The sequence below is a fragment of the Marmota monax genome, unplaced genomic scaffold, assembly GCF_021218885.2.
Source record: "Marmota monax isolate L192 unplaced genomic scaffold, Marmota_monax_Labrador192_F-V1.1 WCK01_AAM20220418_F8-fsc00012, whole genome shotgun sequence".
NCBI classification, from domain to species: domain Eukaryota; kingdom Metazoa; phylum Chordata; class Mammalia; order Rodentia; family Sciuridae; genus Marmota; species Marmota monax.
In genome coordinates, this window is record NW_026695227.1 from 35,509,970 (window position 1) to 35,582,058 (window position 72,089).

At 35.8% G+C, this 72,089-nt stretch overlaps 4 protein-coding genes, 1 non-coding gene and 1 pseudogene across 5 annotated transcripts; 5 read left to right on the forward strand and 1 right to left on the reverse strand.

The window, feature by feature from the left end:
- Positions 1-3,222: 3,222 nt before the first annotated feature.
- Positions 3,223-4,720, forward strand: LOC124087466 (olfactory receptor 9K2-like). The gene has a single exon (XM_046436371.2). The coding sequence runs from the start codon at positions 3,238-3,240 to the stop codon at positions 4,177-4,179; it is 942 nt and encodes a 313-aa protein (XP_046292327.1). The 5' UTR covers positions 3,223-3,237; the 3' UTR covers positions 4,180-4,720.
- A 9,404-nt stretch (positions 4,721-14,124) lies between these two features.
- LOC124086939 (COP9 signalosome complex subunit 8-like) lies at positions 14,125-14,697 on the forward strand (annotated as a pseudogene).
- Positions 14,698-16,830: 2,133 nt separating this feature from the next.
- LOC124086933 (SOSS complex subunit C-like) lies at positions 16,831-17,186 on the reverse strand. Its single transcript, XM_046435431.2, has one exon. The coding sequence runs from the start codon at positions 17,143-17,145 to the stop codon at positions 16,831-16,833; it is 315 nt and encodes a 104-aa protein (XP_046291387.1). The 5' UTR covers positions 17,146-17,186.
- A 9,002-nt stretch (positions 17,187-26,188) lies between these two features.
- LOC124087395 (olfactory receptor 9S13-like) lies at positions 26,189-29,254 on the forward strand. Its single transcript, XM_046436285.1, has 2 exons — positions 26,189-26,193; positions 28,288-29,254. The coding sequence occupies exons 1-2, from the start codon at positions 26,189-26,191 to the stop codon at positions 29,252-29,254; spliced, it is 972 nt and encodes a 323-aa protein (XP_046292241.1).
- A 21,597-nt stretch (positions 29,255-50,851) lies between these two features.
- Positions 50,852-50,987, forward strand: LOC124087479 (U4 spliceosomal RNA). Its single transcript, XR_006850070.1, has one exon. It is a non-coding gene; the product is annotated as a U4 spliceosomal RNA (small nuclear RNA).
- Positions 50,988-52,155: 1,168 nt separating this feature from the next.
- LOC124087437 (olfactory receptor 9S13-like) lies at positions 52,156-53,103 on the forward strand. The gene has a single exon (XM_046436328.1). It carries the CDS (start codon positions 52,156-52,158, stop codon positions 53,101-53,103), a length of 948 nt encoding a protein of 315 aa, XP_046292284.1.
- Positions 53,104-72,089: the final 18,986 nt, after the last annotated feature.

Below are 72,089 nucleotides of genomic sequence, written 5' to 3' on the forward strand. Positions count from 1 at the left end.
AAATCTCAATGCTGCAATTATTGGGAAAAGTTACACTGTTATAATAAACCCCAAACCCTTAAGAACACTGAGGCTGATATTTTTGCAGATTATTAGATTCCAGATGGTTTAGGAATCTGAACCTCTACTTACATATCCACGACAATCTATTCTCCTTCCTTAAAAATATATGAGCACCTAAGAATGCAGGAGAGAAGCTATTCTGATGTTTGATTCTTGAGGTTCACTTTATGTAACTATAGAATATAGATCCTGTTATCATTTCAATTTTGGCAGAGCATTATTAGAAAATTCACCTTGATTTTCTCCTGAGATAGACTACATAAATTCTCAAGAAATCAACTACTGAAGGAAAGCATAGTTGAAAAAATACAGATGAGAAAAATAGGTGACATTTCTGTATGACAGAAATTGAAAATTAAGATAATTAACATTCATTTGGGGGAAGAGTTTTATTTTATATAACAATCATCATTTTCCAGTACTTATAGTTGTGACACAGCAATTAATTAACTTTATGTTTACCTTTCTAGAATTAAAAAAAAGGAAAACTTTGGACTCCACTGCTTCATCTTTAACAGATCTGATCAACTACCAAATAACACAAGGTAAAAAGTAACTTTTAAAACACTTGAGCTTTTAGCAAATAATTAGCCACAAACTCATTGTTTGTTTGTTGGCTACTTTGGGAAGAACCTCTTTTTTTTCAGGTAAAATGTCTTAAGCCATACATTTACTAATGTTTATGATGGTATAACATTCATAGGTGATATTTATGATATGGATTTATTAAACATTTCTTTGATTATGCATGCTAATTAGATATACTTTATCCATAAGTATTTATTGATTATTTGTCATTTTCTAGACTCAGAATATTATGCTGATAGTAAATATACAATGAACAAGTTGATTTTGATATTAAGGAAATTGTTATCAGGTGAGGAATAATGAATATTTAATAGTAATATTAAAGCATGATATTTGAAAAAGTTTCATAAGAATAAACCTTGAAAATTAAAGGAATTTAGCAAAATTAAAGGAAGACAAATAAAATATACTGCTTTTCAAAAAATGATACTTCATAACTACTCAGGCTCTCTTTCACTACTAAAGTAAGCCACATCTCTCCAGACCATAAAGTATGACATAATTTAAAATCTTGTTTCTTCATGATAAAGTAATCTGCATATTTAACTTTTCTTAGGATTGGTGCATATTTTATTTTTAGTTTTTAAAACTGTAGTGAATCATGATAACACATTATGCCATTTTTCTCTTTGTCCTATTTTTTTTTCCTCAGGGAAAATATTACATTGCTCATAATTTTCTTCATTTTCTATAAACCTTAAAAAATTATCTGATTCCTTCCCTCAACATAGAATGGTTTAGCCTCAAAAGCCCATTTGCATTTTATTATTATAGAACTGCATCACTCTTGTTTATGAAATTACAATAAAAGAAATCATGGCTACATTTATTGAATACTTTTCTGTATATGGTGTCAAATGATTTGTCTACATACATGATTTTGTATCCACAAGAAAGGTTTGAGAATTTTATTGCTCTTATCTGCCTTTTCTGTTTGGATACTCTACCCAACAAGGTACAAACAGTACTCTACCCAACAAGGTACAACACGGCACAAATGCTCTCTACACAATCAAGAACTCTCTCAAGGTCTAATTCAGAAAGTGAGAGAAGCAGAAGTGGAACCTAAATCTGTCCTAACCTAAAACCCATGCTGACCACCACAGTATTTAATTTTCTTTGCTTTCTGCATGCTCAATTATTATTCAGCTTTTAACTACACAGTAAACATTTATTGATATGTCATTGGCCAGGCACAGAATATATCATGATGACAATGTATGGAGAACAAGTTATGTCCTATGTTAAGAAAGATATTGTTATGTGAAGAATAGTTAATATTTAATATGAAAATATGGTGATAACATCTATTATCCTTGGGAGGTATTTTGACCCAGATGGGAGAATTAGGAAATTTATTTTAAAGATAGGAAAATTTAACATGAAAGCACCAGTAGAAGTCAGGTAAAGGAACAGAAACACTTCCTTTTAAAAGGCAATAGTTTTAATAAACCATTAAGAATGATTAGGAGAATGGATTCTGGAGACAAGTTTCTTAGCCTTGAACTACATGCTGAACCAGCAGGTGAATTTCAACAGACTTTATTTCTCTGTACCTTACCTGTAGACATGGCAATATAAAAGTATTCACCTTACATTATTATTGCATGGATTAAACAAGCTATTATGAAAACCTTAAGAAAAGTGTCTGACATATTTAAAATGCCTTATATATGTTTGCTGCTATTACTATTGCCCATACAGAATGATGGATAGTCCTGAGGGGAAAGAAAAAAGTATACCATGTTCTTAATACAAGGAGTTCAAATCGATTTAAGCTGTCTAATCAATTAATGGTAGTTATGAGGATGAATCAGGATACATAAGAATGCAATTAACAATTCCCTCATATTCATATTTTGTTCAGTGTAAATTTCTAAAGTGAGTCTTCTGAGGACCTCTCTTTAAAGAACTATGAACTGTGAGCTAAGGGAATGCAAGTTTTTCTTTTAATGAAACACTATTGATGTTGCATCTGGGAAAGAGATTGTCATATTTGTAATTGGTTGTGCACACCTTTTATTTTAGTGAGTATACAAATTTAGTGGATATAGAATTCAGTTTCCATGACCTACAAAATGCAATTGAATATCTTAAATAATTAAAAAATACAGTCACTTTATTTATATCTGTTAGTACTATACATCAAACCCACAGGTTTTCCTAAATGTGATTACTAAAGACCCCAATATCTCCAAGTCCAGAGTACCTAAAGTGCTTCCTGAATGAAATTCATCAAATTATTGTGCTCTCTTCCTGTTACTGCTCTATGATACTGAAATTATTATCTAAACCAAAGGGGGAAATATGTAGATAGTGGTATTTGCCTATGTGAAAAGTGGTTTGGTAGAATTCCATTACAAGCACAGAAAAAATATTCTACCACTCTAATAAGGGAAAAAAATTAGATTCAAAAATCATTAGGTTGAATTCTATTCAAGTCACAGTTTGTCTATGAGGATAAAATTAATAATGATTTCAGAATAATCTTGTAAATCTAAATACTGTAAGATGATTTATAATGCTAAGATAAAAGCTAAGAGTGTATTTGTTTACTTTGCTTATGCCTCTCATCAGGTGTCTTCCATGGGTGACAGGGAAACAAGCAATCACTCAGAAATGACTGACTTCATTCTCATAGGCTTCAGGGTGCGCTATGAGCTCCATCTTCTCCTCTTCCTGATATTTCTGCTTGTCTATGTCATGATCCTTCTAGGGAATGTTGGGATGATGGCCATTATCATGACTGACCCCAGGCTGAACACACCAATGTATTTCTTCCTAGGCAACCTCTCTTTTGTTGATCTCTTCTATTCATCTGTTATTGCACCCAAGGCCATGAGCAACTTCTGGTCTGAAAGCAAGTCCATCTCCTTTGCAGGCTGTGTGGCCCAGGTCTTTCTGTTTGCACTCTTCCTTGCGACAGAGGGATTTCTCCTGGCAGCCATGGCTTATGATCGCTTCATTGCCATCTGCAACCCACTCCTCTATTCTGTTCAGATGTCAGCACGTCTCTGCACTCAGTTGGTGGCTGGATCGTATTTCTGCGGATGCATAACTTCAGTTCTTCAAACCAGTATGACATTTACTTTATCTTTTTGTGCTTCTCGGGCCATTGACCACTTTTATTGTGATATTCGCCCACTTCAGAGATTATCTTGTTCTGACCTTTTTGTCCACAGAATGCTCTCTTTTATCTTGTCTATCATCATTATGTTGCCAACCATCATAGTCATTATTGTTTCTTACATGTATATTGTGTCCACAGTTCTAAATATTCGCTCCACTGAGGGCCGCAAGAAAGCCTTCTCCACTTGCAGCTCCCACCTGGGAGTCGTGAGTGTGCTGTACGGGGCTGTCTTCTTCATGTACCTCATCCCTGACAGGTTTCCTGAACTGAGTAAAGTGGCTTCCTTATGTTACTCCCTAGTCACACCTATGTTGAACCCTTTGATTTATTCCCTGAGAAACAAAGATGTCAAAGAGGCTCTTAAAAAACTTCTAGAAAAGAAAAATGCTATTCTATGATTCTTATTTCTGTTCCAACAGTTGTATTGTGGCTATAACACCTCTTGTAACCAGTAATGTTATTCTCCCGATCGTGACAAAAATACTCTTAGTATCTTTTTCCAGGTGATATACCCTTGCCAAATATTACTTTTTACCCCTCGGAGACATCATTAATCCTGAAAGTCCTGGATATGGGAGATGTTGTGGATGTTAGGGAAGAATTTTTAACAAGGAACTCTTTTACTCATCTCCAATATAATTTTATTTCACCAAATCAATGTGTATGCCATAGTGTTGAACAATGTTTCCGTACTTTATTATACCATCCAAACAAATCCTGGTTCTCAGAGCTCCATGACTCAGGACTCAAACAGTGAGGAAACTACTTCTCCAGGAGATGAGATAAAAGGAAAAACAGTCTACTGATAATCGGTATCCAACTGAATGCCTTGAACACTGGGAAGGTTGAAGCACATCAGATAAGGCCAAGAAACTGAATTGGAGCTTCAGGAGAGTGGGTGTTGGGTCTGGGGGTAAAATATAAGGGTTGAAAAGACTTGGAATTTCTTGGTGGGGGGAACCCCAGGATCGAAGGGGCAGCCTGTCTGGGGCAGAACCCAGAGGTATTGGAGCAGTAAACTGGTACATAAAAGTCATGGTCTGCCAGCCATGCACAAGGAGCTCAAAACATAAATATGTCTGTGAGAAAGGTTGTGTAAACTTCGACCAGGAGCTTTATATTTGTGAATTCCAGGCAGAAACAAACACAGGAATCCAGCAGATGCCAACTGTGAGCTCTAAATTGAGTCTAGCAAATCTGGAAATTTTTTGGTATGGAGACCATTTTACCCGGGAAAAATACAGATCAGAGAGACCATAGAAAGCCCATGTCTCCCTTTCCCACTCCATTGACTTGGCAGTGAGCAGGATATGCATAGGGAGAAACCAAATAGGGCAGAGAGAAAGAGATTAGTGCTCCAAAAGCAGCTTTGCCTAAGGGTAATACAGATCAGAGTTGATACAGAAAGCCCTCAGCCTCTATCTACCCCTCCAATTGAACCAGGATCCAGCAGCACACAGAATCAGCAGAAAGCAGAAACTCAATGGGATAGAGTGACTGAGCTCAGTGCTTGAAAACACCCTTTGGGAAACAAAAAGCAACAAAAAAACCTCCCTCAGTATCCCTGAAAAACAGAACCCTCGAAGGACAGACTTCCTCAGCCCATGGATGGTGCCCTGTGGAGAGTAGTGGGATACAGCGCTAGATGCATGTTGATTCATTAATGCCCCAAAACCTCCTCATAAAAACACCTGGGGAAATACAGACCAAATCCCTGCCCCTGAGAGCTTCATTTGCAGTGATACATTGTGCAAATTCCAAACAAAACTCAGGAAATCAGGCTGCCAGCATCTTCCAGAGCTCTTCACACCATCCCACTGAGAAGGGAAGCTGAGAAACAGAAAGGCAGTTGGCACAGAAAGCAGACAAAAAAACCCTTTCATTGACTGTTTTGCTATTTTATGTTGTTAAGATTTGATTTGTTTTTGAATGTGTATTGATTAACAAATGATGGACAGTTATGCATTTGTACACATACATATTTGTTTTTGTTGCTCTTTTTAGCTTTTAACATTTCCTTAAGGAAGCTTTTCTTTTCTTTTCTTTTTTTGTGCTCTGTATTTTTTCTGGAAGATTAGGTCTTTGATTAGTATATTTTTGGGTTGACTTCCTATTGACTCTCTCATAAGTCAGTTTTCCTTTGTTTCTACTTGTCTCTTTTTCTTGCCAACAGCCAAACTCTATTGTTCACTCTCTCATTCTTCCTTTAACTCTTTTACTTCTATTGTTAAAATTCTTGTTTTTAAAATATTTTTTAAGGTTTTCTCCTCTTAAAACACATACTATGTCACCCCTGCATATGCCCTACTCACCTCTAGAATCTACAAACCTTTTTCTGCAACCCCATCTCTTCTTCTTTTCCTGTTGAAAAACTATGTTTAACTGGATTCTTATATGTATTCATATATCCTCATTTTTTCTCATTTCCACCATTTTATTTGAAGGCATTTATTTTTAATGGATAAATATTTCAAATACTAAGATGTTTGATTAGTGTATATAGATTTTACTTTTTTAAACTTTTATTTCTATTCTTATATTTTTATTTTATCTTTTAATTTTTTAAAAAATTTCTGTTGTTATTTTTATTATTTCCTTTTTATCACTTATTGTTTTCCTTCAACTCTCTTTCTCTTTTTCTCTGCAAAGAGCAAACCTCTATTGTTCTCTCTTCCATTTTTTTCAAAAAAATTTTACCTCTATTTTTGTTTCTCCTCATAATTTTCACATCCTATGTTACTTCTGTTCTATCTCTGGTCATCCCGTAAAATTGGAAACCCTATATAAATTAACTGTTTTTTTACCATGGGCAATAACTGATCATATTGTTTCTGAGTATTGTAACAATCAAGATTGTAGATTTCAGTGTAAGAGCTATTTTGTATAATGCTATAAATTGTTTGCATCTGTTGTTGTTACTATCTGACTCCCCCTAAACTGTGAGGTACAAGAAATCTTCAGGGACTCTATAATTCCATTATGTAGAAACCCTACTGTCTCAAAATCAACTCGTAGATGGGTAGACATACAAACATCATGAAAAGGCAAGGGAAATTGCCTCAAAAACCCAAAATAAGTCAAAAACACAATCTATTAACAGTATAGCGAAAGAAAATTTGGAGAAGGAATTTAGAATGTTCATGGTTAAACTGATTTGTGAGGTAAAGCACAATATAATGGAGAAAATACAGGTAACAATGATCACTTTAATAAGGAGAGATCATGAAAACAAACAAATAAAAGAAATCCTAGAAATGAAGAAATCAATAAATCAAATAAAACATTCATTGGAAAGTATCACCAGCAGACTAGACCACCTGGAAGAAAGCTCAGTAAAGAAGACAAAATAAATAATCTTGAAAATAAAGTTGAGCATGGGTAAAATATGTTAAGAGACCTTGAACTAAAACTCCAAGAAGTATGGGATAATACAAAAAGACCAAACATAAGGTTTATCAGGATAATGAAGGCTCAGAGATACAAACCAAAGGAATACATAATCTTTTCCATGAAATAATGTCTGAAAATTTCCCAAACGTTAAGAATGAAATGGAATGTCAAATACAAGAAACTTATAGAACCCCAAATATACAAAATTACAACAAACCAACAACAAGGCACATTATTATGAAGATGACTAATATATAGAATAAGGATAGACTTCTAAAGGCTTCCCATGAAAAAAAAAAAGTCAAGTAACACTTAGAGAGAAGTCAATTTGGATCTCACCTTAATTTTCAACCTAGACCCTTAAAATTAGGAGGTCTTAGAATAATATATTTCTGAAAGAAAATGGAACCCAAACAAGAATACAAAACTAAGCTTCAGATTTGACAATGAAATAAAAAATCTTCCATGATAAACATGTTAAAAGAATTCACAAATAGAAAGCCTGCACTACAAAACATACTCATTAAAATATTTCATGAAGAGAAAATGAAAAATAAAAGTGAAAACCAGCAGTGGGAGGAACTACATTAAAACAATAGTCAATCAAAAAAGAAGCAATTTCAAAATAAAAAACGGAAAGAATTCCAAATGACAGGAAACAACAACCATTTATCAATAATAATATTGATTGTAAACGATCTAAACTTGTCAATCAAAAGACATAGACTTGCAGACTGGATTAAAAAACTAGAACCATTTCTATATCATCTCCATGAGATTCACCTCATAGGCAAAGACATCTGCAGGCTGAAGGCAAAAGGGTAGGAAAAAACTTACCATTCACATAGATTTCACAATCAAGCAGAGCTTTCTATCCTCATATCTGATAAAGTGGACTTCAAGTCAAAATTAATCAGAAGGGACAAATAAGGACATTTCATACTTCTTAAAGGAACTTATACATCAACAAGACATAACAATGTTAAATATTTATGCCCCAAACAACAAATCATCTACATACATTAAAAAAACCCTTCATGATCTCAAGAATCAAATAGATCACAACACAACAATACTGGGTGACTTCAATATACCTCTGTCACCAGTTGAGAGATAAAAAATAAAATATTTTTTATTTTTCTTTTTTTTTCCTCTTTTTTTAAAATTTTTTATTGTTGGTTGTTCAAAAACATTACATAGTTCTTGATATATCATATTTCACACTTTGATTCAAGTGGGTTATGAGCTCCCATTTTTACCCCATATACAGATTGCAGAATCACATCAGTTACACATCCATTGATTTACATATTGCCATACTAATGTCTGTTGTGTTCTGCTGCCTTTCCTATCCTCTACTATCCCCCCTCCCCTCCCCTCCCCTCACCTCTTCTCTCTCTGCCCCCTCTACTGACATTCATTTGTCCCCCTTGTATTATTTTTCCCTTTCCCCTCACTTCCTCTTGTATGTACTTTTGTATAACTCTGAGGGTCTCCTTCCATTTCCATGCAATTTCCCTTCTCTCTCCCTTTCCCTCCCACCTCTCATCCCTGTTTAATGTTAATCTTCTTCTCATGCTCTTCGACCCTACTCTGTTCTTAGTTACTCTCCTTATATCAAAGAAGACATTTGGCATTTGTTTTTTAGGGATTGGCTAGCTTCACTTAGCATAATCTGCTCTAATGCCATCCATTTCCCTGTAAATTCTATGATTTTGTCATTTTTTAATGCAGAGTAATACTCCATTGTGTATAAATGCCACATTTTTTTTATCCATTCATCTATTGAAGGGCATCTAGGTTGGTTCCACAGTCTTGCTATTGTGAATTGTGCTGCTATGAACATCGATGTAGCAGTGTCCCTGTAGCATGCTCTTTTTAGGTCTTTAGGGAATAGACCGAGAAGGGGAATAGCTGGGTCAAATGGTGGCTCCATTCCCAGCTTTCCAAGAAATCTCCAAACTGCTTTCCAAATTGGCTGCACCAATTTGCAGTCCCACCAGCAATGTACAAGTGTACCCTTTTCCCCACATCCTCGCCAGCGCTTGTTGTTGTTTGACTTCCTAATGGCTGCCAATCTAACTGGAGTGAGATGGTATCTTAGGGTGGTTTTGATTTGCATTTCTCTGACTGCTAGAGATGGTGAGCATTTTTTCATGTACTTGTTGATTGATTGTATGTCCTCCTCTGAGAAGTGTCTGTTCAGGTCCTTGGCCCATTTGTTGATTGGGTTGTTTGTTCTCTTATTGTCTAATTTTTTGAGTTCTTTGTATACTCTGGATATTAGGGCTCTATCTGAAGTGTGAGGAGTAAATAAAAAAAACTAAATAAAGGGCTGGGGATGTGGCTCAAGCGGTAGCACATTTGCCTGGTATGCATGCAGCCCGGGTTTGATCCTCAGCACCACATACAAACAAAGATGTTGTGTCTGCCGAGAACTAAAAAATAAATATTAAAAAAAAATTCTCTCTCTCTCTCTCTCTCTCTCTCTCCCCCACTCTGTCTTTAAAAAAAAAAAACTAAATAAAGAAGCCATATAAGAGAGAGAGAGAAAGAGAGAGAGAGAGAGAGAGAGAGAGAGAGAGAGAGAGAGAGAGAAGAGAGAAGAGAGAGAGAGAATACCTTGCATTCTATCAGATCACAATGGGCTGAAATTAGAAATCAACAATAAAATTAAAAAAAAATAGAAGCTATTCAAACACCTGGAGACTAAGTAATACACTATTGAATGACCAATGAAGAAATCAGAAATTAAATAAAAAATACTTAGATGTACATGAGAATAGTGACACAACCCATCAAAACCTTTAGGACACATGAAGACAGTTCTAAGAGGAAAGTTCAATGCATTGAGCTCATTCATTAAAAGAACATAAAATCACCTAATAAATAACCTAACTTTACACCCAGAACCCTAGAAAAAGAAGAACAAGCACCAAAAGCAGTAGAAGAAAGAAAATAATAGAAATCAGAGATAGAATTGAAACAAACAAACAAACAAAAACCTCAAGAAATCAGTGAAACAAAAAGTTGGTTAGCTAACAGAGAGAAAACACAATTACTAAAATTCATGACGACAAATGAAGTATCACCGTGGACTCCATGGAAATACAGATGATAATCAGACACTACTTTGAAAATTTAAACTCCAATAAAATGTAAAATCTTGAAGAAATTAACAAATTTCTAGAGATATGACCTACCCAAATTGAGTCAAGGGGACATAGAAAATTTAAATATATCAATTTCAGGTAATGAAACTGAGGGTGACATTAGAATTTTACCAACCAAGAAAAATCCCAGGGTGAGATGGATTCCCAGCTGAGTTCTATAAGATCTTCAAAGAAGAGCTTACACCAATACTCCTCAAATTATTCCATGAAATAGAAAAGGAGGCATCTCTTCCAAACTAATTCTATGAAGCTAGTATCACCTGATACCAAAACTAGAAAAAGACACATCAAGGAAAAAGAGCTTCAGACCAATATCCCTGATGAACATTGATGCAAAAATTCTCAATAAAATCTTGACAAAATGCATATAAAATATATCAAAGAGATAATACTTCATTCTATGATGCAAGTTTGATTCAACATACAGAAATCAGTAAAATGTAATAAACCACATCAAAAGACTTAAAGACAAGAATCACATGATTATCTCAATAGATGCAGAAAAATCATTTGATAAAATACAACATCCCTTCATACTCAAAACATTAGAAAAACTAGGGATAGTTGTTGAGAGCCATGGCCCTGGTCGGTATGATGCCTGGCATTTGCCAGAGGGAATGTTTGAAAAGTGATGCCAGCGAACCATTGAGATGATGATTTGAGTTAAGCTATATATAATTGCTGTGATGCTGGATTGATTGTATTGAATATTTGACCTTTACTTTCGGGCTATGGGGCCGCTCTTGCTGCCTCAGGTGCCCAGTGCTTTGGAGTTCCGTGCTACTTTGGAGTTCTCCTGGGGATTCCTGGAGGGTTAGCGTTGGTTGGGGAAGGTCCTGAGGAGGGATTTCCGGTTGGTGTGGTGTGTGCCTGGAAGGGCTGCGTGGGTGGCGTTCGCGGAGCTCAAGAAAAAAAGGAGTTCCTGTTTTGAACCTACAAGTGCCTTGTGGCAGCTCAGTCATTTTGTGCCCAGTCAGACTGCGGCATTGATAGTGGGAACACACCTCAACATTGTAAAATCTGTGTACACTAAACTCAAGGCAACATCATTCTAAATGGAAAAAAGTTGAAATCATTCCCTTTAAAAACTGAAGCAGGCAAGGATGCCCCCTTTCATTGCTCCTATTCAGCATAGTCCTCAAAACCCTAGCCAGAACAATTAGACAAAAAGAAAAGAAATTAAAGGGATCCGAATGGGGAAAAAAAGAGCTCAAACTATCCTTATTTGCTGATGACATGATTCTATATTTAGAAGACCCAAAATCTCTACTGGAAAGCTTCTAGAAGCCATAAACAAATTCAGCAAAGTAGCAGGGTATCTAATCAACACTAATAAATCAATTTCATTTCTATACCCTGATGATGTGCCAGTTGAAAGAGAAATCACAAAAACTATCCCTTTTATAATAGCCTCAAAAAAAAAAGACATTTGGGAATCAATCTAACAAAAGAGGATAAAAACCTCTCTATTGAAAATTATAGAACACTAGGGAAGGAAATTGAATTAGACTTCAAAAAAATGGAAAGATCTCTCATGTTCCTGATAGGTAGAATTAATATTATCAAAATGCCATACTACCAAAAGCACTATACAGATTTGATGCTATTCCTAATAATATCCCAATGAATTTCTTCATAAAATTGAAAAAATATCATAAAGTTCATTTGGAAAAATAAGAGACCCAGAATAACATAATCAAAGTAATCCTTAGCAAGAAAAGTGTTGTAGGAGGCATCACAATACCAGACCTTAAAATATTTTACAGAGGTATAGTAACAAAAATGGCTTGGAATTGGCACCAAAACAGACCAAAGGAATGGAACAGAAAACACAGAGACACACTCATATAATTACAATTATTTCATCCTAGACAAAGACACTATAAACGAACTTTGGAGACAAGATAGCCTCTTCAACAAATGGTGCAGGGAAAACTAAAAATCCATATGTATTAGAATGAAATCAAATCCCTCTCTCTCACCCTGCACAAAACTCAACTCTTAGTGGATAAAGGACCTGGGCATTCAACCAGAGACCCTGTGCCTTCTAGAAGAAAAAGTAGGACCAAATCTCCATCATGTTGGCTTCAAAAGTGACTTCCTCAATAAGACTCCAAAAGCACAAGTAACACCAAGAATCAGTAAATTGAATGATATCAAACTGAAAAGCTTCTTCATAGCAAAAGGAAATAGAGATGTGAATATTCTACAGAATTGGAGAAAATCTTTACCACCTGTACCTCAGATAGAGCATTATTCTCCAGGTTATACAAAGAATACAAAAAAACTTAACACAAAAAAGTAAATAACCCAATAAATAAATGGGCAAAGAAATTGAATAAATACTTTACAGAATTAGAAATATGGTCAAAAATATATAAAAATGTTCAACTTCTCTAGCAATTAGAGAAATGCAAATTACAACTACACTGAGATTTCATCTCACTGCAGTCAGAACGAGAATTATAAAGAATACAAGTAACAATAAATATTGGCAAGGACGTGGGGAGAAAAGTACTCTGATACACTGTTGGTAGGGCTGCAAATTGGTGCAGCCACTATGGAAAGCAGCATGGAGATTCCTTAGAAAACTTGGAATGGAACCACCATTTGACCCAATTATCCCAATCCTTGGTTTATACCCAAGAGTATTTAAAACAGCATACTACAGTGATGCAACCACATCAATGTTTATAGTCACTCAACTCACAATAGCCAAACTACAGAAACAACCTCGGTGTCCTTCAATGAATGAATGGGTAAAAAAATGTGATATATACACAATGAAATATTACTCAGTCATAAAGAAGAATGAAATAATGGCATTTGCCAGCTGTCCGCAAAACACTCACCTAAGCATGAGGACACACATAGGTTGAATAGAAAAGGTGTGAAAAAGATAATCCATGTAACTTCATGTAAATTATAGCCAAAGAAAACAGGAGTGCCATACTTAATATCAAACAAAATGGATTTTAACTAAAAAAGTGGTATATTCTATGTGAGGATTAAAAAAGTTCGATTCATCAGGAAGATAAAACCATTATGAATATATGGGTACTCAACATCCCCATACACAGATATGTGAGGCAAAAAATGCAAAAAGAAAGGAGGGAAAAAAAAAGAACATCACAAAAAGAGTAAGAGACTTCAATACCTCACTTTTAATAATAAATAAAAATCTAGACACAAGATCACTACTGAGGGATGGGGTTGTGGCTCAGTGGCAGAGTGCTTGTCTAGCATGTATGGGGCACTGGGTTTGACCTGGAGCACCACATAAAAAATAAATAAATAAAGTAAAAAAAAAACAACTAACTTCTTAAAAATAATCACTAAGGTTTAGAATAACACTGTGGAGTGAATGGACCTACCACACATTTTCAAAACATTCCACCCAATAACAAAAAATCTATACCTCTTTCTAGAGCATGCAAAAAAACATTTCTCAGGACAGATTACTCGTTAGATCACAAATAAGACAATAAATTTCAGAAGATTGAACTAATGCCATGTATATTTTCTGAACAAAAGAAAGGAAAAATTCTTGAAAATGAAAATAATAAACTCTTGAGCAACAAATGCATAAGATAAAAATAAAAAGGGAAATTAGTATTTGGAGAAAAGCAAAAAAAATGCTAAAATTTATGGCATGCTGAAAAAAGAAGCACTGAAAAGAAAGTTTATAGGTAAAGTTTATAAAAATGTTTACAGGCTAAAGTCTACACTGCAGTAAGGTGTCTGGCGGTCTGCAAGTTGGCAGCAAGATCACCTGGGAAGATGCCAGGGGCAGTGATGGCAGAAGGCACCTTCAGTTTCAAAAAGTTGCTGAATCAGTGCAAGAACCAGGGGCTCAAGTCTCCTGGAGGAATTGCTACACCCCCAGTGTATGGTCAGCTTTTAGATTTGTATTTGCTCCACAATGACACAAATAATGCAAGATGTCTTTGGAAAAGGATACCACCTGCTATCAAATCTGCAAATTCTGAACTTTGGGGAATTTGGTCAGTAGGACAGAGGATCTGGGAGAGAGATTTCCCTGGGATCTATATGACCATCTGTGTCCACCAGTGGCAAAAGTTAGTCCAGCCAATCATGGAAGCACTTAGACATGCTACTAGGAGATATGCACCTTCCTTGAGGATTTTTGAGGTTGTGAAAGTTATATTAGAAAAAAGGATGGCAAGCTGACTCTGTTAGGAGAATGGTTCTCCCAGAAAGCCAGTTGCAGATTCCCTGGATGTTTCCTGTAACAGGTTTATTTTTTTTCCAGAGCCTGCCCCAGTTCCACCAATCCTTAATGAACAGCAATTAGCCAGACAGACTGATTATGTGGCTCTCCTTGAAAATTGATGCACCATTCTGAGTTCAGCATCCAATTCAAATCTTATACAATGACAAATATAGAAATGTAAAATGTTCATTTTACTGGATGGATTATTAGCACCTCAGCATTCTTACTATGTAATTAAATACTGTATATATATATATATATACATAATATATATATATATATATATACATAATATATATATGTATATATATTATATATATACACACATACACACATATATATATATATATATATATATATATATACACATACACACACACATACACACTTTATGCTATATAGTTGTTAAAAGAATTCTCATGTTGTAATATTTAACAATTTGGTTGGAGCCTATTAGTATTATGCAGTTAGTTTATATTTCCTGGAGATTCATAATAACTCAAGCTCTTCTGCTTTGTATAGAAGAGTACGGAGCTTTCCAGGCACACAGCCCCATCTGCACCACTGTTTGGATAGCCACAGTGATGCGCTTGGGCTGCAGCAGTACCATGCCCAGGACCAGAACCTGAATTCCTGGGATTGTGATTCACCCTCTTTGGAGAAAATGTTTTCTTTTATCCCAACCTATGGAGAATCATTAATAGATACAGAAATATAGCTAAGGAGCAAATTGATCTTTTTCTGAGTAAGCCAGTTTGTTAGTGTTAGTTTTCTTCCAACAGTGTGAGTACCTTAAGTTTTGGCAGTGGAGGGCTTAATGGGAGAATGCGATGTTCCTAAATATTAACTTTGGACATCTTCTTTCAGAAGAAGGGTAAGATTAAGGGTACAGTGCTTTGTGTGGGGAAGGAAGCAATTGTCATAAGTGTTCCAACTTTCCTCCATCCAATATTTTGCTTACATTTATACCGTGGTTCACGTCAGGCCTTTTGAAGACATGCTAAACAAGTCTTCCTTCTTTATGTGACAACCCTCCAAATATTTGAAGTTGTTTATTGCATTCTTAGTTCATTTATTCTGCATTTGTTCAATAAATATTTAATTGAATTCTTGAATTGTTTCATCTGAGCTGGTTTTTAGAGTTTTCACTACTTTGGTCTTTCTGTGGATACTTTCTAGTTTGTCATTGCCTCTCAAAATAAGAATTTCTTAATTCAATGGAAATGACATCCATAGTGAATCTATGTAGCAAAAATTACATAATTTATGTTTTCTTCTATTTTATTGGGTATTTCAGTTTTTCTTATCCATGGAAATTGTAAATTGCCATTATATTTAATTATGATAAGGACATCATGTTGTATTTGAAATGTGTTTTACAGCTGAAGAAATGGAAATGTAAGAAGTCAGAGTCAATAGGGAGAGTTTGATGAGGCCAGGGTTTTAACTTCCAAATGTTAAGTATACATTCTTTCTATGAGCCTTGTTTTTTTTTTCTCATAATTTTAAGCTTTTAATTAGATAATAAATGAACAATGAAACCACACAGACATAACATTTATGTAGTAATGTTAAATAAGACCATGTACAAATAAATGTGTAAGCCATCATATTCTTTATAATTACTTTGAATAGCACTGTCACATCATTATATGGCATATGTTTGTGAAAGATGCTTAAGACTGGTTGGTAATTTAGTTTTATCTTGGGTTTTCTTTTAAAATAATGAGAGAATATTTATACATTTACAAACAGTACTTCTGGATGATAATGTTGACTCTAAACTTGAAAGCTATATACTACATCAATCCTGTGGACTACAAATATAAACCTAACTTATTTAATCCTATGCATTCACATTTTTCAAAAGCACCCTCATTTCTTTCAAGTTAAATACCATAAATGGTTCTTATAAGGCTATTGTGGACACAACATATTCAGTAGTTAGGGGCTGATTTTACATGACTATCCAATTTCGATTGAGAGCTAAAAGTCAAATGGCATTACAAAAAAGATAAAGTCACTAAGCAGCATAAACAAATTTTCAGGTAACCCAGCTTCTAAAGCTTTCATCATCCTAGAGCCCCACTCCACTTCTTTTTGCTTTTACTTACATATTCCTGTCTTTTCAAAAAGCAAAAATATATGTAAGTTCGCCAAAATTCTGAATGTCACAGTGTGTACAGCACTGAATGAGAGGAGCTTTGGCATTGGGTATTAGAAAGTAATTTTCATTACAGATGTTTTTTTTTTCATTCTGGGTCAAGGCGAGGTAAAACAGGAAGAATAAAATTTTCAAAAGCAGAGTCTTGATTTATGAAGTATCCAGATAAAAGTGCATGAGCATGCTGCAAAGCTGCCTTCTGCTGGGCTGCGATATGCTGCTGTTCTGCATGATCCCGGAAGTCCTTATTAAGAGCGGGTCTGGAGAGTGCAAGGCTAGCTCCAGGATGATTTGTTGAAGATTGGTTCTGCATAAGTAATTTTTGTTTCTCTTTGTCCAGTTCTGCCAAGATTGCAACTCTATTTGTGTTTTGAAAATCTTGTCCTGAAGGGTTTGCTGCCATTTTCCTGTTTTCTGTTTCAATTATATTCAGAGGCAACAGATTAGCACTTTACATTCACCCAGGACACCTTGGCACTGGGGAGGCCTCTCTGCGGATTGCAGCTGTCAAGGTGGAGTGAACTTTGTTTTTAATGGCCAATTGGAATGGACCCGAAAGTTCATTAGTGGGGTTGGTTGATTAAACAATGGTGTGGAGAGTGGAGAGCAGCTCTAAAGGGCTGATGATGGGAACACCAGAGGATACAATTGAGCAGGAGCCTCAATACTTGGTTATTTACCCAGCCTGAGGTGCTTAAGAGAAAGAAGCTCACTAAATAACACTCTCCTTAAAAAAGAAGAGATAATCATCACAGTAAATGAGGACAGATACAGACAATAAGAAAAAGCAAAGGAACAAACCACTCCAAACAGCACACAACACTTTAACAACTGATCCCATTGACACCACTTCAGAAGAAATGGTGGAGAAAGAAACAGAAAGTTCATAGTTAAAATGTCCAGTGAATTAAAAAAAGATGTAGAAAACAAACTAATAAGAAAATATAAGAAATTAATGATCATTTCAAAAAGAGGTAGAGATTTTGACAAAGAACCAAATAAAATTCTGGAAATGGAAGACTCAATAAACCAATTTAAAAATTTGGTTGAAAGAATCATCATAAATTATACCACATACAAGAAAGATTTAAGGCCCTGACAAAGTATATAGTCTTAAAAATAAAGTCAACAATAAAGAAAAAATGTTAAGAGTCTATTACCAAAATATTCAAGAAAAATGAAATGACATTAATAGCCCAACTGTAATAATTATTGGCATAGACTAAGTCATTGAAATAAAAACTAAAGGAATGTAAAACTTTCTTAATAAAATAATATCAGAAAATTTTCTAAACCTCAGAAACAAGATGGAAATACAAACATGAGAGGTATACAGAAATCCAAATAGGCAAGATCAAGAAAGATCCATTCAAGGCATAGTATAATTAAAATGGCCAATGTACCTAAGAAGGATAGAATTCTAAAAGCTACAATAGAAAATTGCAGAGCACATTTAGAGGAAAGCCTTTAGAATTTTTACTGATTACTCAGTCCAGATCCTAAAAGCCAGGAGGGCTTGAAATAATATATACCAAACCCAACAAGGTAATGGGTGCAAATACAGTTGCTGTATAACCAGAAAAGCTATACTTCACAACTGAAGAAGAAATTTTAAAAATTCCATAATAATCATAAACTAAAAGAATTTATAACCATTAAGCCAGCATTAAAAATCATTCAATAAAATGTTTCATGCAGAAGAATTAAAGAATTTAATAATAAACATCATATGTCGCGACCCCTCGCCGGCAAGGGAAAACACGACACAGGATTTTTCTTTCAGCAGTTTATTCAGGCCTTGATTCAAGTATCATCTTCTAGTGACCCCCCGCCGAGCGCCCAAGCACAGCCTAATAAAGCCTCCCGCATACCAATCCCAAGCTGCCACGTGGATCTCTCTCATAGGGTGGGAAGGGATTGCGTGCCAACTCTCCAAAAAAGGAGTTGTTTATCACAGGCCACAGTGGAAGCCGGCGCCATCTTCTAATGGCGGCCACGGTCTATAAGAATGGCTTACCACAGTTCCCCCTTCTATTTTATATAACAATGCAGGCGAAAGTAGAGGTCCTATCCCACTGTGCAGAAGTGGCTGCAGTGTATGTTTCAGTCCTAAGGAGGGCCCTTCCCTAGACCTGGTCCCATATCAGCCGACACCTTTTTTTGTAGGGCGGGGCGTGGACGTCAAACCCGCATGCAATAGGACATGCTTTCCTTGAGGTCCGTTGAGGGATCACTCAAGTGCAGTGCCTTGCCTCGCATCCTGCATCGTGATGACGGTGAGAAGTAGGATAACACAAGTACCCTGGTAGTAATGACAAAATTTAAGTTGGCAACACAATCCCTAAGCCCCAGAGGAAGGTAAAGAGTCTGTAGCCGAGAAGAAAGACCAATCCTGAAACCCATCTGCGTGCAATGGTAACAAGACCTGCAGAGTGCAAGGGCTATTCTGCACTGGGAGAGAATAAGGAAGAGGACATGCCAATCCCAGTGCAATGTGAAACTAACTTGGGGTGCAATGGCCATGCCCAGAAATCACTGTTTAAGATGTGCAAGCCAGATTTGTGGAGAAATGCCATTTTCTAAGGCCGCAAGAGCTTGTACGATCATAGCCCTTTCTTGCGCATGGCGAGTTTTAAGGCGACAGAGAAGCCACAAACAAAGCACAACACCGAACCAACACACAGCACCAAAAATGCCCACTCCCACCCATTCCTTAAAAAAGGAAAAGGCAGAAGATAGCCAACTGGTGAATTGACCCAAAGTCACTGGTTCGACACGGGTACTATTCAAAACAGCAATCTGAGTTAGTTGAGACTGGATCAAGTTTTCTGCTTCCATGGACCAGGTTCCGGATAGATACTCTCCGATGATGCGGGAGGCATTTCTGGAATCATAAAATCTGACAGAGGTTATACATAAATGTGCACGTTGATCAATACAACCCAAATGTACTAGGTCAGACAATTCCTCAACTTGAGCTTGAAGCAGATCTATCCTTTGATTAGCAGCCAGAATCCCAGAAAAAATATATTGATTAATTCTACTTTGAGATTCAAGTATGGTGGATGTTTGTTGAATAACCTGATTAATAGTGGCAGCAGTTTGTACTTGGCTGGCCATGGCTACTCCAGCTGTAACTGCTGCAGCAGCAGACACTGCCACAGCTGTCACTATAGCTGCCGTAATTCCAAAATCTCTACGGGCTCTAATCAGTTCAACAATAGGAAAAGATTCTGGATCTGCAGTAACCGGGATCGAGACAAAAGTTAGAATTTTCATAACCACTGCCGTAGTCCAGGAGCCATTCCAACACTCAGACAAATAACAGGTAATATTAGAACAATTAAGCATCCCCTGTGATGTATCATTAGCCAAAAGAAACAGGAACGGAGATTGGAGACAGACTGCTGCGGAGGGTAATATAGCATTAGATAATTGTGAATTATTTGCAGAAATTTTAAGCCTCCTACCTCGCTCCGAGTCTTGGGTACTGCCAGAAACATTAAACAGCCAACTTTGGACTCCTAATATTTCCCTGGGGAAACACAAGCACGGACTAGACTAGCCCAATCTGAGGGAGTCGTGCAAAATCTAGTAAGTCCCTCCACCTGAGTGAGAGTGAAAGCGGCATCTATGCCATAAGTGCGGACAGATTCTGCCAAGGTTTTAATTATCTTAAAGTCTAAAGGCTCATGATATCTTCCCCTGTTATTGTCCTGAAATACAGGGTATGCAAGTCCCATATCTGTATTAACTGTCCTCCAAACTTGTGCATGAAAAGATCTCCCGGAACCTTGGCTCCCCCCCACATACGGAGGTGGGGCAATCGGCACCATATCTTCTTCTAGGTATTCTACCTCCTCCTCCTCAGAGTTTTGTTGACCGATGTTAACTCCCTTCCCCTTCTTACAGTAGGCCTGTGTGCCCTGTGTCTCCTTTTTCTTCTTTTTCATTTTTATCTTATGTAGTTGTTGTAACAATATATCAAGGTCCTCAGAAGTCTCTGAGTCGCTTGTGTTCTCAGGCGTTTTTAATTCGGTCAAGTCTGGGTAGAGCCTTCTCCTATTTTTATCTTCAGGCTCTTTTGCCTTCTCACTACTGTTACTTTTAATACTCTCTGCCACTTCACTACATGATACTTCAGATTTTTCCTCATGCAGTTGCTCAAGAATAGCTTGACCCTCACTCACAGCTTCCTGGCATTTACCATCTGTTATACATCCTCTAACTAACTTCCAAAGTGGTATAACACCACCCTCTAAGGTGCCTTGCTCACGAGCGAAATCTAGATCTTTCCCTAATTTGTCCCAGCTGGGAACCGTAAGACTCCCTGAAAAAGCAAACCAAGGAGCCGCTATATCAGCTTCTCTTAAAAACATCTGCAAAGTACTCTGCTTTATCTTAAGTCCTTTTGAATGTAACAACCCATCCAGGGCCAACAAAATTGGGCTTGAAGAGGTAGCGCCCGTAATGTTTTTAGAGCTATAAAGAAAGTGAAAGTACAAAAATCCCCGCTCTCTTCCTTTTACAGGGGAGCGTTCCGTTCTATGAATTCCCCGCTCTCTTCCTTTTACAGGGGAGCGTCCCTTTTTCCCGCTCTCTCTCTATTTACAGAGAGAGCGCCCCGCTATTTGCTTGCGGATTCCCACTTTACCTGGGAACTTACCGGTGCACCACCCTGACTGCTGAAAGTTCTGGATCCTGGGTTCGAGGAATATAATTCCCCGTTCGGGCCACCAACTGTCGCGACCCCTCGCCGGCCAGGGAAAACACGACACAGGATTCTTCTTTCATCAGTTTATTCAGGCCTTGATTCAAGTATCATCTTCTAGTGACCCCCCTGCCGAGCACCCAAGCACAGCCTAATAAAGCCTCCCGCATACCAATCCCAAGCTGCCACGTGGATCTCTCTCATAGGGTGGGAAGGGATTGCGTGCCAACTCTCCAAAAAGGAGTTGTTTATCACAGGCCACAGTGGAAGCCGGCGCCATCTTCTAATGGCGGCCACGGTCTATAAGAATGGCTTACCACAATCATAACTAGTGTATGGTTGGATATCACTAGAAGAATAGTCAATAAAGGAGAATGAAGTCTCAACTAAGCATTAAAAATATGAAAATGACAGGAAATAAAAATCATCTCTAATAACACTAAATATAATGGTCTTAACTCTCCAATAAACAACATAGATTGGCAGATTAGATTAAAAAATAAGGCCCAATGATATGTTGCATAAAAGAGACTCACCTTACAGGCAAAGACATTTGCAGGTTGAAGGTGAAAGGCTAGAAAGAGATATACCAAAACAAGTAGGAGTGATTATTCTCATATCTGATAAAGTAGGCACTAAGCTAAAATTAAGCATAAGAGACAAAGAAGGTCACTTTATTTGTTCAAGGGAATTATCTAGCAAACAAATATAATAATTATAAATATTTATGTCCAGATATATATGTACCTGTACACATAAAACAAACTACTCAATATAAAGAATCAAATAGATGATGATACAATAATATGGGTGATTTCAACACACCTCTCTCATCAATACATAAGTCATCTAGACATATTAAATGAAGAGTTTTCAGAACTAAAAAATGCTATTAATCAGGGCTGGGGTTGTAGCTCAGCGGTAGAGTGTTCACTTAGCATGTGTGAGGCCCTGGGTTTGATCCTCAGCACCATGTAAAAATAAATAAACAAAATAAAGTTATTGTGTACAACTTAAAAATAAATATTAAAAAAATGCTACTAATCAAATGGACCTAACATATATCTACAGAATATTTCTTCCATCAATAACTAAAATTCACTTTCTTCTTAGATATACAGGCATCTTTTTAAACAGACCATATTTTATGACAAAAAGCAAATCTTAAAAATAATAAAGAAAAGGCTGTGTGAAGTGGCCTTGGATGATGATTAGGGCATGAGGACTCCATCCTCATGAGCAGGATTAATGCATTATAAAAGAGTCAGCTTAACCCCCTTTTCTGTCTCTTGCCCTTCTATCTTCTGCCATGGGATGATGCAGTCAATGAGCTCTCACCAGATGATGGCACCTTGATATTGGACTTAGCCTCCAGAATTGTGAATCAAATAATTTCTGTTTATTATAAGTTATCCAGGCTGTAGTAGTCTGTTGTGGTAGCACAAAATGAACTGAGAGACCTGGTTTCCCTAACTATTATGTTGGTATTTTTGTGCATGCATAGTTTTTCAATCTGTTACATCCTAAGAGGGATGAACACAGCAAAATCTTATTCTGACATTATGTTTTTTCTGATAGAATTTCCTCTAGAGCTTCTCTTAATTAAAATGCTTGGTTAATATGGGAAAATATTTGGCTAATATGGGAAAATAAAGCAGTTTATGTATTTTCTTAAATCAAGGAAATATTTATTAAGGTGAATTGAGTCTTATTATATTAGAAAGGTTGAAGGAACTTTTTTGCCTGATACTGGTCTAATGACTCCTTACATCATTAATTAACAAGAAGAGGCTACCATTGGAAGTATGATGTAAGAACACAGCTTAATAGTTATGATCCTTGGGTTAAATAAACATAAGCAAAAAGATAGAATTATTTCCTCATCCACTAAAACAGCTTCTCTAGTATCGGGGATTCAATGCTGTTTGATCCTGGACAAAAGGCAAAAATCACAGGAAATGTGGAACACATTGAGACAATTCAAACTCCATTTTAATGTCTGGAGGACTGGAAAGGGGAACCTCCAGGGAATGAAAAGTACTGGGGAGATAGTGAAGAAGTATGTGAAAGAGTGAAGTTGTTTATGATTTCCAGGCCTTCATTTTGAGCTGTGCGTGCATGGGTATGATAAGGAAAAAAAGTATGAAAAATCTGAAGAGAAAGTCAGCCACCCTGATCTTAGAAGGTTCACTGGTTATGTGGGATACACCTAAGTAGTGTCATAATGCACAGAAAATGGAAAATATATTGAGACCACTATCTTCAGAAGGCTTTTCATAACACATGGTCTAAACTCAGATTAAGTTTCTAGTAAAATAAAAATGTCACTAGCTTCTATAGGATGAAAGCAACACTCAATAGTCTAAAAATCCTGTAGACATGTTCAGGACATAATCCCAAATTACTTGACATACAGCAAAATTGGAAAATTAGAATTTTCATGGAAAAAGGCAATGAACAGACAACTGAAAATGTCCACCACAAATTTGGTAAAAGCCAAAAGCCAAAATATTCAATAAATTCAACCCAAACCAAACAGGATAATCCTCAGAAACTTATTCTTTGACACATTATAAACTGTGGAAACCAAATGACAAAGAAAAAATATCTTGAAAGCAGACATAGCAAAATGTTGGGGCTGGGGTTGTAGCTCAATGACTGAGTGCTGGCCTAGCATGAGTGAGGCACTGGGTTCGATCCTCAGCACCACATAAAAAATAAATAAAGATATTGTGTCCATCTACAACTAAAAATATTTTTTAAAAATACAGATATTTATTCATCTACAACTAAAACAAAATGTATGTGTCACCATTAGACTAGCATGACTGAACCATTAAGGGAAGTTCCTCAGAATGAAGGAAATGCATATAACCTAGAACTAGGATATACATAAAGGAATGAAAGGACCTGAAAATAGTTCATATGTGGTAAATAGAAAATGCATTTTTATAATATAAAAATTTTATTTGAATGTGTATACCCCAAATTTAAACATTATACTGTGTATTTCTAAATGTCTGAAGAAAAAAAGTTATTGAAATATAGCAAAATCTGGAATGTACATTTTTATATCACATCATTTATCAAATAATTTGTTATTTGGTTACCATTTAACTGGAATTCTTAAGCACAAAAAATGGTATATTGCTTGAGTAGACTCTGATAGCCAAACTGTCAAAGAAAAAAGAAAACTCTTGAATGATACCAGAGGAAAATGTTAAATATAGATATTAGAGAACAACAATTCTAATAACTGTGGACTTCTCATCAGAAAATATGAAGGGCTGGAGACCATGGAACAACCTTTTAAACATGGGTAGAAAGAAGATCAAACAAAAATGCTCTATCTGGGAAAAGTGCGCTTTAGAATTGAAGGCAAAATAAAGAACTTTTCTGGAAAGAAAAGCTAAGAGAATGCATTATGCCAAATTTATGCTGTAAGAAATGCTGATGGGTTTTCTTACTTTGGCTAAAAGCAAATGTTATCAGAATAAAATAGGATCTCTAAGGATATTTTGAAAAGCACTGAAATTTTTTAAAAATATGAATAAATTTTTAAGATTCTCTCATTTTTTGAAATGCTTATGATTGTTTAATGACCAAACTGTAAAATTGTGCTTTGGAGTTTATAATTTATCTATATATACATATTGCAATTGTAGCTTAAAGACAGTGGCAATATGAATAATGCACCTATAAGGTTGTAAAGTTTCTATTGTCAACATGAAATTATGTACTACTAACACAAATAGTCTGAAAGTATATATTTAGTCCTACAGTAACCATTAAAAAACAATAGAAGTAGTGGTATCAAAAATTTAATAGTTTATTAAACAGAATTCTAAAAACTAATGAGTATTGAATGTTTCCAAATTGAGATGGTAACATTTTTTTGGTCATTGATTCATATATAGGAGATGCAGAATGGTTTTAGGATGCCATTACTATGAACTAGTTGTATTATTCATTTTTCTTTTGCAGCAGAATTTTTAAAAAGTCACTCGTCAAAAAAATTTGTACAATATCATGTTATCATATGAATGAGTGAACATGATAAGAATTAAGAAACACTGGATCTGTAAATATTTGAGGAATCTTCCAGTAATAAAAATAATCTATTTATGTTTTATTGAATTATACAGAAATAATCTACTTTCTTGCTCTGTTTGTTCCACTAAAGCCCAGTATTTGTAATAAAATTTTTCATAATCTGCATCTTCTCATTGTATATTGTTGTAAAGCAATATTCTGCTATTACAAAATATTTTATAGTGTTTTAACATGTCTACTACAAGAGACAAATTAAACTTATTCTGTTATTAGTGTGGAGCCAATACAACAAAAATATCAAAATTCTATGAAATCACACAATTTTATAGTGGAAAGGCTTGAAAAAATTTACGTCGATTTATTTTTTCCCCAAAATGCTATTTGCATAATCTTTGTGTATTCTGCTGTAGCAGCAAACTATTTTCTTATTCATTTTTTACTCCATATTCTTTATTGGTGCACAGTAATTATACATAATGGTGGGATTTATTATTATATATGTATACATGCAAACAATATGACTTGATCAACATGGTTCCCTAGCATTTTCCCTTTTCCTCCTGTGGTCCCTTCCCCTGATACCTTTCTTCTACTCTGCTGATCTCCCTTCAATTTTCATGAGCACTTGTTCATTTCCTATTGGCTATGGTTGCTTTTGCACTACAAATGCAGTTGAGGAGGTATGACGTTAGGGTATTTCTTTCTCTTTGACTCTGCCCTTTGGAGTGTTTTCTCTCTCTCTCTCTCTCTTTTTTTTTATCATTTGGTGGGAAAACCCTACTGTGATTCTCACAATTATGAGGATTCTAGACTTTTTCAATAACGCTTGTGTGTCTTGAATCACAGTTGGTGGTAAGACTGTCTGCTCTTTCTAGCTATGTTACTTTCCCCATTTTTTATTTCACTGCTTCTGTTGACTGTTATTTATGCTCTCTATTAGTTTTCCTTAATACCAGCATGATAGATTTACAATACATGTATGAAATGAGTCACTAAAAGTAAGGATTATAATCCATCAAGTTTCAATATACTTTGGTATAAATTTTGAAAATAGAAGAATCAAATTTCTCATCCAATTGTGCTTGCTTTATGATTTTATTCTGTAAGGAGGTTAATTCTCATGTTCTCCAGAGAGCCCTTATAACTTTCCAAAGGTCTGATAAGTTTGCTAGTTAATAATTTTTCTCTCTTTTTTTCTTCTTTCTGCATTATGGAACAAAATATCTTACTGAGGAGAGAGAACTTTAATCCCTAGTGATTATTTTGTGGAGGGATTGCCCACTACTGTTTTTCCCTCCCCATGAGGGAATATCTCTCAGGATTCTTTTAATGTTTATTTGTTAGTTTAATCAATGACAAAGTGCAGTAAACTTAAACACAATAATAAGAGATAAGCCACGATTTTTGCTAGTATTTTTTTATATTAGCAAGTTTGAGTCATGTTCTGAACAGTGAAGAAATGCAATCTGTTGCAGAAAAACTTCCTACTAAACAAAGGTTTGCTTCTTTCTTTTCATGTTTTTGTTTGTGAATATACTTAATTTCACATAAATGTAGTATTTCAAGGTAGAAATAGTATTTCATTCTTGAAAATATGTCATATTTAATTTGCTTATTGTTCCTACCCTTTCTTTAAATGAGGAATAGAGAAGGGAAGCTTTACATTTCTTAATTTTTTTCATTACTTCTACCAAAACCACTATCTTCTTAATGTGAGCTATGAATTTAGGGAAAACATGCAGTTCTGTGGTTAATATGCCCTGCCAGAGGTAATTTTAACTTTTCTTCTCTCTTCTAAAATTCATTGGTCATATTGATAACATTTACTTATTTTCAAGAATGCAGACTACTGGATTTAGATGAAAAATCCAATCTACCTTAAAATCATGTCAACTTTACTGAAACCACAGCAATAATGCAGTAAAAAATTACAAGTTACATTTTATAAGTTTACTATTTAGCCTATTCATTACAATCGTGGTTTATATAAGCATACTTATAAGTTTATACAATTACAAAAAACATTTTCATATTGAATTTATTGTCAGTTTCCCTTTCCACTTCATGATAGATTATTGAATAGTAAACTGCTATGCTGCTTAATCTTAGTATAACACTAAGTCACTTAAATATGTTTTTCATATCTCAGTTTATGCATTTGTAAAATTAGAATTAAAATATTTTTCCTTCTGTATCCCTCCACTGTATTTTAAGGATATTTTATAGTAATAGTAGTAAATATCCTAAATATAATGGAAGCTTGTTTAAATATACCTTTTTTCCTTTTGTACTTTTCATTTGTGGAATCTTAGGTTGTCCTGTGTGTTCTACATCCACGTGCAAAAGATTGCATTTGTAATTAACTTTCTTCTAAAAAGAAAGAGGTCTGCTCAAGTTTTAAAAATTTTCCACTTGTATCCCTATATTCAAAAAGAGTAAAGAAGGAAGAAAGGTTAAAGACAAGAAAGGAAAGAGAGAAGAGGGGAAGGGAAAGAGGAAAGAAAACGAAAGTAGGATTTTCTTGTGTTTTGGAAATACAAGTAAAACCCACAGTTTTTAGCAGTGTTGTACAACTAAGATTTATGTCACCATTATTTTCAGGTCAGTGTATTTGGAAAGGTTTACCAAAGTAAACTCTTCAGTAAGACTACTTTCAATAGTAATATAATTTTTATGTTCATTGGCGTTTTATGAAATATTGGGAACAATATGATAAAGCAACTTTCTTCCATGTGTTACCATTTTTGATCACTCATTTCTTTCAATTTCACATCCCTCCAGTTCTGTTCATATCTCAGTTTTGAAGGATGAGCTGAGTAGGAACTCCTCCGAGGTGACTGAATTCATTCTGTTGGGATTCAAAACCCCTCCAGAGCTACAGATCCTCTTATTTCTCGTGTTCTTGGTGATCTATGTGGTCATCGTGGTGGGAAATGTCAGCATGATAGCGGTCATTAAGATGGACTCCAGACTTCAAACGCCTATGTATTTCTTTCTTAGAAACCTGTCCTATTTAGATGTCTGTTATTCCACAGTCATTGCTCCCAAAACTTTAGCAAACATCTTGAACAATGAGAAGAAAATTTCATACAATAGCTGCGCAGCCCAATTTTTCTTTTTTGCCTTGTTTGTCACAACTGAAGGTTTCCTTCTGGCTGTGATGGCATTTGACCGCTTCTCCGCCATATGCTCCCCTCTCCTATACCCTGTGCACATGTCCCAGAAAGTCTGTGTTCAGTTGGTAAGTGGATCCTACATCTGCGGATGCATCAACTCCATGATACAAACAGGTTTCACTTTCAGTTTGCGTTTCTGTCAAGAGAACAGACTGGACCACTTTTTCTGTGATGTCCCAGCCCTGATCAAGATCTCATGCGTTGACACCTTTGTGAATCAGATTGTGCTGTTCGTGCTCTCTGCTGTCATCATCATCACCACCACCACTGTCATCCTGGTTTCCTATGGGTACATCCTCTCCACTGTCCTCAAGATCCCCTCGACCCAGGGAAGGCATAAGACCTTCTCCACCTGTGGCTCCCATATTGCAGTGGTGAGTTTATTCTATGGATCTGTGTTCTTCATGTACGCCCAGCCCGGGGCCATCTCCTCACCACAGCAAAACAAGATTGTAGCTGTATTCTACACTCTCATAATACCAATGCTAAACCCTCTAATATACAGTCTGAGAAACAGAGATGTGAAAGATGCTATGAAAAGAATATTATGTGGGACATGGTCTTCTCTGTGATATTTGGGAAACCATTGTATATTGGACAAAAGTTGTTTTCCAGTGATTCTAGTTACTCTAGGTTTTGTAAAATGGCAATATGTCAAAGGCATTTTTATATAGAAACAAATGCCATTTTCTAAGTTTGATAAAATAATATTTCTAATAATATAGGTTCATGACATTATTTTATTTACCTCAATTACATAAAAGCTTTTACATTCTAATTTTATGATGTGCTAATATATTTTCATTTTAATTTTAAGAAGTAAATATTAGAGTTGTCACTATATAAACATTAACATAATAGTCAATCTCTGTGTGTTATTCTTTATCTTTTTTTACAAGATGAAGCACATTGTGTTGATGATAAATGGAAAGTGAAAGATATTATGTAGAATATTTTTGAGTTAAAGGGTTAATATTTCTCAAAAATCCAGACTTTATTCAAAAATACATTCTGGGGACTCTCATTCAGAGAGTTACCATGTCTCTAAAAAAGCTATCATTCAGGAAGTCTTTCTTCATATAGAAATTGTGACAATAACATTATGTAAGGTTTTATTTTCCTCTAATATAAATTATTGCATCATATAATAATGAAAGCTGATACATGAAGACAACAGATTTTTTTTTTTAATTTTTAAAATTTGGGGTACCAGGGATCGAATTCAGGGTCACTAGGCCACTGAGCCACATCCCCAACCCTGTTTTGTATTTTATTTAGAGATAGGGTCTCACTGAGTTGCTTAGCACCTCATTTTTGCTGAGGATGGCTTTGAACTTTTGATCCGCCTGCCTTAGACCCCTGAGAAACTGGGATTACAGGTGTGTGCCACGGTGCCTGACCCATAGATTGTATTTATTACCATTTTTGAATGAGGAAATTGAGGTCTCAGGAGCTTACAAAGCTTGGTGGGGTTAAACTCAACACCAGTATGGCTCCAGTATTATCCAAATTTATTATGTACATTACAATGCCTATTGAATAGTGTAAAATTGCAATTGTATATTCTAGCAATAGTTGTTCTTGAATGGAGGTATAGGGCCAGTCTTGAAGCATAATAAATTTGATCCTTTTTCTGTCATTTTTGGTATAGATATTCTGTTTATATTTTCTTTGTAACATTTTAAATAATTTTGGTATGGAGCACTATAACATTGTATGTAATTTTACTTATTGTCCTGGCAATATTTATTACATATACCTATCCCATCAAAATCAAAATTTTTAATATTATTAAAGTTTTCATATATGTTTTAATTAATAGAAAAAGTTTTTTTAATTACATGATCTAGATAGAGGCACTAACTCAAGTTTCCCCCCCATCATTAGCTAGTTTTTCTAAAACAAAGAGAAGAAAAGATTTTTGCCCTATTTTTTCTGCTTTTATTTATTTTTTCTTTAAAGATGTATGAACACTAAATAATAACCAAGGCACTTAATTGAGTCAGGTGTATGGGTGGAGTAAGTCACTTGCTTTAAAAATATACTCTGGGTGGCATGTCACTGTTCTGGCGGGACAGAAAATTTGTTTTTTAAATTTCTTTTCCTCTAAATGTGGGTTTTAACCAATCCCATTGTGGCAGGATTTAAAATTCTTCTTAATTGGTATGAATGATTGGATTTAGGTAGAAGAGGAAAGCTTGGACTCCCAAGACTTCATGAGTTCCCTAAATACTCTAGTTCAACTTGACACTTAACTCCAGCTAATTAAAATGAAGTGATATCATATTTTCAAATTTTATTGTTATCTCAGGAAAATACATTTCAAAAACAATTCATAATAGGATGGACTGTCAGGCTAAAGCAGCATCAAGAAATTACTGGTCTTCTTAGTAAATAGGGCCTAATTTATAACAAAATTCCTAATATATCCTAATTGTCCTTTTTTCAGTTTATGAAATTTATTGTTGTGATCATATAGTCTATATTTGTACAAACTAGATCCTAGTTTGAGTTGCTTGTGTTATTGATTTGCTTGTATTATATATATATATATATATGTATATATATAATATGCATATAATGTACAATACATGTATATAATATATATAAATGTATAATATAATATATGTATATAATATATATAATGTGTATGTATTTATATATAGTATGTATACCTATATATTTATTTAAAATTGACACATAATAATAGTATATATTTATAGTGTACAGTGTGATAATATGATAATATGTAAATGGTCAAGTCAGGATTAGCGTTTTTCTCTTTTTAGACAATGTCATTTCTTTGGGTTGGGAAGCTTTCAACACTTCCTTTCTGAATCATTATAAAATATATGTGGCATCATTGTGCACTAGAGTCACCCTACTCTGAAGTACACTAGAATATTTTATTTCTGCTATCAAACTATATTTTGGTACTTATTAATGGATACCTCAGTTGTCTTCATATCTTGGCTACTCTAAGAGTGCTACAGTAAACATGGGAGTGCAGATATTTCTTTGAGATGCTGATTTCATTTTTTTAGATATATACCCAGAAGAGCATCTGAATTATATGTATTATATGTATTTTTAGTTTTATGTGGAAATTCTCAGCATTTTCCTTGATGACTATATTAATTTGCATTCTCACTGAAAATGCAGAAGAGTTTCCTCTTGCTCTACCTCTTTACCTGCACTTGTTATTTTTTATATTTTGGATTATGGCTGTTTCAACTGGATGGTCATCTTTATGCTGCTATCATGTATTTGTTGGAATGGGATTTAGTGACTGAAAGAGCTACATCTTTTTAAAAAATTTCTTAGTTAATATTACTAGGTTTTATTAATGTCATAGAGTTTCTATATTTAAGAGGTGAAATTTTTAGCAAACATCTTTCTACAGATTTTAAATATTTGTTGCTATTAAATGTCTTTATTAGCTCATATTTTCTTAAAAAATTAATAGTGCATTACTAGTTTCTATTTTCTAATGAATAATCATAGGACACAGAAAACATTAAAAATTACTATATATTTATCTTGCATATGTTTAATAAACTTTAATTCTATCTTGAGGGTTTTAAAATTAAATATCAGATTTAAAGCCTATTAGGTAAACGATCAGTTTTTGAAGACTTTTTTTTTTAATCAGCACTTTCTGAAAGAATTGATATAAATTAAAAATACTTTATATATATGCCAGGTACTGTATGAAGTGCATATATATTTCCTTAATCTTCAAATCATACTTATAGTAAAGGCAACATTATATATATATATATATAAAGTGTGTGATTTAAATATTTCACAAGTTTATTAATTATTTCTTAGAAAAACTTAATCATGTGCTGAATTTCACATTGCCAGTAACAAAAAGGGCCAGGACTGACAAGAATACAGAACTTTCCTACTTTAAAGTCACACAGATAAAAATTATGTGGCAGTAGCTCATGAAACTTTATCCTCTCTGTGGATTGTAAAAGGAGTTATTATCTCAAATGTATTTAGAATTTTATTAAAATCTCCCTAACTTTATTAATGTTTTGCTTTCTTGATGTGTCACAAGCTGAATGTGCTAAAGTAATATTTGTGGATTTTTGGTCATCTTTGGTATAATAATTCTTTGCTTCACTATATTATTTAATATATATAATTTACTTATGTATTGTATTACTATACATGCATTTCTTTGTTACTATAAGTGCATTAGACTTTATTGAATATCAATATGATACTTATGATAATTTAAAATATTATATTGTATATTTTATTAAAACTTTGATATTTAATTTTTAATATGATATTTTATATCTGTACCTGTTTCAAACTCAACTCTTCTGCCCTCTGCCACTCCACACAACAGACATTTTATTCTTAAATGGAAGGCATTCATCTTGTTTAACTAATTCTAATGATATGTTGTTTTCTTCAACCTTCTACCCTTACTACCTTAGTTCTCTGCTCCTTTTTTTGTATGCTACTATTAAAATAATGATTACATTGCTTTCATCTTTGAGTGTTATAAGCCTAAATCATACACTTGTGTTCAAATATAGAAATTTATCCTTTGTTTGAATCTCTTTAAATCATTCCACTTATAATGCAGTTTTCTTAATTATTTTAACCACAGAAGACAGCCCATATAACTTTACCAATCATTAAATGTAATTTAGAAAACTCAAGAGGAAAAGGAAAATGTATTGAATTTATCCATTATCTATCTTATGCTTTAATTTTCAACTTTTTTTTTTGTACTGGGTATTGAACCCAGGGTTGTTCCACCACTGAGCTACATCATCAGCCCTTTTTATTTTTTTATATTGAGTTACCCAGACTGGCCTCAGAATTTGTGATCCTCCTACCTCAGCCTCACAAGTACCTGGGATTATAGGAGTGCACCATCACACCCAGTTTCATTTTTAGTTTTTTAATGTAACATCTTATAACTGTGACTTATAAATTGAGCTTTTCCTCTTTGGGCAGAAAGGGAATTTTCTCTAAAGAAGGATAATATATCTGTTAACATTCATTGTTATCTCCTCTAAATGAGAACAGTATATTATTTTCATTCATTGTTATAGTCTATAATTTTTGTTTACTTTTGTCAGTTTTAGTATTTTCTTTTTCTTTCTGTGTTCCTTTTATGTTGCTGTATGCTGTTACTGAGAAAATAATATTTTTTCATTGACTCAGTCTTTGAGAAATAAAAGCCCATATTCCATCACTTGTGTCTTTGTTTACCAATTAACAGCCACATTTTCACCTTTTAACTTTGAAGACTCAACATATGATCATAACTCATCTTTTATGAATAATAGGTGTTTTGAGTCTTGAAAAAATATGCTTTTAAGTTGTTCTTTTACTAATGAGTGATGTGAGCACATAATAATATTTTTTCTAGAAAATTTTATAATATCATTTAATAGATGAGAAATATGAAGTCATCAAAATTTTATAGCTACTTAAATATTTATGCTCCATATGTCCACGTATAGAAAAACATTACTTTAAATACTAAAGGTCAAATTACACTTAATAGAATTGTGCTTCCCTATGCTCTTCCATTCTTTCTATTGTGCTTTTTAAAAGTGTTGTATTTATTTATTTCTGTTTCTTGCAATAGCAGGTGAATGTCTCCTTAGTAAACACTATGTCTTATTTTCACTGGATATTTTTGGTTGTTAATAATCTCTTTCTGATTCAATTAAATTTTTTCTTTCCTGTAAACAGATTAACACTGGTGTGTGTGTGTGTGTGTGAGAGAGAGAGAGAGAGAGAGAGAGAGAGAGAGAGAGAGAGAGAGAATAAGAGAGAGAGAGAGAAAGACAGAGAGAGACAGATTATAAAATACGACCAGGTTAGAAAACAAATAGAACGTCTGGAAACTAAATTAAAGTTTAAGACTCAACATTAAAATTTTACAGTGTAACTTTTAGTTGAAAAATGAAATACAGGTGAAGTATAACTGAGGAAAGAATTAGAATCTTTACAAAAACCCAGCAAAAAGAGATAGAGAAATGACACAGGATTAAGGTCATGGACACTGGTGATGGTGTGAGAGAGTCTGCAGTAGGTCCACCTGATATCACAGAATCTAAGAAAGAGTGTAGGTGGATGAAATGCTCCCAAACAACACACAGTAAATAAATATATCTAGGAAGGTACCAGAGTTAAATGTACAGTACTAAAGACAAAAAGAAGCAGCCAGAAGGAAAGAAAAAAAAGGAAAATAAAAAAGATAAAAAGCAAAACAGATGGCTGAGTTCTCAAAGGAAACATATTTTCTTAGAAAACACTGATATGATAGCATTAATGCCCCAAGACAAAATAACTAAATGCCTAACATTGTACATGGGTGTGTGCGGCCTTGAGTATTAAGAAGTGCAAAAAAGAGTTGATTTCAAGTAAGTAAATAAATCCTGGGAAACTTTATGACCAACCATCCTTTTCCAATGCAATCCCAGGTACTTGGAGGGAGGGTTATAGTAAAAGGTAAATGTGAATGCAAGAATAAATGCTTTGTAAAAATGATAAAGTTATATATATATATATATATATATATATACACACACACACTCACATATAATATAAAATTGAATATACTGAATCATAAAGTGTTTCTTAAGTTTAGAAGATGGCGTTTGAAATGACATCATTCCCATTGGAAACATATAATATTCCAACTTGATTTACACCCTTGCCAAGAGCAAGTATCAATCATACTTTAAAAATTTTGTGCATAGTCATGATCATGATATTGAGTCACTTCATGGTAGACTTTTCATTTTTCTGATTTTATAGAGTGTTTTTTTCTGTATCTACTGAGATGATCTAATAGTATTTTATCCTTTCATAGTATTAGTGCAGTGAACTGTATTAGTAGATTTTTCAAGAAATAGTCCTGAGATTGTAATCAATTTTGTCATAATGTACTATGTTATTCAGATACTCACAAATGCAAATTCCCAATGTTTTAAAATGCTGCTTTAATATGACATGATAAAAATGATCCAAAATTATTACTTTCCTAAAAGAATCTTATTGTTATGAAGTGAACGGTGGGGTTTCAGATATACAGAACCGCTTGGGATTTCTGGGTCCCTAGAAGCAAACCTGCAGTTTTCTGCCATCTGGTGGCTGTTATTCACTGTAACCAAATCTAAGATGAAGATTGGATGCTGTGACAGAACACAAAACTTTACCACAAAGTGTGAATTCAGACGATTTCCAAGTTACTTGGCTTTCCATCCCCATCCCTTTGTCCTGAGCAAGGCAGTTTGGTTGAAAATTACAGGAATTGTGGGGGCCCTTCTCTACCTCCTTGTTTCCCAAAAAAGTTGTGCAGAATCGTCAGCCTTGTTTTTCTTTTCCTTGTTTTGCTTTTTTTTTTCTCACTAAAAATAAATCCTGTAAGATTTTACCCCCAGAAAAAGAATGAAGAGAAGATGGAAAATATTTGCCAATTATATTCTATGTGGATTATCCAGAGTTGGCACTTTCGCAGAGTTTTACTGAATTGCATTTGGGATTGTGCCCACATTCATCATCAACACAGAATGTTATTTGATTTCCTCATTCTAACCATGACACATTTTGGATTCAAGCTAAAACATTAAAACATAACGACTTTCTACTCCTTTTTATTCTGAAGAGGAGATTGTAGAACGTGGAAACTATCCCCTCTTTGAGGGCTGGAACTGAGAAGAGATGTCATCTGGACAAGTTTATTGAGGGAAGAGTGTTGACTATTGATTCAATTGTGATTGGTTGACTGAAGTGGTGACCATCAAAATATTAACAGCTTGATCAGGAATTGATATTTACAAACATGTCAATAAACAAATCAGTATTATAAAATAGTGCTTTTTATGTTAATAAACTGCTTAATGAGTGATAAACATTTTAGCACAAATCATTTAACCAAATCATTTTAGGAGTTTCCCTGTAATCTACTAATTTTTACAAATTGTTGGGGATATTTTTGGATTGACTTGCTATCATCAAGTGCTGTCTGAGCCACAATTTGATGCAAAAGGACTGGCCTAGGCCAAACTGTTACAAAAGTTGTGCCATTAAGTTGAAAGTCATCACATGACGTGGTGTTTGAAAAACACTTTTTTTTTCCCCCCACAAAACTGTTCATAGTGCTGAATTTTCTCCAGGCTTCTGCTATATTAATCTCAGTATTTAACTTTATCTGGCTTCTTTAATGCTCTCTGATATGTTTCCATAACACCAATAATTATGTTATTCAATAAGTCACAAAATCATTTTTGCAATGGCAATTAGATGTTTTAAATTTATTAATCTTTGTTTACCTTCAATTAGAAAAAGTACACAAATATATCTTTGGCCAAATTTCTGTCTCCATTAGAAAAGTTCACTATATTTTAAAAATTCTTATCTAATTTTTCTCTATATACTTTGCTTTTCTTCAAAATCTGCTTAATTTTTATCATATCATCAAGTTATCAAATATAATTTTTGTTTATATTAGTAATTTTAATTTATTATTTGTAAAATTACTATGTATTTTCTCCTTTTGCAATGAAAGTCTACTATCAGAGTACTTCAGAGAAATGGAATAATTAGGATATACAAATAGGAAGAGATTTATTATGTAGAATTGTCTTATTTAAATCAGTGAGGTTGTCTTGAAAATATTTATTATTAAAACTAGTTTTTTAGGGCTGGGGCTGTAGCTCAGTGGCAGAACACTTGCCTAGTATGTGTGAGGCACTGGGTTCAATCCTCAGCACCACATAAAAATAAACAAATAAAATGAAGGCATTCTGTCCATACACAACAACAACAACAACAACAACAAAAATTAAAAAAGAAAAAAAGCTAGGATTTTAGCATGAACTATAAATATTTTAGTTATTTTTTTTAAATTAGTGAAATTCACAGAAACTAGTTACTTAAATTTTAAGATAAAAAGCTTAGGCTTTTAATAATAATTGAAGTCATTCTATGATTTTTATATTTAAAAAAATTTCTCTTTTTAGTAGATAAACATTTTAATTAATTTGGAATATAGCTGGGTTAAAATATTTCACAACACTATTATTTTCATCACATTAATTTCTATTTTAGTATTTACTGTCTAAACTATATAATTAAGATGACAGATTTGCTATTTTCATCTATATTAATGCATTTTAATAAAATATTTTTTATTTTTTAGATTAGCATTTTTTTTGACAAATGGAGAGATGATTTATTGGAAAAAGAACTATCTGTTCAACAAGTAGTACTGGAACATTTGAACATCTCTATGCAAAAAAAAAAAAAAAAAATCCAGACACAGGCTTTATGTCTTTCACAAAATATAATTCAAAATAAATTTAAGAGCTAAATATAAAACACAAAAGTATAAGTCTTCTAGAAGAAAACAGGAGAAAATCTGTATGACCATGGGTATGTTGATGAGTTTTTATATTCAAAATCAAAAGCACGATCTGTGAATGAAAAATTGATAATTTAAATTTTATTGAAGTTACAAATGACTCCTCAAAGATACTGTAAAAAAATAATAAGATACGCCATAGACAAGGAGGAAATATTTGTAAATTCTGATAAAGGGCTTGTTACTCAGATATGTATGTCTATACCTATATAAAAATAAATGAGCTGATAATATGTATTTATAAAAAATATAATAATATGTTCCCTAACTTTAAAAAATTTGAATAATGTAAACATCATCACTTTTTCTTATACTCTAATTCTCATATTTTTCATCTTAACCCATACAAAATTTTTGTTTTTATTCAGTTATTTTAACATAGCCAATCTAGAACTATACTTCTGACTATTGTTGTTCTTCATACAATTAAAATCCTACTGTGATTCCCATATTGAGTGACTAAACTACTATACTTGCTGACACATTCTTGTTTGATATTAATTGACTCAAATTTTATAATCTGGAGCACATTAGTATTGTAATATATCTTAGAAATATTAACTTAATACTCAAATATGACATATGTTGGAAGCATATTCATTCTACTTCAGAAAAAAAATAAGTGTGAGAGCCTATAGAAAAGAGTCTTAAAGAGACCTTAATTTAAAAATAAAATATTTAATGGGACCACTGTTTGTTATCCTAAGTTATGTGACAATCAAGCTAGCTAGTAAGTAAGAATATATTGGTAGATGATGAATTAGCATTGAAAAAAAAGAGCTTGCACTCATGTTTCTAGAAATAATTTTACATTTGCTTATTACTTTAGGAAAGAATAATTAAATTAGCATTTTTAATTACTCTATTGAGTAAAACTTATTTATGAGATTTATTTTCCTGTTTTTACCCCTTGATGAAGATATAATTACTTTATCTCAAACATGGTATGTGTGCATATCTATATGTATACCTGTATCTTCAGATATCTATAGTTTATCATATGTCTATGTATGACATTTATATATGTACCATTATCTATAATACTGAATAGCTAAGTGTGTATTTCCAAATAATAAAGGCACTTTCTTGTCGCGACCCCTTGCCCGCAAGGAAGACGCAACTCGAGAATCTTCTTTCAACAGTTTATTCAGGCCCTGGATATTTCTTCTTCTCTCTCTCGGATGCCCCTCCCAGCCTTAATAAAGCATCCCAAGCCCCAATGCAAAGCTGCCGCGTGGAGCTTTCTCACAGGGTGATGTAAAATCATGTGCCAACTTTCCTAGATAAGGAGTTGTTTGTCACAGACCACAGCGGAGCCAGCGTCATCTTGTAATGGCGACCATAATCTGCAGAAACGGCAGAAGCGGCTCACCACAGTTCCCCCTTTCTGTTTTCTTAAAACAATACAGGCGAGAGTAGAGGTCCTATCCCACTGTGCAGAAGTGGCTGCATAGTATGGCTCAGTCCCAAGGAGGGCCCTTCCCCAGATCTGAGGCCATATCAGCCGACGCCTTTTTTCGTGGGGCGGGGCGTGGACGCGTCTAACCCGCATGCAATAGGACATGCTCTCCTTGAGGTCCTCGTCAAGGATCACTCAAGTGCAGTGCCTTGCCTCGCATCCTGTATCGTGACGATGGTGGACGAAGGGGGATAGCTGAGGCTGAACTGTGGCTGTTTATAACGACAAACAAGTTGACAGCACCCTGAAAGAAAGGCACGGACTTTAAGGTGATAGAAAAGCACTAGTGTGGAAACCCATCTGCGTGCAATGGCAGTAAGACCGGCAGAGTGCAAGGGCTTTCCAACACTAAGAGAATAACAAGGAAAGTCATGTCGATCCCAGTGCAATGTTATAATAACTTGGGGTGTAACGACCATGACAAAGGTTTACTGCTTAAGATGCGCAAGCCAGACTTGAGGCGAGTTGCCATTTTCTAAAGCTGCAAGAGCTTGTATGATCATAGCCTTTTCTTGTGCATGGCGAGTTTTAAGGTGACAGAGAAGCCACAAACAAAGCACAACACTGAAGCAACACACTGCACCAAAAATGCCTACTCCCACCCATTCTTTGAAGAAGGAAAAAGCAGAAGATATCCAATCGGTGAATTGACCCAAAGTCACTGGTTCGACACGGGTACTATTCAAAACAGCAATTTGAGTTAGTTGAGACTGGATCAAGTTTTCTGCTGCCATGGACCAATTTCCGGCCAAATATTCGCCAATGATGCGGGAGGCATTCCTGGAATCATTAAATCTGACAGAGGTTATGCATAAATGTGCACGTTGGTCAACACAACCCAAAAGCACCAAGTCGGCCAATTCTTCTACCTGAGCTTGGAGTAAATCTATTCTTTGGTTGGCAGCTAAAATCCCTGACAAAATATGTTGATTAATTGAATTTTGGGACTCAAGTATGGTAGAAGTTTGTTGAACAACTTGATTAATGGTGGCAGCAGTTTGTACTTGACTGGCCATGGCCACTCCGGCCGTAACCGCTGCAGCAGCAGACACTGCCACAGCTGTCACTATAGCTGCCGTAATTCCAAAATCCCTGCGGACTCTAAGTAGCTCAACAATGGGGAATTTATCTGGGTCCGCAGTGACTGGGATTGGGACAAAGGTTGGAATTTTCATAACCACTGCTACAGTCCAAGAACCATTCCAACACTCAGATAAGAGACAGGTAACACTAGAACAATCCAGCATCCCCGACGAGGTGTCATTAGCCAAAAGGAGCAAGAATGGGGAATGGACGCAGACCATCGCAGGGGGCAATGTGGCATTATATAGCAAAGAGTTGAACGAAACAGATGTAAGTCTATTACCCCGTTCACTCTCCCTAACAGTGCCAGAAACATTAGCCAGCCAACTTCTGACTCCCAGCAATTGAGCCAATGCAGAAATATCAGCTGAAGCCCCCTTCTCATTGGAAATCAGCCATTGAAACCAGGACCAACCTACTCCTGTAGAGGAGTTGGCACTATGGTTAAAGTTATAAACATACCTCTTAAGAGAGGGGGAAAAGGAGAAACCCTTAGCAACTTGAAGTCTCTCCCAAGAATGATCCTGACAAGGCGTAAATGTTGGGGGGAAACCAAGATTAGGGGTACAGTAAGGAGAGGCCTTGAAATGAGTGGCATTGTAAGTACTATTAGAAGAAGGAGGCACTGGGATTAGTACCTTGGAGATCATAGCCAAGGTAGTTATGTTTAAAGCAGAGCTATTTACAGGGGTCCCTGAACCTGATTGCTTCCCTGAAACTACTTGGCTCAGTACGGCATTAATAATACTCCCTGAGACCTGATTGGACCGCAATGGGTCCTCCCAGTTAGTCAAATTTTTGGTCTTAAGGCTAATGCAATTAGCGTTTCCAAGGCTGAAACAGAAAACTCCTGTGAGATTAACCTGAGATTGATTAAAAATGCTCTCCACGTCCCCTCTAGGAGAGGCACAGGGAGCAGACATCTCACATGAGGTAGAGAAAAGAGTGGGGAGGACACTAGAACTACCATGAACCGGCATCGGCATTGGCCAAGCCCGTGCCACTGCCCACCACTGCATTGGTGTCGTCTGTGCCATCGGCACCAGCACCAGAACCAGAGCACGTAGCAGAGTGAAGATCCTCATCACAGGGTTGCTGTGGTATCTCTTGTTGCTGGTCGGTTGATGTCAAGACTCTTCTTGTCAGACGTTCAGGGACCCACAACGGCTCCGTGCGATCCTGGGGAAAAACACATACAGATCCTCATGCCCACGTCAGCACGGGGTCGGGGCCGTTCCATTGGCCCGTAAGAACATCCTTCCACTTAACATAGCCAATCACAGAGGGCTGAGGGGACACATGTCTATCGGCCACAGAGTGACCATGAATATCCAAATTCAAAAAAATTAATGGTAAAGAGAGCTAAGGACAGGCGTTCTTTAGGAGTGTGTTCAGCTCCTATTCCCCCTTTTTGTTTTTGTAAAGTTTCCTTTAAGGTGCGATGAGCACGCTCAACAATGCCTTGTCCTTGAGGATTGTAAGGCAGACCATGAGTAAGTTGCACTCCCATGGTAGAACAAAAGGATGTAAATTGTCTGCCAGTATAAGCAGGTCCATTATCAGTCTTAAGGGATGCAGGAGCACCCCATGCTGCCCATGCTTCTAGGCAATGAGTAATAACATTACGTGCCTTCTCTCCCGACAAAGCAGAGGCATGAATAACTCCAGAGCACGTATCAACAGAAACATGTACATACTTGAGGTTACCAAAGTCAGGTATGTGCGTCACATCCATTTGCCAGACAACCAATGGCTTCAATCCCCGTGGGTTTACTCCATAAGTAGGGGGATGAAGAAATGTGACACAATGGGGACATTGTAATACTATCTGATGAGCATCCGCTCTTGAAATGGAAAAACGCCTGCGCAGTGTTAAAGCATTAACATGGAAATTCTGGTGAAATAATTTAGCCCCCTCTAAGGAGGAAGCCAAGCATATCAACTGGCCTCTAGTGGCTGAGTCTGCACAGGCATTACCCTGTGATAACGGACCAGGAAGAGAGGTGTGAGCCCGTATGTGCATTGGATAAAAAGGAGCAGTGCGGCTACAGATAAGTTGTTGAAGCTGATTAAAGTAAGCAGATACATTATGGGCATTACTAATAGCTCCCACGGCCTCCAGGACTTTGAGTGCTTGTACCACATAAATGGAGTCCGAGATAAGATTAAAAGGAAAAGAACATTGTTTAAAAACCTCAATAACAATTTGCAGTTCAACCCATTGTGGATTACCAGGAGCAAATTGATGCTGAACAGGGGGAGAATCATTAATTACATAAGCTCCCATTCCAGACTTGGAACCATCAGTGAAAATATTAACAGCCCCCGGAATTGGATTGGGTGAAGTTACCTTAGGGAAAATGATGGGATGTTTTTTAACAAAATGGAGTAATGGATGGGAAGGGTAATGATTATCAATATCCCCTTGAAATGAGCAACATAGAATAGCCCAGTTGTCTAGAGTAGCACACAAAACATTAAGCTGAGCCTTAGTATAGGGTATAATAAGAGAAGAAGGTGATTGTCCAAAAAATTGAATGCTTTGGTGGATCCCTTTAAGTGCTAACGCTGCAACAGCATCAGGATAGTATTCTAAAGATTTTCCTGGGGATATATGTGGGTGGATCCATAGTAAAGGCCCATCTTGCCACAGTACTCCAGTAGGCTGCCGCATAGTGGCAAGCACACATAACTGGAAAGGTTTATCACTGTGGAGCCTGCATAGAGTAGCATGTTGTATAGCTTCTTCTACTGTTATAAGGGCTGCCCTAGCCTCTTTGGTGAGGCTACGAGGAGAAGCAAGATCTGGATCACCCTTAAGGGTAGCATACAAAGGCTGGAGCACACCATTAGGAATATGTAAATATCCCCTTATCCAATTAATATCTCCCAGCAGTTTTTGAAAATCATTCAGAGTTTGGAGATCCTGAGTTCTTATGGTGATTTTTTGTGGTTTCAATTTGTCATGCCCAATGATTGCTCCCAAATACTCAATAGAATTCCCCGTTTGAACATTTTCAGGTGCGATACGTAGCCCATATTGAGCTAACAGCTTTACTAAGTCTTTATAGGCCTCATGAACTATCTGCTCTAACTTAGCGGCCAATAACACATCATCCATATAATGAATGATCTTGATGGAGGAATACTTATGTCTGAGAGGTGCGAGTGCCTTCCCCACATAAATCTGGCACATTGTGGGACTATTAGCCATTCCCTGCGGCAACACTACCCACTCAAACCTAAGATCTGGCTCCTCGTGTTTACACGAGGGAAGGGTGAAAGCAAAACGTTGTGAGTCTTTAGGATGCAAAGGAATAGAAAAGAAACAGTCTTTAATGTCAATAGCAATAATATGCCAGCCCTGAGGAATAGAGGAGAGCAGAGGAAGCCCTCTTTGAATGGGCCCCATAAGTTGCATTTGAGCATTAACTGCTCGTAAATCATGCAGTAGGTGCCACTTTCCTGATTTTTTCCTAATAACAAATATGGGAGTATTCCATGGAGAAGTAGAAGGTTGGATGTGACCCAAGTCCAGTTGTTCTTTGATTAAATTATGGGCTGCTGCCAATTTAACCGAGGGAAGAGGCCACTGAGGCACCCAAACAGGCTCCTCGGTGAGCCATGTTATGGGTATTTGAGCCCCAGTGGCCCCTAGGAAAAACCCAGACCAAATCTGTTAAGCTTTTGATGACCTTGCACAGGATGCCTATGCCCCTGTAGATGTTTTCCTAGTTCTAGACCTGGCCTATACCCCATATTTTGCATAATCTGTTGAGACACCGGGGAATAGTCATTACTAAGAGTGAGCCCCATGTCTTTCATCAGATCACGACCCCATAAAGAGATAGGTAAATCAAGTACATAAGGCTGAAAAGTGCCATTGTGTCCTTCTGGGTCCTTCCAAGATAGATGTCTACAGCTGATTTGAGGGGCTTGGGCATATCCCAAACCTCTCAGTGATTGATCGGAGAGCTGCACCGGCCACCCCTTTGACCAGTCCTTTTGTGCAATTATACTACGATCTGCTCCAGTATCCAGCAATCCCAAAATTGATTTGCCTTCTATGGTTAAGTTTAAAGTAGGACGGTCATTCATATCTAAGGACAAATAAACAGAATTCCCTCCAGTAACTCCAATCTCATCACTTGTCCTTGAAAAGGAATCAGCAGGAAAGCGGGTATGCAGACTGGGTAGAAGTAGCAATTGGGCAATCCGGTCTCCTGGGGAAATAGATACAATGCCCCTTGGAGCTTCCACCATAACTTTTATTGCCCCTACAGTATCAGGGCTAATGACTCCAGGAAAGACATGAAGACCTTGTAAAGTAGAGGATGCACGTCCAATTAGCAAACCTACAGTGCCAGGCGGTAAAGGCCCTTTGAACTCAGTTTCCACCAATTGGACTCCCATCTTAGGTGTTAACACGAGTCTGGAGGTGGAACAGAGGTCCAATCCCGCGGCACCTGTAGTGGCTCTCCGCGTCTCATGGGATGGCGTAGAGATGGCCATGTCTCGGGTTTGGGTGTGACATTCTCCATTGCCCCATATATTTGTGGGCCCTGGGGTTGGGGGCCCCTTCGGCCGTTTTTTGGCCCAGCTGAAATAGGCTGTCCATGGATGTCCCTCACTGATCTACACTCTTTTGCCCAATGGTTCCCTTTTTTACATTTTGGACACAGCCCTGGTTGACGAAAGCCATTGGAAGGGCCACTGTGAGGGGGTCCAGTAAAATTATCTTTTTTAGGACATTCACGTCTGAAATGACCGGGCTGACCACAATGGAAGCATGTTCCGGCACCAGGATTGCCCCCTTTTGCCACCCGAAGGACAGCAGCTGCAAGACCTGCATTAGTTAAAGGTCCTCCAATCTCTCTACACACTTTCATCCATGCTTCTATGCCCTTATTTTTATAAGGAGTGATTGCCGCTTTACATTCCTTGGTGCATTGCTCAAAGACCAATTGCTTGATAAGGGGCATGGCTCTATCAGGATCCCCAAAAATCTTTCCAGCGGCATCCACCATCCTTGCTACAAAATCTGAAAAAGGTTCTGTAGGGCCTTGTAGAATCTTGGTCAAATTACCAGACACCTCTCCTCTATTTGGAAGTGACTTCCATGCCCCAATGCAAATGTTGTTAATTTGATCATATGCCTCAAGAGGAAATCCTGTCTGTTGATTTGCAAATCTACCCTGTCCCAAGAGCATATCCTTGTCCCAATGGGGGTGTCCCGCTGCATGGTTTTGGGCGGCCTGCTCTATTGCGCCCTCTAGCACGAATGCTCTCCAGTCCAAATATTTACCCGGGGAAACGCAAGCCCGAACAAGGCTAGCCCAATCAGAGGGAGTCATACAGTATCTAGACAGATTTTCCACCTGAGTCAGCGTGAAGGCGGCATCCACCCCATAAGTGCGTACAGACTCCGCCAGGGTCTTCACAATTTTAAAATCTAAGGGTTCATGGACTCTTCCCCTGTTGTCATCCTGAAAAACTGGATAAGCAAGACCCATCTCAGCGTGAACAGCCCTCCATGTTTGGGCATGGAAAGCTCTTCCTGAAACGCCCCCGCCATACGGCGGTGGATCCGGGGGATCGCTTTTCTTGAGCCCTTGTTTATCTGTGTTCCCTTCTCCTATAGCTAAACTCCCTAGCTGACGAGACAGCCTCCCGAGCTCTTCCTCCTCCTCCTCCTCCTCCTCTGACCCACTTTCGCATAGGGGTGTACGCAGCATACTGAGATCTGGATACAACCGTTTCCTCCCCCGTCTCATGCTCCGCACACTCCCATCCTCCCGAGTCACTTCACTTTCTGCCGTCTCCGATTTTTCCTCATGCAATCGCTCTAAAACCTCCTGTCCTTTAGTAAGTGCTTCCTGACATCTGTCATCTGTAAGGCAACCACGGACCATTTTCCAAAGGGGGATCACCCCACCCTCTAATATGCCCTGCTCAGAAGCAAAGTCAAGATCTTTGCCTAATTTATCCCAACTAGGCACAGTAAGGCTGCCCGAAAATGCAAACCACGGTGCAGCGATATCTATCTTCTGTAAAAATCTCTGTAAAGTACTATGTTTCACTTCCAGTCCCTTGGAACGTAACAGGCCATCTAGGGCCAGGAGAAGCGGACTTGAAGATGCGGCACCCATGACACAACAACAAAGAAAGCACAAAAGAAAGAAAGCGAAAGTAGGAGCGAAAGTACACAGTGCAGCTGCAATAAAATGTAAGGCTCTCTCTTTCATTACAGAGGAGCTGTCCCGCTTTGGTCGCGGATCCCACTTACTAGGGACTAACCCCACTTTGATCGCGGATCCCACTTACCTGGGACTAACCCTGCTTTGATCGCGGATCCCACTTACCTGGGACTAACCGGTGCACCACCCCTGACTGTTGAAAGTTCTGGTTCCCGGGTTTCGGCACCACTTGTCGCGACCCCTTGCCCGCAAGGAAGACGCAACTCGAGAATCTTCTTTCAACAGTTTATTCAGGCCCTGGATATTTCTTCTTCTCTCTCTCGGATGCCCCTCCCAGCCTTAATAAAGCATCCCAAGCCCCAATGCAAAGCTGCCGCGTGGAGCTTTCTCACAGGGTGATGTAAAATCATGTGCCAACTTTCCTAGATAAGGAGTTGTTTGTCACAGACCACAGCGGAGCCAGCGTCATCTTGTAATGGCGACCATAATCTGCAGAAACGGCAGAAGCGGCTCACCACACTTTCTCACATGACTACAATGAAAACAAAAAAATAGTGAAATTAACATTTATATATGCTACCATATAGTACATAGATACCATTTAAATTTTACTGATTGATTTGATAAATTTATTAGTAGAAAAAATACTTTTTCCCTTGTATCCTTTTCTTTTTTGTTCAACATCTGATTCAGTATCATACATTACATTTACCTGTCATACCTCTTTAATCTCCTTCAATATGGAACTTTTTCTTAGTCTTTCTTTTTCTTTCTCATTTTTGACATTTTGAAATGTTAGTCAATTTAAGTCTAATGTTTCTTGTTGGGCAAGATTCAGGTTCTGTATTTGGATCAGGAATACCATAGAAGTGGTACTTCTTTTTCATTAGTATATAATATCATAATGATTTTTCTCCTTATGATGATGTTAAATATGTTATGATATTTTTATCTTTTTTTCTTTTGTATTGGGGAATGAACTTAGAGGTACTTCATCACTGAGCCACATCTCCAGTACATTTTATTTTTTAAATTTTGAGGCAGGTTATTGCTAAGTTGCTGAGGTTGGACTGAAACTTGAGATCCTATGCCTCAGCCTCCTGAGTCACTGGGATTATAGGTGTGTACTACCATTCCCACCAGTGATGTTAATTTTGGTCATTTTGTTAATATGATGTCTACCGACTTCTCCAATTATATAGTTGATTAGTAAGTATGTTAGTTAATACTTAACCAATATATATTTTATTGGTAGGTATTTTTAAACCATGTGGTATTGTTTCTTTTAACACTTGTACCTGTTATTTTTAGACAATTGATGACTCTCAAATTAATCATTTATTACTTTGAGGGTTGCCAAATGATGGTTTTGTTATTGCACCATTTTTTCCATGTAAATTATTTTTAACATTTTTATAGTAAAGTTATCCTTTTATTCATTCATTATTAATTTATTCACAAATAGATAAAGCATAGCATACCACAGAAAATATTGAGTGTAAGTGGCAAAGACAGACCTCTTGCCTTTTTTCCTAATCTTAATGGGAGATCTTTTGTTTTCCACCATTAAGGATAATACTACTGATCTGGGTACATGGCTCAGTGGTACAGCATTTGCCTGGTATGTAAGAGACTCTGGATTCAGTTCCCAGCACCAGGTGCAGGGAAGGTTGATAATTTTTTTCATAGATGCCCTCTATCAGGCTGAGGATAACTGCTGAGTTGTTATTGGGAATGAATGTATGTTTTTGTCAAATGATTTTTTTCTAGACTTATTGTTTTTCAACTTATGTAGATGGTTAATACAGTAAATCCCATTGCTTTATTTTTGTATGTTAATTCAGCTTTGCACCCTGGTGTAAATTATACTTGGTTAGAGTATTTCATCTTTTTGATCCTTTGTTGGATTTAATTTTCTGAAATTTTGTTAAAACATTTTTTCTCTATGTTCAAAATAGATATTGTCCTGTAATCTTCTTTCCTTATTATTTTCCTGATTGGTTTATCAACATTAAACTGGCTTTATAAGATGAGGAAGTATTCTTCATCTTAATTTTATGGTAAATTTATATGGTATTGTTATGCTTTTACTCCAATGTTAAGAAGGATCTTTATAATTCATAAGGTAACTTTGAGTGAGAAAATTGTTGCTCTTCCTATAGCAATAAGGCCTATTTCACTTGTCTCCAAACTTTTACATAGGGACTGACTTTATTAGAGTCATTTGGGAATCTTCAAAAATAAACAAATCTTTCCCTACACTCTTCTCACTTATAGGCATTTTTCAATATTCAGATTAATTAAGGATAAGGTGTGACCCAGGAATCTGTATAAAAAGCAAATGAAGCCTCCCACTCTCAAGGTGATTTGGAAGTATAGGGAAGTTGTGCCAATATTTCCTATACTTAACTCCAGAGCCTTCTTAATTTTTCAGAAAGACTGCACATTTATTTATATATCTTGTCTGACTTACCCTCTTGGTTTTAATAATAATTGAATGGCTAGATGAGAGGACATAGAGAAGTTTTGGAAGATAACATGTTGGAAGGAGTTTCAGTTCTGCCTTTGAGAAATACAAGAGTAAACTTCTTCTGACATTCAAACTGAAGACCCAATGTAGGATTCTCTTGCTTCTAATTAGTGTAAAGCACATGAGAGTTGGAAATAAATAGGTCTACTTTTCGAATGTACTTAGATGCTTGAACAAATCTGTACATACTGTAAACCAATTTTGTCATGAATTATACTTTCCTCAAAGCCTTCTTTAAAAGAACAATAAACTTTTAAAATACTTCAATAAGTCTTTATTTGGAATAAGCTGGATCTCAAGTAAGGTAACTGTGTTTTAAAAATCATATTCTTTTCCTTTTAGTATTTGGTAGTTAATATTGGTTTCTAGCAGTATCTTTTATTTTGTTTTTAGAATTTGGGATGAAGTTTACATAGCAGATGATGAGCCATTTAAAATGTACAATTTAGTGGCATTTCTTCCACTAAACATTTTCTGTTGTATGCTATATAGATTGGCATTTCTTCCATAGATTCCACAATTTATAGTTGTGCTATTGTGAAACCATCATATGTGTGTGTGTGTGTGTGTGTGTGTGCACGCACGTGTGTGGTTGTTTTTTTTTAGAATTTTTTTATTTTATTTGTTCTTTTTAGATATACATGACAGTAGAATGTATTTTGGCATACTATACATACATGGAGTATAACTTATTCTAATTAGGATCCTATTCCTGTGGTTATACATATTATGGAGCAACCCTGCTTGTGTATTCAAACACAAGGCTAGGCAATTTATGTCCGGTTAATTCTACTGTCCTTCCTATCTGCCCCCTCCTTCATTCCCCCTTGTCTAATCCAATGGACTTCTATTCTTCCTTTCCCCATCCTCCCTTGTTGTGGGTTAGAATCCACATGTCAGAGACAATATTCAGCCTTTGTTTTTTTAAAGATATTTTTTAGCTACACACGGACACATTATTTTTTATTTTGTTTATTCATTTTTATGTGGCGTTGAGGATCAAACCCAGTGACTCACATGTGCAAGGCAAGTGCTCTGCCACTGAGCCACAACTCTGGTCCCTCAGTCTTTGTTTTTTTTTGGAAGATATTTTCTTAGAAAAAATTTCTTCTTTGTTCTGCACACTCTCTCATGTATCAATTATTTATTCAGCATTTTCTATTTCCGACGTGCTGTATATTTCATTTAGCTTGTATGATCATTTAATTTAATCCTTATGGAAATTCTATGGAGCCAACTTTTTAAGTCATATTTTGTTAATGAGAAAACATGCTCATGGAATTTAATCAATTGTTTAAGATGATTCAGTTAGTAAGAGATGGAGCATGAAATAAAATTCAGATTGATGTGAATTACAACTCCATACTTCTAACCCAGAAAACATTTTGATTTCATAAGAAATTAATAATAGAAGCTAAATAAATTTCATTCCTTCTGACTTTATGGGACTTCCTATTTTATGAAAATATTTAGTTAAAAATATGTATCTTCAGCTTTGCGCAGTGGCAGTATCGTAGCCAATGAGGTTTATCCGAGGCGCGATTATTGCTAATTGAAAAATATGTATCTTCAAAGATGTAATGAGTTCCTTGAAGGAAGGGAAACTTTTTGTTAGTTCAAAAATTAAAAATAGTAATGAAATCACAGAATTATAACATCAAATTTATTTTTCATCTTGGATTTAACATTTTAGATATTAAAATATTAACATTATTAGCATATTATCTATGTGCCTTTTAGCATTTGATGTTAAGCATTAATACTTATAGAAAAGCAAATCAGAGCCTATGCAATACTGAGTTTTGGCCCTACTTATTTATAGTAATGTCTTGTATTTTATTAACAATATATACAGGGAAAAATCACATCTTGTAGGGGAAGTTAATTTTATACTTCAACTGAAGTGCTTCTATATAAACAAAATAATTCATTATTTTAAGACTGTCAAAAGTTGTCTTAGAGCTTGTCAAAAAGGAAACTCTCAGAATCCAGAGATTAGCTGTTTGTAGTAGGAGAGAGAAGTTGAGTTGTGTGTGGCTAGTAAAGGTGATCAAATTTAATATATCACTTGGATGACATTCAAGATTGGTGCTGCATTCTACTGTATAAAATCATGATACCATATTTCCTAAGTTTTTAAATATAGCAGAATATTTTAAGAGATCCAAATTAAATTACATTCTGTGGTGGGGAAGGGAGTTCACTCAATTTCTCATTTCTAAATTAAAATAACTTTATGTGTTTGCATATTTGTTTACTTGACTAATATTTATGTTTTTAGGAAGTTTGAGTCATTGTAAATATTGTTTTTCATATTCCCTTTCATTTAATCCTCACAATAATCCTTTATAGTAGCTATTATTAGTCTTTCCACGTGACAGGAGGACTTTTGACTCATCCAAAGCATTAAGTAGTTATTAAGTAGTTATCTTAGATTCTTTTAGACTCAAAGAGATAAAACTAGGGCTCAGGCCATCACAGTCAATGGCATAAAATAACTGGGTCACATCACTACCTGAAACATCCTTTGCCCATCCACATTTCTCATATAACACTGACACTGAATTTAGTAGAACCAACCTAAACAACCTCACTTTGGTTGCACATAGGGCACTTCCAAATGTGAAACTATTTTGTCAGATACTCTGCCAATAAATCTCAATTAGCATATTTAAACAGCACATTTAAAAATATTAGCATAAGTTTTTCAAAGGGAACTTCAGGAACCAAGAGTTGATCAACACTTTCCACAGGTTTATCATAATGCTTTCATTTTTCTCAGATAGGTCTCAGCAATGAAGAGTGAGCCAAGTAGGAATTACTCAGAATTGACAGAGTTTATTCTCCTCGGATTCAGGACATCTCCAGAAGTACAGGTTTTCTTATTCTTACTGTTCTTGCTTATCTATCTGGTAATTGTATTGGGAAACATCAGCATGTTAATCGTTATTAAAATCGACTACAGACTTCACACACCTATGTATTTCTTTCTTAGAAATCTATCTTACTTAGATCTCTGCTACTCCACAGTCATTGCACCCAAAACTCTGGCTACTTTCTTGTCCAAAGAAAAGAAAATTTCCTACAACGGGTGTGTGACACAGTTCTTTTTCTTTGCCCTTTTTGTTGGGACTGAAGGTTTCCTTCTGGCTGTGATGGCATATGATCGCTTCTCAGCCATTTGCTCGCCTTTCCTCTATACTGTGCGGATGTCTCAGCAGGCTTGTGTCCGCTTGGTGCTTGGATCCTACATCTGCGGATGCATCAACTCCATGATACAAACAGGTTTCACCTTCAGTTTGCGTTTCTGTCAAGAGAACAGACTGGACCACTTTTTCTGTGATGTCCCAGCCCTGATCAAGATCTCATGCGTTGACACCTTTGTGAATCAGATTGTGCTGTTCGTGCTCTCTGCTGTCATCATCATCACCACCACCACCGTCATCCTGGTTTCCTATGGGTACATCCTCTCCACTGTCCTCAAGATCCCCTCGACCCAGGGCAGGAGTAAGACCTTCTCCACGTGCAGCTCTCACATCACGGTGGTGAGTTTATTCTATGGAACTGTGTTCTTCATGTACGCCCAGCCTGGGGCCATCTCCTCACCAGAGAAAAGCAAGATTATAGCTGTATTCTATACTCTTATCATTCCTATGTTGAATCCTCTGATTTATAGTCTAAGGAATAGGGAAGTGAAAAATGCTCTGAAAAGGATATTGTTGACAAAAATGCCTTTTTATTAACTTTCAGCCATCTATAAAACTGTAGAGTCTACTAAAAAACAATATTAGCAATAATTTATTATTAAGCAGTTTGAATGAATGGCATCTAAAAGTTTTGGAGGTAAACATTTATTTTCATTTTTCAATTGTCCATAGGGCTTTTAAAATTGAATTTAAAAATCAATCGGTATTTAATATTTCTACATAATTATTTTATAGTGTGATATCTAAGTATTACATAGATTCAAAACTAAAATACAGTAATACCAAATTAATACACATATTAAATTGATTAATAAAATATATGTATTTGTATGTTATGAACATCTATATTTCATCTGTCTATCAAGAGGAAAAGAGACATTATAGAATGTTCTATGTTCTTTGATCATTATTGTTTGGCATAGTCCAATTTTTGCAAATCAGAATTAGAAGAGCTATGTAAAGTAAGTTATTGTCTTTGACAAATAATCACACAAAAGAGTAGTGCCAATTTTACATTAGTAATATTGTTAAGTCATTCAAATATTAAAGATCCCATTAAGAAGAAAAAAATAAGTTAATGTGGGGGCTGTTGTAAAGCTATATTGTCATCAAGGTCTTAATAGATCTTAGTTAAATGGTCAGTATTACTTACACTTATTTAGTTTCTTTTTATGTTCCCGTATCATTTTCACAATTTGTATATTAATTTAAAATCCTTATTTTTTTCTAGATTTGAAAACTTATTGCCACAGAGTTACAATAACTGAATCCTTTCCATCTCTGTGGTTCTACATGTATTCCGTTTTTAATTCTGATAGTTTCATCCTGGTTTTGCCCCTTAGTTAGACTTGCCTCAGATTTGACTTTCTGTCATTAGAAATTTGAGTTTCATGTCATATAATTATAATGCACTAATTATAAACAATAATAATAGAAGTGCTGTCAGTAAAAGAGGGCAAAGGGATTGGGAGAAGGAGTAAAAAAGGGAAGGGAAGGGAAGTTATCAGAGAATGTGATCAAACATATGTGCATGTTCAAATATGGAATACCGAATCCCACTATTATGTATAATTATTATGCATGAATAAAAGTAAAATTTTAAGAAGTATTTTATGGTGTGACATCTTGTTATTACAGAGTCTTTATGCTTTATTTTGCTTAAGAATATTCAAAATTGCAACATAAAACATTACAAATTAATATATATATATATATTAAATTTATTAGTATAATATTGCATGTACGTCTGCATACCCTTGTAATTTATTTTTCTAAGATCTTCTGGTCATTTTCTGAATTTATGTGCTGAATGCTTAGTGACATTATTTTCAGTTTTTATTTTAATGAATTATGTTTTATAATCTTTTTAGAGTTTTCAGTGTAATTTATTTTAATTTTTACTATTATATAAATTAATTTTTTTATAAACTTAATATTCTCTTTTAACCAAGCTTTACTTAGATGTGGTTTCTTGTTTCAATAGTTTACTTATTTAGTCAATCTCTTCTCTTGTTGACTTTTAGTTTTATTATAATAAATTCAGAGAATTGAAACACAAAACACCTTTTGGGTAAATTATTATACCAGGTAGACATTGAAGGTTTATTATTAGAAAATACGTGGTCGTATTTATGATATTAAAATATTTTAGAAGGATTGTCTCAGTAGCTACAGATAGAGCATTTGATAAATTTTAACACCATTCTGTGAGGAAACAAACATATGCAAACTGAATGGGCACATATTCTAAACAGGTAAGTATTAGAAATATTTACCTTAAAATTAGGAAAGAGACAAAAATACCCATTACCCTTGATGCATTTTCATATTCTATCAGAAATCTAAAAGTGCAATATGATAATAAGTAGAAATTAAACATACAAGGGATCAGATGTGGGATTAAACTATCATTTACATGACCATTTAGGGAAGAGCTTATGACAATGTCTGGGTTAATGTACAAAAGTCATTTTCATATCTATACAATAGCAGCTAAAAGATTACAATATTTAATTTAAAGATTTTACCATTTGTTGCTGTTTAAAGCTTATCAAAATTTTAGGAATAATTTAGCAAAATATTTGTAGAAACCCTATGTGGAAAATTATAAAATTCATTAGTTCATGTTATTGCATATATTGTTCAAAAATTAGAGCATCAACCATGTTGAAAATATATATACATATGAATATATTAAATTAAGATAATTTTGCCTATCAAAGGATGCTTTATAGGAAGTAAAAGTACAAAATACAACATGAAAGAATCTGTTCACAGCTCATGCAACCAATAAGATTAAATACTGAACTTCTATAAGTTTATAATAAAGACACAGCCAATCAGCATAAAATAGTACATTTGGGAATGAAAAATAAATTCTGATGTAATTTAAGTTTCCTTAATAACTCTTGATGTTCAACATATAATTATAGGAAGTTTATATATTTATTTTGATGGCATGTATATTCAAATTGCCTTTGTCAAATTTCATTGCATTGATCATTGTTATTTACTGAGATTTTTAAATTTGTTTGTTTTTTTTATGGTACGTTGGATTGAACACAGTGGTGCTTAACCACTGAGACACATCTATACCCCTATTTAAATTTTTTTTTTTTGAAACTGGTTTTCGCTAAGTTGCTCAGGGCTTGCTAAGTTGCTGAGGCTGACTGTGAACTTGTGATACTCTTGCCTCAGCCTCCCAAACTGCAGGGATTACAGGTGTGTGCCACTGTGCCCAGCCTGGATGATACTTTTAATAAGGATACGTGATTTGCAAATGTTTTATCTGGCTATGTTAGCTTTGATTATTTTATTTATTCATTTTTTGGTGATGTTGGTGTTTGAACCCAGGGTCTCACATTGCCAAGAAAATACTCTACCACTAGGCCACATACCCAGCCCTCTTTTAATTACTTTAATATCTTTCAAAAATAAGTTCATAATTTTAATAAAGTCTAATTTATAATTTTTCCTTTATCGATTGCTCTGTGACTTTTATCTAAGAAATTATTTCATATTTTCTCCTATGATTGCAAAAAATTCATAGTTTTAGGTTTTGCATTTATATCTTTGTTACATTTTGAGTTTACTTTTAAATGTGGTTTGAGGTATGAATAAATTTTTACAGGAAGACCTAGAAAGTTTCTTCACCATGCTTAGCTGCACAAGAACTCAGAAGTTGTAAAGAAAAATAATAATAAAGACATAGAGACAAGGTGCAGAGGCAGGAAGTGGCTCCTTGTCCAAGTGGTCACATTTATTTATACCAATAGGTTACTTTAACTACACTATTATTTAGAGTATCAGAAAGGTTGCTTATTTTGCAGTTACATCCAACAGTCACAATATCCAATGTCTAGAGCTTTGTGCAGCTGTTAAGAAAATCCATTGTATAAAGTTACTGGTGCAGTAGACAGATTTAGGTTCAATAAAACATTGTGGATTTCTAACAAGAGTCCCTATATTTCCAGAAGCTGTGTGCCTGATATGAAGGTCAAAGCTAATAAGACTCTAACACAGAGTTTCCTTGTGAAGGACATTGCTATAGCAGCTAAGTATCCTATGTCTTTGCACAGGATTTTCTCAGCATCCAGGCATTCCTTGTCTTTGCACAGAAACTTCCTAGCCACCAATCATGCCACAATTATGAAGTTTATAAGAGAGCCCAATCCTAACATAGAACCCCTATAAGAAGTCATTGCTGGTTGGTTCCAGGGGCTCAACTACTGCATGATCTGGTAGCAGACCTTGGGATCATCCATGCTGTGCTGGTTCTGCAGGACTACAGGATATAATGTTAAGAGATCATGGAGGGAAGACATAGGAGGAGAGGAAAAGTGTAGCAGTGTTGGAGTGCTGACAGGATGTCCCTGAGAGAAGGATGTGTGAAGCTGTGAAAATGAAGCCAAAGCCAGAAATTGAGATGCCAGCAACATGAACTGTCTACCAAAAAAAGATGTTGATTGTGGACAGAGCCAGGCTAAAAGAGAGCCCATATACACTGCAAGTGGAAAAACCAGAGGCAGGGATGCCTTAAGCCTGTTGGAAATAGCCTCTCATAGCCACGTGTCCTGGATGCTATATGCAGCATTACAGGACTCGTTTTCCCAGCTGGGTTTGGGTCTTTTTTGACCTCATTCCTCCTTTCTGTGTCCCTATTCCTCTCTTTAGAAATTGTAATGTTTACTTTGTCCCTGTATATTGTATATATGTAACTTGTTTTTTATTTTTCCGGGAGCTCACAGCAACATTTGCCTTGAAACTCAGAGGAGACTTTGGACTTGGACTCAGGGACAATGCTAAAAGATGATGGGACTCTTGGAGATGAACTAAATGCACTTTGCATTGTGAAATGAACATGAGTTTTTGGGAACCAGGAGTTAAATGTTATATGGTTTGATTGTGAGGTGTTCCCTAAAAGCTCCTGTTAATGCAGAAATAATTAGAGGTAAAGTGATTGCATTATGAGAGCTGTAACCTAATCAGTCCATACTTTGAATGGACTGACTGAATGGTAACTGTAGACAGGTGGAACCTGGTTGAAGGAAATGGGTCACTGCGGGGTATGCCCTGGAATGCTATATCTTTCCTTTGGCCCTTTCCCTATCCCCCATCCCCCTTGCTTCCTGATTCCACCATGAGTTGAGCAGCTTTCCTCTGCTGGACTCTTCCTTCATGATGTGGTGCCTTAGCTTAGGCCCAGAGCAATGGAATCAACTGTCTGTGGACTAGTATCTCTGAAACTATGAACCCCAAATAAACTTGTCCTCCTCTAAGTTGTTCTTGTTGGGTATTTTGGTTATAGTGATGAAAAGCTAACTAAATTTTCATAACAGTTATTTATCAAATATAACTTTTGCAAATAGTTTCTCCTAGCCTGTGGTTTATCATTTTATTCTCCTGACTTTTTTTTTCTGGTTTTCAGTGTATAGGACTTAACACATTTGGATTTATTACTAAATATTTGATATTTCAATGCTATTAAACTCTTGAAAAATGGAACACACTTTTATAAAATATCCAGAAAACTGAATTAGAAGTAATATATATCCAATCTTGTAGGTATAGAATCATGTCACCTGCAAATAGTGATAATTTAAGTTCTTCCTTTCCTATTTTTATGCCTTTAATTTCGTCTGTCTAATTGCTCTGGCCAGCGTTTCGAGAACTATATTGAATAGAAGTGGTGATAGAGGGCATCCCTGTCTTGTTCCAGATTTTAGGGGGAATGCCTTCAATTTTTCTCCATTGAGAATGATGCTAGCCTGAGGCTTAGCATAGATAGCTTTTACTATGTCGAGGTAAGTTCCTGTTATTCCTAGTTTTTCTAATGTTTTGAACATAAAGGGATGCTGTACTTTGTTGAATGCTTTTTCTGCGTCTATTGAGATGATCATATGGTTCTTATCTTTAAGTCTATTGATGTGGTGAATAACATTTATTGATTTCCGTATATTGAACCATCCTTGCATCCCAGGGATGAATCCTACTTGATCATGGTGCACAATTTTTTTGATGTGCCTTTGTATCCGATTTGCCAGAATTTTATTGAGGATTTTTGCATCTAGGTTCATCAGAGATATTGGTCTGTAGTTTTCTTTCTTTGAGGTGTCTTTGTCTGGTTTCGGAATCAGGGTGATGTTGGCCTCATAGAATGAATTTGGCAGAGCTCCCTCTTTTTCTATTTCCTGAAATAACTTGAAAAGTATTGGTAATAATTCTTCTTTAAAGGTTTTGTAAAACTCCGCTGTATACCCATCCGGTCCTGGGCTTTTCTTGGTTGGTAGTCTTTTGATTGCTTCTTCTATTTCCTCAATTGATATTGGTCTGTTTAAGTTGTGAGTATCCTCCTGACTCAGTCTGGGCAAATCATATGACTTAAGAAATTTATCGATGTCTTCACTATCTTCTATTTTATTGGAATATAGGTTTTCAAAATAATTTCTAATTGTCTTCTGTATTTCTGTAGCGTCTGTTGTGATATTGCCTTTTTCATCCCGTATGTTAGTAATTTGAGTTCTCTATCTTCTTCTCTTTGTTAGCATGGCTAAGGGTCTGTCGATCTTATTTATTTTCTCAAAGAACCAACTTTTAGTTTTGTTAATTTTTTCAATAGTTTCTTTTGTTTCAATTTCGTTGATTTCTGCTCTGATTTTAATTATTTCTTGCCTTCTGCTACATTTGCTGTTGTTTTGCTCTTCCTTTTCTAGGGCTTTGAGATGAAGTGTGAGCTCCTTTATTTGTTGGTTTTTCCTTTTTTTGAGGAATGACCTCCAGGCGATGAATTTCCCTCTTAAAACTGCTTTCATTGTGTCCCATAGATTCCGATATGTTGTGTCTGTATTTTCATTTATCTCTAAGAATTTTTTGATTTCCTCCTTTATGTCTTCTGTAACCCATTGATCATTCAGTAACATATTGTTCATTTTCCATGTGATGTAAGATTTTTCCTTCCTTCTTTTATCATTGATTTCCTGTTTCATTCCATTATGATCAGATAAAATGCATGGGATTATCTCCACCCCTGTATATTTACTGAGGGTTTCCCTATGGCATAATATATGGTCTATTTTTGAGAAGGATCCATGTGTTGCTGAGAAAAAAGTATATCCACTTGATGATGGTTAATATATTCTATATATGTCAGTTAAGTCTAGGTTATTGATTGTGATATTGAGTTCTATAGTTTCTTTATTCAACTTTTGTTTGGAGGATCTGTCAAATGGTGAGAGAGGTGTGTTGAAGTCACCCATAATTATTGTGTTGTGGTCTATTTGATTCTTGAACTTGAGGAGAATTTGTTTTATGAACGTCGCAGCACCATTATTTGGTGCATAAATATTGATAATTGTTATGTCTTGCTGGTGAATGGTTCCTTTTAACAGTATATAATGTCCTTCCTTATCCCTTTTGATTAACTTAGTCTTGAAGTCGATTTTATTCGATATGAGGATGGCCACCCCTGCTTGCTTATGAGGACCGTGTGCGTGGTATATTTTTTCCCAACCTTTCACCTTCAGCCTGTGTATGTCTTTTGCAATCAGATGTGTCTCCTGGAGGCAACATATTGTTGGATTTGTTTTTTTAATCCATGTTACCAGCCTATGTCGCTTTATTGGAGAGTTTAAGCCATTAATGTTTAGAGTTACTATTGATATATGGTTTGTACTTCCAGCCATGTTTGATTATTTATCTTCTTTTTTTTAATTTAATTTAGTTTGTTTCTCCATGGTTAGCTTTCCCCCCGCCCTCTGTTTTTATAGAGGCACTTCCCACTGATGGTTTTGGTTATTGTTTTTCATTTCTTCCTCGTGTAGTGTTTTGCTCAAGATGCTTTGCAATGCTGGTTTTCTGGCTGAAAATTCTTTTAACTTTTGTTTATCATGAAAGATTTTTATTTCGTTGTCGTACCTGAAGCTTAATTTTGCTGGATACAGAATTCTTGGTTGGCATCCATTGTCTTTCAGTGTTTGAAATACGTTGTTCCAGGATCTTCTCACTTTCAGCGTCTGTGATGAAAAATCCGTTGTTAACCTTATAGGTTTACCCCTGAATGTAATCTGCCTCCTTTCTCTTGTAGCTTTATTGGATATCTTCATAACAATGTGTCTTGGTGTTGGTCTACTGTGATTTTGTGTGCTCGGTGTCCTGTATGCATCTAAAATTTGTATATCCGTTCCCTTTTTTATTTCTGGAAAGTTTTCTGTAATTATTTCATTCAGCAGGTACTCATTCCCTTGGTTTGAATGTCTGTACCTTCTTCTATCCCGATGACTCGTAAGTTTGGTTTTTTTATGTTATCCCATATCTCTTGGATGTTTCTCTCGTGATTTTTAACCAGCCTTTCTGAGTTGGCTAGGCTCTTTTCAAGATGATATATTTTGTCTTCATTATCTGATGTTCTGGCTTCTACTTGCTCCACTCTGTTAGTGATACTCTCAATTGAGTTTTTAATTTGGTTTATCGTTTCCTTCATTTCTAGAATTATTGTTTGATTTTTTTTTATAATCTCCATTTCCTGATAAAGATGCTTAACTTCTTCTTTTATCTGTTTATGTAATTGATTTTCAAAGTGTTCTTCCACTGTTTGGATTTGCTGTCTCGTATCCTCTTTAAGGTTCCATTCCATCTGTCTAAGGTGTTCCTTGAGTTCTTTATATGACCATTTTTCTGCTGACTCTAGGTCCTCCTGAATATTTAGGCTGTCCTTCATTGTTTGTACCCCTTTTCTTCCTTGCTTTTTTATGCTGCTCATATTACTTCTTGTTCTGCTTGACTGCTGAGTTACTGTTTACTCTTATAAATTTATTTGATGCTTGGGAAGAAAGATATTAGAAGGGAAGGGAAGAAGTCACTAAAGAGAATGAGAGTAGGCAGGTAGAATTCAAGGAAGGGGGAATAAGAAAATTGAAAAGAAATGAAAAGACAAAAGAAACCAAAACAAAACACACACAAAAAAGTTAGAAAATAAAGAAAGAAAAGAAAAATTTTTTTTTACAAAAATAATAATGATAATAAAAATAATGAAAATTAAAATTAAAAAAATTATAATAATAAAAAAAATAAAAAAAATTAGAAACATTAAAAAAAGTTAAAGAACAACAACAATAAAAAATTGAAAATGAAAGAAAAAAAAAAGAAAAAAAATAATAAATGCAGTCATAGAGTTCGATTAATTTCTCTTCCATTAGGTGGAGCTGTGCCCACTGGGTCAAGCTTCTCCTCTCACTAAGTGGGAACTAATCACTGTGTAGCAGCTCTTCCTCACAGACTGGGCGGGTCTCCAATCCTGAGTGCCTAGGGCCTTCTCTTGTGTTTCCTCAAGGCAGGCCGCGCTCACCTGTGACGCTCACCACAATACTGGCTACACGCCATGTCTGCTGCTCCTGGGAGCCCTGTTGCGCTGGTTTCAATGCAGTTATTTCCTCCGCCCATGACGTCAGTTCTCTGCCAAGTTGGTATCACATGTAAATGGTGACCGTTCGTTCCCTTTGCCGGGTGACCAGTAGCAATGGGTGGGTCCTGACTGTCTCTCCCAATCCCCATTTCAATCCTGTGGCCACTGCCTATGAAGGCTCGGTTGGTTTTTACCTCTGAAAGTTCCTAAGGGCCAACCAGTTATTTCAGCGGGATTGTTAGTGCTGAGTCACGAGAAGCAGGCGAACCGGAGCTTGGATGCAGCCGATACGGGCTCAGTGTGTGTGTTCTGAGGGGCCCAGACTGTACACCCCAGATCCACATCAGCTCAGCATTGCCTAGTGATCCTGGGCAAACAGCATTTATACAGTTTACAGCTCCCTATGCCAGCGCAGTTGAAGAGGTCAGAGACTTGATCTCTCCCCGCCCGCTGCCATGTTAGATCTCCTCAATGATATTCATGTTGCCCTTACAGCTTCCTAGCATAAGCAAGTTCTTGGGATTATACAAACTGCTGCTTCTGTTTCCAGTCCAGATTTCTAGAAATTAAACCCTGTCGCCGTCGCCTCTTCCCCGGGGCCACGCTCAGGGGCACCGCGCTTGTCCACGACCGTAGCTGCGCCAAAGAACCGGTGCCCAGCCCCCAGGGCCCAAGCGGCTGCCGCCGCGGCTCTCCGGCTCCCTCCTCTGAAGCACGGGTCCCCTCGCAGGGGCATGCAGAACGACCCCAGAGCAGGCTCTGCCCGAGGGTGCAGTGGCGAACAGGCGACCCAGGCGCTCAAGGCTGCGGTCCAGCCTTTGGAGGACAGGGCTCGGCACGCAGCCCAGCTCCAACCTCTAGGTGCGGCTGCCGGACAATGTAGCCCTAGCCATCAAGACAGCCGGCAGAAAGCAAATGGCGGCTCCCGCGGAGTGGATTTTCGGCACAGAAACCGCAGCCCAGCCAACGATCCCAATCCACAAACTCTCCCTGTATAAAAAATATTCAAAAAAAAAAAAAAAAGGCAGGGCGCACTGAGCTTTCTTTGCCTAGGGTACTTACAATCAACTGCTGATTACACATTCACCTTTTCTGCCCGGAGCAAAGCGCCCGCGGCTTTGGGCAGCAAAGTGTCCGGGAGCCAAGCGTCTCTTTTTCGATCTCTTTGTTCTTCCTGCTGCTTGGCAAAGTGGTCCGCTACAGATTAATGGTGAAAGGGGTTCTTACACGCTGTGCGAAATCTCGATTAAAGCCGCTGCTCTGAGCACCACGCTCAGCACTTCAGCAACCCCCGTGCGCAGCGGCCATCTTTGGCCTTGTTTTTTTTAAAAGAATATTTGTTTTTTAGTTATAGGTGGGCACAATATCTTTATTTATTTATCTTATGTGGTGCTGAGGACCAAGCCTAGTACCTTGTGTATGCTAGGCAAATGCTCTACCTCTGATCCACAACCCCAGCCACACCTGCCTTGTCTTTAAGCCCTGAAATTCTTTCTTCTACTTGATCCAGTCTATTGGTTAGGCTTTTTTGCTGAGTTTTTTATTTTACTTATTGAGGTTTTTATTCCCAAGATGATTGTTTTATTCCAAAATTTTTTTCTTTTAATTGAATTCCTTATATATATCTTTTTATTGTCTTCCCTAATTTGTTGAGTTGTTTTTCCTATTCTCTTGTATTTATTGATCTTTTCCAAATAATCATTCTTTTGAATTACATGTATTCAGTATTCCATCTACTTCAACATGTTTGGAATCAGTTGCTTGTGAATTATAAACATTAGGAAGAATCATTGTGTTTTAGTTTGCACATTTATTGCATTCTCTTTTTTTTAGAGAGAGATAGAGAACTTTTTAATATTTATTTTTCAGTTTTCGGCAGACACAACATCTTTATTTTATGTGGTGCTGAGGATCGAACCCAATGCCCTGCGCGTGCTAGGCGAGCGTGTTACCACTTGAGCCACATCCCCAGCCCAACATTCTTATGTCAACATTTGTGTATGTTGTCTTCCACTTTATTAGTGGGCCTTTGTAGGGCCCAATTTTTTTTTTTTTTTTTTTTTTTTTTAGGACATGTCCTGAGATATTGGATTGTGGTTCAAGGTTCAAGGTATTTCCAAGTTGGTTTCATGTTATAGCTTTGCTGCTATTTCTTTGGTGGTGACTAGTGTACTTTGACACATTGTGTACTGTGTCAGAGCCTGTGATCCTTCTTTCTTGAAATTCTCACAAAAATGGGGTCCTTCAAGTGGGTTAGGAAATTATATTGTAGAAAGCAGAATATATGGGATATTCCTTCTATGAATAATCCTCTAGTCTTGTCAACATTGTATGTTCTGAGAGGATATGGGAGCCTCCTATACTGAGGCCCCTCATAGTGTAGTATACACAGTCTTTTTTTTCTGTTGCTGCTGTAGTAGCAGATATCTGGGGATGTGCCTTTTGTTGAGCCCACCTGTGGCTACTTGGGGTCTGGTTGTTGGGTGTTTTTATCTTACCTTTTCTTTCAAAATACAGGTAGTATCGAAATTATGACTATATTGCTTTCCTTCTTTTTTATTGCCATTATCAACATATGTTTTATATATAAAAATGTTAAAGATTAGATTATCTATAGATTTATTTTTTGAGGTTGCTATTATTTCTGCAGGACAGCTTGCTATGTATATAGTTCTTGGCTCAGTTTTCCTCTTCTTCATTATGATGTATTTTGGTTTCTCTAGTCTAATGAAAATTAATTTTATCTTTTTTCTTTAATATTTCATGTTTTCTTTTACTTTTGTTTGATTGCTTTCAAAAATTTTCTTAATATTTGGCTTTCAGTAATTTGATTATGTTGTATCTAGAAATGGGTTTGTTTTTGTTTATTCTTATTTCAGGTTTCTTTTAGCATCTTGAGTTCATAAATTAATATTTTTCCTGATTTGGAGGTATTTGACCTTTTCTAATTATATTTTTCTGCCTTTTTCTTTCTACTCTTTCTGAGGTTCTTATCTTGAAATTATAAAATATTGAAACTTCTTTTTGTAATTATTTGATAACATCAACTAATAAAAATGTATGTATCCTATGACTAAGACTTCTGCTCCTTTTCATTAAGCCAACAAATGTGTACATGCCTATTCACAAAATGTATATACAGGTTGTTAAGAGCTGCCCAATTTGTGACACATAAATCTCATCAAGAAAAGAATGGGTAAATAAACTTTTACATATATATAAAGTATATTATCAATGAGGAAAAATGAACTATAGGTGAATTGCAATATGGATGAGTTTCACTCATGGATGTTGAAGATAGATATAAAAGAGAACTCAAAATTCTTTCAATTTATATAAAATTAAAAGCAAAAATCTCGTTATTAATAAAATGAAAGTGGACAATTTCTATAAAAAGATATGGAATGATTTATGGATAATTGTTAATTGAGTAAAAGAAAGTTGAAAAATAATACATGGGGTTTGCAGAAGTACTCCAAATAACTTTTTTGTTGATAGATCATTTATAAAATAATCTGTAAATATGGCAACTCATTTTTCTTGAGAGTTCCCAGCTAGTAATACAGCAACTAGCTACTCTGCCCTAACAAGTCATGAAAGGGACCTGGACATATGTTTATGATCTTCCTTACATGGGATACCTCTTTTACCTGGAAGATGGTCCACTGCCTAGTTGTCTACTCATGGCCAGGAATCTTTACCACAGGGGACAAGTATATGCTGGCAGATATTTTTGAGGTTCTTGTCTGATCTATGTCTAGTTTATACCTGCCTGATCATTGGTCAATACTGGGATTCCTCATTTATATTTTCCCTGAAATCACCAGAAAAACCTGGTGTGGGATAGTCCTTGTTTCTTTCAATGGAAGTCACAAATTTAATTCACCATCACAGTAGGTAATAACTCAAAGATTTATTTCTTACAGATCCTAATCAGGAGAAGCACCATGAGTCAGGATGGTACCTCTACTGTAGGATCATGCAGGATGAGAATGAAGAGAAGAGAGAGAGAGAGAGAGAGAGAGAGAGAGAGAGAGAGAGAGAGAGAGAGAGAGAGAGAAGAAGAAGAAGAAGAAGAAGAAGAAGAAGAAGAAGAAGAAGAAGAAGAAGAAGAAGAGAGAAGAGAGAAGATCATTAGGCAACTAGCAATATTTATTGGAGATTAATAGTGTGGGTCTCTTTAAGTTTAAGGGCAAATGCCTGAATGGGATTGTGTCAAGGGTGACTGAGCCCTGCCTCTGGTATTAAAAAGTTAAATATATTTAAATGAATACTAAAGCAACATAAAATTATAATAATTCACTACACCACCACCCTCAAATAATTAAGTGATTATTTTCTGCCAAAATACATTCTCCTATATAATCACAAATACATTTGACCCTTGAAAAATGAAATATCTACAAAATTATTGTAGCTCTACAGTATATAACATAATTAATTCTATGCAGTTATGATTTAATAGCACATCTTTATAATTGTTTACACTTCTCTCAACTATGACTGGTATCATGTGAGGTCTGTAATTGTTAGTGTGTATAAGTTTTGATAACTTTTATAATATATATTATAGTAGTAAACAATAAAAATACTATTATCCTAATATACTTTGTATATTCATGTCATTACTTTTTCTTTTCTTTTTTTTTTTTTTGATAGTTTTAGTCTTTGCAGCTGTAAGTTTTTCAATTTGTTGTGACATCCTCCCTCCCTCCACAAATCCCTGTGTAAATTGATGCAGGCAGTTCAAACTTGTTTTGTCAAGGGTTGTTGTGTTTTGCATATGAGGTCCCCGACCAATGCTCATGTGTTAGACAATGCAAGAATGTTCAGAGGTGATTTAATTGAATTGTTAGAGTTGTAACCTAATCAGTGGATTAGTCCACTGATATGGATTGACTGGGTGGTGACTTGAGGCAGGTGGAGTGTGGCTGCAGGAGTGGGGTGTCACTGGAGATATGTTTTGGGGGCTTTTATTTTTTCCCTGGTGTGCAGAGCTCTCTGTCGTTTCTGATTGCCATGTCCTGAGCTGCTTTCCTACTTCACGCCCTTCTGTCATGATGTTCTGTTTCACCTTGGGCCCAGAACTATGGAGTCAACTATCTGTGCATGCTGATCTCTAAAAGCAAGAGGCAAATAAACTTTCTCTCCTCTATGTTGTTGTTGTCAAGTTTTTTGGTTACAATGATGAAAAAGTTGACTGAAACAAGGGTCAAGTGTACAATCATCAAATTAGGAAATCAGTGTTATTACATTATTCTCATTAAACCTCAAACCCTATTCTAGTTGCATCAGTTTTCCCAATAATGTTTTTTTTATATCAAAAGAGTCCATATTAGAAGCAGACTGCATTTGGTTGTCATGTTTTCCAAACCCTTTAAGTTTGGTATGGTTTCTTTGTCTTTTTAATTCTTATGACAGACATTTTTGAAGATTATTGACCAGGTACTTTATAGAATATTTATATTTTTTTTCTGAAGTGTCCTTATGATTAAATTCACCTTTTACATTCTTTGCAGAAATATCTCAGGTAACTTTTCACATATCCTGGCATCTGGTACATAATTCATTCTGCCATGTTTCTTATAAATTTCACTCAATTACTTAATGAAAATGTTTCTGCTAGGATTATCCTATACAAAGTTAAGCATCATAATTTTAAGCACTTAAGTCCAGACAGAATTAATAAAACATATCAGGGAGGACTAATATCTTTTTTTATTCAGATGGTCATGACATTATCATATTGAACTCCATTGTCTTAAAGTCTGCCAGTGGAAGCCCCTCTAGCTGGCTTCTAAAATGAGTGGTAACTTAATAATGATGCAAATAATTAAATAAATTCATGTGTATGTGTACATACACACATGCATTCGTACATAAATACATAAATAAATACATAGAAAAATTTAATGAGGAATGAGGTATTTTCAAGATAAAATATTCACTAGCACATAACATTATTATTGAGAAAAATATTGACAAAATATAAAAAAAATCTTACTTCAGTTTCTGTCATAATTTTTGTTGTGTTCAACAGCTTTTATTGCTGTGATCAAAATACTTGAGAAGAACAACTAGAGAAAACAAAATTCATTTTGAGTTTTTGGTTTCAGAAGTTTCAGTCCATGATTGACCAACTCTGATGCTCTGGGACTGAGGTAAGGTGAAACATCATGGTGGAAGGGCATCATGGAGGAAAGCTGCTCATAGCTGAGAAGGAAAGAGAAGGAGAGAGGGAGGGGGGAGAGGGATAGAGATAGAGAGGAAGAGAGGAATGAGCCAGGGACATATATATTTCAATATCTTGTCCTTTATAACCTAATTCCTCCAATTAAATCCTACCTCCCAGGAGTTCATTCAGCTATCAATGGACTAATCCAGCAAATGGATTAATCTACTGCTGAGGTCATAACTCTAATCATTACCAAAACACTTTCTACCTCTGAATCTTGCTGAATTGAGGACCTTGCTAATATATGAGATTTTGGGGGATATTTCAGAACCAAAACATAACAGTTACTATCCTATATCACTGTGGGATATATCATCTTGGTAACTGTTATAGTTTGGATATGAGTTGTCTTCTCCAAAGCTCCCATTAATGCAGGAATATTCAGAGATGAAATGGTTAGATTATAAGATCCATAACCTAATCAGTCCTTCTTAATTGGAATAGACTGAGTGATTACAAGTGGGGCATGGCTGGAGGAGATGGGTCACGGGGGACACACCCTGCCAGTAGGCATCTTCTCTATGGTCCCTGTCCCCACTCTGCTTCATTGCTGCTATGAGGTAAAAGCTTCCCTCTGCCCTGACCTTCCACCATGATGTTCTGTTTCATCTTGAGCCATGTTTTAATCAGCTTTTTCAGTGCTGTTACCAAAAGACCTGACAAGAACAGCATAGAGGGAGAAAAGTTTATTTGGCTCACAGTTTCAGAGGTCTCAGTCCATTGTTTCAGAAGTCTGGAGTCCATTGCTCTTCCAAAGTGAAGTGGAACACTTGGCATCATGTGCTGGGCTTCATATCTAGCATCTGGAGCACATGGTATCATGACATTCTCTTCAAAGGACTTCTGTCACTCCCATCCCTATGGTCTTGCTGATTGTAGTCGACATGGCTTTTCTCTTGGCTTCTTTCTGACCAATCCCTGCAGCTTTCCTCTGCAGAAATCTCATGACACTGGCATCTTTTCAGCTTCCTTTTTGTATCTTCACATAGTGACCTCTCAGGGGCTGAACTCAGGGACTCCAGCCCTGAGGTACTTTGCCTGGCCTCCCAGAACTTCCTTTGAAATTTTGGTGGAAGCCTCCATAACCACCTCACTCCAGCATCTGAAATCCTGCACAACCAGCCAAAAATGGTTGACACCAAGGTCTGCTGCCATCTTGGGCAGTAGCCAAGCCTCCTGGGACCCTGGGTATAGCAGCCTCTGAGTGCCTGGGCACCTGAGCCTGGTAAAACAACTTTATAGGCTCCCCAACAAGCAAGCCAGGTGCCCTCATTATTTCTTCTCAGAGGTATTTTTACTTTTACACCATTGTGCCTGAGATAATATGTTCTTGGCAATTCCTGAGATGCCCTCACGCCATCCTTTCTATGTTTTCTGGGTAAAGTACTTAGCAGCATGTCTTAGAGGCTGTAATCTCTTTAACAACCATAACTTCCTGAGCCCTACTTTTAAGCATACTTTTCTGGTACAATTTTGTTTTTCAAATCTTTCTGCTTCTGATTATCACTGTGTACTTAGTTAAAAGCTTCTAGCAATATCCATGCCACCCCTGAATGCTGTGATGTTTGAAATTTTCTCTGCTAGATTAATTAATTCACTCCCCCTTTAAGTACATCCTCTGAGAAAGTGTCAGAATACAGGAAAAATGTAGACAATTCCTCTTCTCCTAAGAATGTAACATAAATGGCCGCTAGTTCAATTTCCGATAGAGTCCTCCTCCTCTGAAACCTCATAAGCCTAGTATTTATTGTCTATTGTTTTATTGGAATTTTGGTTTTCCAAACTCCCACCAGATTTTGGCTTGTATCTTGAACTGTCTCAAAATTCCTTCCACAAACTCCAAAAAGCTCTGAAATTTTTTGAGCCACGTGGTCAGGTTAGTCAGAGTTGCACCTTCTTCTTGGTACCAAATTTCGGTTCTAGTCAGCATTCTTCTTCTTCTTCTTCTCCTTCTCCTCCTCCTCCTCCTCCTCCTCCTCCTCCTCCTCCTCCTCCTCCTCCTTCTTTTTCTTTGTGAGCAAAAGACCTGACAAGAACAATGTTAAGGGGGGAAAGTGTATCTAGGGTTCTTGATTTCAGATATTCAGTACATGGATGGTGACTCCATAGTTCTAGGCAGAATGTCATGGCAGAAGGGCATGAAGGAGGAAAGAAGCTCAGGACATAGCAACAAGGAAGCAGATGTTCACTCACCAGGGACAAAATATAAATTCCACTTTCAGTGACCTACCTACGTCTTCCAGCCACAACCCCTGTCTATTGTTAAGACCAGATTGTGTTAAGACTCCCATTAGCCAATAATATCACCTCTGAAAATTCTTGCATTGTTGAACACACAAACTTTTGAGAGACACAACATATTGAAACCATAATGGACCAAAAGCAATGGAGTTAACTATCTGTGAACTGAGACCTCTGAAACCATGAATTCCAAATAAACTTTCCTTTCTCTAAATTGCTCTTGTTGGGTATTTTAGTAACAGTGGTAGAAAAGCTGACTAAAATGTTGACCATGCTTTTCAACTTTGGTACCCTGTCTTCTATCTGCAATATAAGATAACTAGATTCAGTGCAATTTGGGACCATGTATATATACTTATGAAAAATAAATGGGTCATGAATGACAAGCATCGAAATTTCTTGTACTTGTTGTCATTATTATCCTTCTCTTAAATTCAACATTTAGTGTAATTTAATTTTTTTAAATAAAATTATTTAAAATTAATAATATTGTCAGTATTGGCATAGTTTCATTTTATAATTTTTTGCATACTACCATAGAAAATTATTTTATAAGTATCTAAAATTCTGGGTTTTATTTGCTATTGAATTTAAGAGCCTTCTAGAAGATTTTGTTTGCTTTCATTTTCAAATTTGTTAGTTGTCTTTCTTCTTCTTCTTCTTTTTCTTTTGTGGTTATTTTCTATTTTACTATAGTTTGTTTTTGAAACTTAATTTTACTCCATATTTTTATTTCATAATGTTATTCTTTGCTTAATATCTGATTAAATTAATAATTTTGTATGGATATTTTGAGGAAAAATGTGCTTTATTTGTTTGTATAAAATATTCTGGTGACAAAGCATTTATTGAAGTTTATTATTACTTATATTTCTAATCAATTTTTCCACTTGTTCTGATGTCAATGAAAGGTATATAGGAATATTATCTAATGTATTCAATTTCTCCTTATAGTTTTAAAATGAACTAGCACATATTTTGTCATGCTGTTCATAATAATAATTTTGATTGCTATTTCATTATTATGGATTGAAACAAGAAACAGTATAAATAAGAAAAACATGATAATTTAAAAAAATATTTAAAATTATTTTTAAAAATCACTGAATAATGATGACTTGTTCTTTCAAGGAAGATTGTAAGACTACAGTGAACAATTTAAGGGAACTGACACATCTTTTATTTTTTATATTTGTTTTATTCTAAAAATTATGATAGATATTTGTGCATGAGTTGAACATGGTTCAACTTGGGAAATGGAATAAAAAATAGCGTATGTGTTAGTTTGAATTGATTCTTATTTAGTCTTTAGACTGTCATACAAGGCTACTGTTAAAACTGTAAAAATGAGAACTTCACACAATGTAAAATCATTAGCTCACCTCCACATTTATTGGTACAAATTCATCACTGCGTTTCATTTCTATATTTTTTTTCACAATATTTTGCCCATATTTAAATTAGGTAAGAGAGAAATATTTCTTATTGACTAGTTTAATTCTAAGAATTTGTGAAATTTAGTATGGCATTTCTTAATTTTTATTTTCTATTTTTTTGGGAAGAAAGTCTTATGTTAATTTTGGAAGAGGACATAATCCCTTTAAGTTTCTTTTATCTCCTAAAGTGGTTAGGGTGGCTTCTGGAGTG

Coding starts and splice junctions, on each gene's coding strand:
- LOC124087466 (XM_046436371.2), top strand. CDS start 3,238: ATGGGTGACAGGGAAACAAGCAATCACTCAGAAATGACTGACTTCATT.
- LOC124086933 (XM_046435431.2), bottom strand. CDS start 17,145: ATGGCAGCAAACCCTTCAGGACAAGATTTTCAAAACACAAATAGAGTT.
- LOC124087437 (XM_046436328.1), top strand. CDS start 52,156: ATGAAGAGTGAGCCAAGTAGGAATTACTCAGAATTGACAGAGTTTATT.